Source organism: Ixodes scapularis, unplaced genomic scaffold (assembly GCF_016920785.2).
Source record: "Ixodes scapularis isolate PalLabHiFi unplaced genomic scaffold, ASM1692078v2 PGA_scaffold2__306_contigs__length_199485367, whole genome shotgun sequence".
Taxonomy (NCBI): Eukaryota; Metazoa; Arthropoda; class Arachnida; order Ixodida; family Ixodidae; genus Ixodes; species Ixodes scapularis.
Window position 1 is genome coordinate 34,572,598 of NW_024609857.1, and position 70,985 is coordinate 34,643,582.

At 46.8% G+C, this 70,985-nt stretch overlaps 2 protein-coding genes and 1 long non-coding RNA gene across 13 annotated transcripts; 1 reads left to right on the top strand and 2 right to left on the bottom strand.

Moving 5' to 3' along the window:
- Window positions 1-18,494: 18,494 nt before the first annotated feature.
- On the top strand, window positions 18,495-25,842 carry LOC115318376. Of its 5 annotated transcripts, none has more exons than XR_006077946.1 (4): window positions 18,495-18,804; window positions 19,315-19,415; window positions 19,589-20,105; window positions 21,772-25,842. XR_006077946.1 is itself a non-coding variant. In XM_042291798.1 (4 exons), the coding sequence occupies exons 1-4, from the start codon at window positions 18,714-18,716 to the stop codon at window positions 20,079-20,081; spliced, it is 441 nt and encodes a 146-aa protein (XP_042147732.1). In that variant the 5' UTR covers window positions 18,495-18,713; the 3' UTR covers window positions 20,082-20,324. The 5 variants fall into 5 exon arrangements, 1 of the variants encoding a protein (XP_042147732.1); XM_042291798.1 differs by lacking the exon at window positions 21,772-25,842 and having other exon boundaries at window positions 19,582-19,756; window positions 20,008-20,324; XR_006077947.1 differs by having other exon boundaries at window positions 18,502-18,804; window positions 19,589-19,756; window positions 21,823-25,842.
- A 3,183-nt stretch (window positions 25,843-29,025) lies between these two features.
- Window positions 29,026-31,085, bottom strand: LOC120839009. The gene is made up of 3 exons (XR_005715222.3): window positions 30,628-31,085; window positions 29,489-29,587; window positions 29,026-29,341 (listed from the first exon to the last, which is right to left on the bottom strand). It is a non-coding gene; the product is annotated as an uncharacterized LOC120839009 (long non-coding RNA).
- Window positions 31,086-31,766: 681 nt separating this feature from the next.
- Window positions 31,767-40,465, bottom strand: LOC115332655. Of its 7 annotated transcripts, none has more exons than XM_040205592.3 (5): window positions 40,156-40,465; window positions 39,543-39,643; window positions 39,202-39,376; window positions 36,995-37,137; window positions 31,793-32,262 (listed from the first exon to the last, which is right to left on the bottom strand). In XM_040205592.3, exons 1-5 carry the CDS (start codon window positions 40,244-40,246, stop codon window positions 31,990-31,992), a joined length of 783 nt encoding a protein of 260 aa, XP_040061526.1. In that variant the 5' UTR covers window positions 40,247-40,465; the 3' UTR covers window positions 31,793-31,989. The 7 variants fall into 7 exon arrangements, 5 of the variants coding, with proteins under 5 accessions (XP_040061527.1, XP_040061526.1, XP_042147733.1 ...); XM_040205591.3 differs by having other exon boundaries at window positions 31,813-32,262; window positions 36,995-37,188; window positions 40,156-40,464; XR_006077949.1 differs by having other exon boundaries at window positions 31,767-32,262; window positions 36,995-39,369.
- Window positions 40,466-70,985: the final 30,520 nt, after the last annotated feature.

Below are 70,985 nucleotides of genomic sequence, written 5' to 3' on the forward strand. Positions count from 1 at the left end.
GTCCTAGATGTCCGAAAATTCCTCAATTCACCATGAGGATTTTTAATAACGTACTCAAAGCGATTTGCACACGCAAGAAAGTAGCCTCGTCACCACTGCACATGCGCCGAACTCAAAACAAAAACAGCATTTCGCGCACACATTAAAGACGCATGTGACTACATCGTGGCGGCGCTGCAAGTGCGAGTTGCTAGATGGCGCAAGTCTCCGACCGATCAAAAGGATTGAGCTGTATATATATGCATCCATCTATCCGTCTATCTTGCGTTTTGTGTTGCCACCGTTCGGACGGATGAACACTACGTCGCAGGTCCCGGTGACTTTGTTAAATCGAGGTCAGTTCAACTGTATTCTAATGCTCTCTTCTCTATGTCCGCCTTATGTACCCTGCATGACGTCCGCTAAACTTGGGCCAGAAATCTTCCTATTAAAACCATCCTTAAAAGATAAAATAAAGAGGAGTTCTATATTGTACGAGATATACATTGACAGGACACAAGGGGGAACACGCCGGCTCCTTCTTTTCTGGGAGTGCCCGCTCCTTCCATGGGACACCAGATGTTCTCGCACGGGCACCGCAGCATCTCGCACGGGCACCGGATCATCATCCGGAAGGGGTAAATGCAGCTATCGTATACAGAAACAAGTTCTCGTTGACCCGGGTAAGCAAAAAAGGCAGAAAAAAAAAGCGCTGGTTTTTGTCGTGAATGAACCAGAGACTGCCGGCGCCGCGTCTCTCGTTCGACCGGTGCCGCCCATTCAGCCATGCAAGTCAAACGACAGACAACGACCGCTTTGCAGAGAGACGCTTTAAAACGAGGCACGGCAGTTTTCCCCCTTCCACCACCGCAGCGTCCCCGTACAGCTTCCCAAATAGTTATAGATTCGCGGCACGGGGCAGTGCATTCTCATTTCTGCTTCATTTCTCTTTTCTCTTGCCGCGTTAGCCGCCTGCTGCTTTTTCTTGGTGACTCTGTTTACTCGTTCACCGCCAAGAGAAGAAGAAATAAAAAAAGAGGTAAATTTACACAAGAAAAAAAGATAAAAAGGATGTGTTAAAGCACACGAGTAAGGTGGTACTACGCACACGACTGGCAGCTATCGCTTCCCTCCTGCACCGAAATAGCCTCCCCCTCTGACAGCAGGAACCTGCCTCGTGGGTTGCACCCTGCCCGACCCACGCCTGTCACGCTGCTGCGACTAGCTGTCTTTGGTCCCTGCCTGCCTGCCCGGCTTCCTGCCTGCATGCCTGCTCGTTCGCGTTCACAGCTCGCTTCTTTAGACTAAGCGTCTATTTTCTACTTCTTGCTGTGACTATTATCATGAAATTTCGCCCCCTCATTTTCCTTTTGTCTCCAATCTCTATTCCCATCCTTTCCTTTTCTTTTAAGGCGAGCAAGTGTTCTAAAATGGGTATTTTGGCGTATTAGAAGGTAAATATGTAAACGTTCCGTATTTACGTAGATACGTATATGGAACATAAATATGGACAAAGGGCAACATAAACAACGCACGATGACGAGGCAGCCAAGCTCGACGCCATCATTTGGGGAGGATACAAAAGCACGTGGACGAATTTGGAGGGTAAACAAACGCAGGAGGGGCGCAATGAGCAGGTGAACTTGCATGCCATGATTGTTGAAGGGTATATGCACTTGGGCTAGTTGGTGATCCATATTTCCGAGGGTTAAAGCGCTAAAAACAACGGACAAGTAAAAGAAACGAACAACACAGAGCGCTACTTGCAACTGAAGTTTATTTTTGGAAAACATACATATTATATACACCTTGAAATCACGACATGTACGACAGAAATGCGACATCATCCAATCAGTGCTTGTCTATCTGCTACCTACTTTACGATACATTTTAAAAACGCCACCTCAGAGCCAAAGACTGCTATCGATGGAGCACTGACACACGTGCCTTCAACACACTCCGTTATGAAAACCGCTTCGAATATCTCTCTTGTCATTTTGTTTCGGTTTCGGGCTAAGATAACGGTATTGTCAAACCTCGGGACACAAACACATCTGTCACAATGCACAGCCAGATTTCCCGAGGGTGACGATCTAACTGAAAGTGCATGCTCCCTGAGCATATCATTTATACAACGTCCCGATTGGCGTATGTATACTTTGCCACATGATAAATGAATTTTGTAAACAACGCCCTTGCTACACCCTACGTTATGTTTCTTCTGACAGGCACCGATGCGTGGCTCCTCTCGTCCCACTTTTCCACATAATCTACCCAATTTTTGAGGAGCTGAGAGTAAAACAGAGAACCCCATGTTTTTGCCCCACTTTTCTTTATTGTGGCTCACCTTATGCACATAAGGTATTACAACTGGTCTGCACCTTGGCTTCTCTCTTACAACACCACATCCTCCCCAAAGTGTCTTTATCGGGCCTTCTGCCACTCCCACAAGAAGAGTAGGTGGAAAGCCTCCTTCCTGTAGCTTCACAACCTGCAACCTAAAGCTGTCTTGTATCTTATGTGGGCAGGACTTCATTAAGGAAGCCCTCAGACATGCATGTAGAGGCAATGCCCCTCTTAATACTTTTGAGTGATTATAATCAAATGGTAACACCCGCTCTTAGCCCTAGGGCAATAAAACCAACATACATGTAAATGCCGTGTCTGTTGGTTTATTCTCCTGGGGCTAAGAAAGAGGTGTTACCATTTGAATCGAATCCCTCAAAAGTAATAAAGAGGGGCACTGCCTCTACATGCCTGAGGGCAGGCACGTAGCCAGGATTTTGTTTCGGGGGGGGGGGGGGGGGGGGGGGGGGGGGGGGGGCGCCCGTGACAAAATGTTGTTTGAAGGGGAGGGGGGAGAGGGGGGTCCCAGCAAGAAAGGGGAAATTTCGGGGGGGGGGGGGGCGGTCCCATGCACCCCCCCCCCCCCCCCCCCCCCGCCCTGGCTACGTGCCTGCCTGAGGGCTTCCTTAACAAAGTCCTGCCCACATAAGGTAGAAGACAGCTTTAGGTTGCAGGTTGTAAAGCTAGAGTCGGTTGTTTTTAGCGCTTTCACCATGATTTCACCATGCTGTAGTTATCCCGTTGTCGTTTCCATTGAATGCGAAATTGCTCCGACCCAAACGTCGTCCCGTTTAGAGTTCTTTATCTGATAAGCGCATTTGGAATGATATATGCGTCTCCGGCTTGCACGACTGCGACCACCGAGCTTCTTTTTTTAATTTTATTCCGCTTCTCCGTCTTTCTCTTCCTGCTGAACGTTCGATTGACAAACCGGGATGCGTGGTGCGTGTCATCACGCGGTCTGAGCCGGTTTCTGGGTTCATTCTACGGAGCAAGAAAGCAAGTAATGAAAGCCCACAGAAAACAACAGTAAAACGAGAGACGGTGCCTTTACGAGCGAGCGAGCGCTTGTTCGTGTGTACAGGGTATACGCGGTGTGTAGAAACAGGTTTTGTTTTGCATACTACACGAATGGCGCATTCGTTGGGTCATTCGACGCGGACCCAGCGAAACAAGCGTCAGAGGTCAGCGGTGCGCCGTTGTCTCTGGACAGTGCTCACAGCGCACGGACGTGGGTCGAAGGCGAATCAAAAGCGCGGCCGGTGCTGCAATTAAAAGGATAAAACAATCATAAGACGGCTCGCGCGGGAGGCAGTGATACGACCACACGACCCTATCTCATCATAGTTCCGGGGTGCTTGCTCTCCGCAACTCTTTGGTAGAGGACTGGTTTCTGAAGCCTCCAGCACTTGAGCCTTTGTGGGCCGATACGGTTAGAGCGACGCGTCCCGCGTTCCTGTGTGCACGAACATTGGAATGCAAAATCTGCGAAGCGATAAGGTATACCCGACCAAGTCGGGCGTGTTTCTTTGCTGTTGCTCAGTGGACCCTTTTTCAAAACCCGATCGATCAACATTGGCGGCCGCCATTCCCTGAGTTACGAAATCGCAGAGAAATTGGCGAAAGAAAAATTATATTTTTAGTTCTCGGGTTCTAGGTTAGGTGGCGCAAACTACGGCCCGTATAAAGGATACGGCCGTTAGCATTCAACCATTGGGCACGACGCGTGTGATTGGATCCGAGTCCTCGCCGAACCCTGACGCGGCACTCTCTCTTCCGACACGAGCTTGGCCGAGCAGTTACTAGATGGCGCGCTCTTTTGAAAATGGTATATATATGTATATATATATATATATTGAGACTTTCTTTGTTTTCTCAACCCAATATAGAAGGATTCAACGTGACTGGCTCTCTACGCGGTACAAGCTACGTTTGGATACGTTAAAGAGCAACAGAGCCGTGTATTGGGAGAGTTTGGCCAATAGGCGGAGCAAAGGCCGCCGCCAGCGCCGAATATTCCCCCCGCGCTTAGAGCGTAAACTACATTTGCGACAGCGTCGACCAATCAGGAGACCGCGACGTCACAATATTGCAAACGACATTCAAAGCGTGAAATAGAGGCGTTCAATCTCGGCCTCTCTGCTCCATCTCACAAATGTCGGCAGTGAAGACTAGTACAGGCGCGTGAACCTAGCTCAGCAAAACGCTTTTGTTTGTACGAGAACTCGTGCATAGGAGCCACTTTCCAAGGCCACGCGCTCATGCCCATACCTTTCTCTGCACTGCTGATGTTGGCTTGTTAGAACAGCGTCCTGTGACTGGCGGAAAGAAAACAGTGCAAAGGGTGGGGCGCGCGAGCGTCTGGTGACGCGGAGTCCCGCTCGGCTCATGCGCTGGCTTTGGCAGTGCTTTCTTTCACCGTCTCAGCTGAGACGCTGTTTCTAGCAAGTTGGTCCTGGTTTGGAGCGCACGTTCGTTTATTCTACACTTGAATATTGGCGTGACGAACACCTCGCACGCACAAAGTTTTCAGTCACTGAGAGTCACACCTTTTAACTCTAGCGACGCTAAAACGGCTTGAATTAGCCGTGTCACAAATTTAGAGCTCACGACCACCGTTAGGGGCTGTTTCGCGGCCTGTGGTTGGCCCCGAGACGCTCGCCTATTCAAACCAATGTATGGCCAAACTCTTTGGATAAACGGCTCTGAAAGAGCAACGACACGAACGCCTTCCCTCGCGCAGAAAGCTTTTTTAAAAATCCAAGCATCCTCTTTTTTTTTTTTCTATTAGCTTTTGCTTCATTGTTCCTGTTTAAGATAATCAGTTATTTTGGTTATTTTTCTGCTGTAATTTGTTTTATATTATGGTTATTGTTTCTTTTGCTCGAACCTCGCGTGCTATTTCCATCTCCGTCTTAATAATACCGCTTTTCCCTGGTACTGACAGCACGAAACCGGAGGAACGGAAATAGAATCTAATTTCCGGAAAAGTCGACCTCGTTAACTCCAAAAGCAGGAACTGTAAAACCTTTACTTAGACGATACGGGACAAAGTTTCTGGATAAGAAATCGCAGAATGAACGTCTTTGTTTATGACTCTCTTTTTCAGTTTCTGAATTTTAACCTCCAACGTTCCTCCTTTGTCTAGCGAGAATACCGAGACAACAGTAGATACTGTCCGCAATAATGTTTTGTTCGATGTCTGTTATAATATTCCGACAGTTTGCCGTTTATTGGAACACACAGCTGTGTCCGAGAAGAGGAGAGGAGAGCGCGCTCGGAAGGAGGGGGAGAACCAGGGGGAGGGGACGGGGGGTCAAAATGATTGTGTATATATTACAGGTCGCCTAATTTTTTTGTTTGTTTTTTGGAGGTGGGCGGGAAAAAGGGGGGAGGGGGTTGTAGCGTTATAAGCGTCCCTCCTGGCTGCGTCACTGGTATAGGGGGTCTTTATGTGTACACGTCTGTCTTTTTAAACTTGCAGTCACGCTGCTCACACCTTGCACAAAAGATGCGGTGTGCGGTGACGCCTGTGTCCGGAGCACGTTTGTTTCGGACATGTCTGCGGACAGTGTTTGTGTGGCCAGTGTGACCGGGCCGTCATACGAGGCAGAGACACGCCTGAGACAGTGTTCTCAGACTGTCTTTTGTAGGTTGCGGAGTGACCGCCGCTTTACATTCGAGTGGTGACGCCAACTTAGTTTGCGTCGCGTGCTACTACCTGGTCAGCCACCAGCTATAGAATGAAGAGAGAGAGAGAGAAGAAGAAAGAGGCCACCAATGCCGCGCAGTTTTTAATATCTCGTGGAAGCGAGACACAAAGGTGGCCGCTTTAGCAGTCGGATGTCGTCCAGCGGCCGAAGGAACCTGCGTTTCCTTTCCCGAAGCGGAAACTCGCCAGATTGACCGTATGTGCTTCAGAAATGAACGTGTGCACGTCCCGCAAGGAAGCAGCAGCGGCGGACCGGTCCAAGCTGCCTCCTCCTGCTCAAACCCCCGCCGCGTGCGCGGCTGCTCGGCCGCTCTTCCGTCAGGTGCCTCTTGGGCAAGACGCATCGCCGCCCGAGACCCAAAGGGCACCGCCCTCGGAGATCCGCCATCTGCGGAGGAGAACCGACTCGTCGCGCGAGCGGATCCAGAAGAAGGCCCGCGACGCTTCAGTTTGCAGCGGTGGTGGTTCTGAACGTTCTCCCTGTTCTTTTTCTGCTTCCCTCTTTTGGTTATACGCCAACACAGTGTTTACAGCGTTTCCAAACAAGCCCGCTTTGCACACACCGGGTGTGGGCAATACGCGTGCGCAGAAACCAAATTCGGGAGGAGTGCAGCTTCTGCGCACGCGCAGTACTGAAGGCAGCGCCACCTCAGATGCGTGACGTCAGTGAGTTGACTTGATCTATACAAACCCTTCTCGTACCATGGTAAAGGTTGTGAAGCCCTGTGCGCGAAAGTGTATCAGTATACGAACACGTAATACTTAGAAGCATCTTTGTATCCGCCACTTTCCCTTTGTCCGCCCGCTACCGAAGCTACGATCGGAGATAGCCAATCAAGCAACTCCAAAAGTGCATAATCATGGCGTTCGTTGTTTTTGTGGATTTGCTATCATCGGCTGAACCAATCACGCAGAGAAAATATAATGATGCAGATACTGTCACTGGGCTATATACTGTTGCGTTTGGAGAGCCTGTCTGTTTACCGGGCGTCGTCGGTTTCGGATGCAGCTACCACAGCTTCCCTCGATCGCCGCCTATACGGTCTCCGTACTGTTGTCTTCGAGGGACCCAATCTTTTTCTCCTGGGCGTCGACGGTTTCGCGCAAACGGCGCCGTCGCTGCGCCTCGCGGTTTTACGTTGTCGCGTATTTGTGCCACCGCCACGGCCGCTCGATCCCCTCCGCTCCCGCGGCACGTCGTTGGAAGCGTGCCAGAAGACTTCTTTCCTAAGGTAAGAGGGAAAATGGATGTAATGAGCGAATGAACGTAGTGTAAGAGCACGGTGGGAACCGCGCATTGGCCACATAAAACCAATTCGAACTTGTTGTTGGCCTAGTTGGTTCATGATGCAGTCTAGAAGTTTTTGCGCCTACCACAAAAACTTCTAGGCTGCACACACAACCACTCCAGTCTATAAAGTCCCTCGCTAGTTCTTTTTACTATTAACGACAACCGATACAAATGACAAAGCACGTTCCGCTGGAACCAAATAACGCCATTCAGTTCGATATTCTGCTGTGCGCCGCCATTCGCTTCCTAAATTCCGCACCGTCACGCAGTCGGGGCTTGGAAGAATGTCGCTATACTCGGAACAACTTTTCTCGGCATTTCCGAGGAGAGGAGGAGAATTTGGTGAAATTCTAAGTGAGAGCAAAAATGAATAAAAATAAAATTTGTCTCTCTACCTGCACCACCAGACTGTCTAACAGGTTTAAACCAATTAAAAATAAATTAATAATAAATAACAAAAAAGGAGGAGAGCCCGCGCACAGTTTTATTTAGCGCTCAAAATGGGAGAGGGAACGCCTCCCTGTACCTTCCAGAGCACTGCCAAGAAAAGTTGTCGCCGAGTATTTACTTCGACTCTCCAAACTTCGACTGACCAAACGAAAGAAGGCTGCACGCACCAGGGCAGTGAACTATAACCCATATAAAAGCTCAGAATGGTGACGCATTCGCTGCGCGGTTCGTTTAGCCGGGTGTATAGCAAACGCCCGAAGGCGACGAGCGCCATGATTTTGCACTTTTGACGCTGCTTGGGTGATTCCATCTCATCGAATCGTGTAGCGTCGGCTGCGCTCAGACTGAAAACGAAATAGAGTATAGCGCTCTTCGGTCTGTAGCGGTAGTCATTAGTCTTTTTCCATTCTTTCTTTCTCCCTTTTTTAATTGCCAACTTCTTTTTTTTTTTATCCCGTGATAAAAGTTGTAAAACCCTGTTTTCGAAAGTGTACGAGCGGGAACACGCGATATTTAGAAGCCCCTGTTTATGTCTCCCACCCATTACTAGAAGAACCTGTAATTGTGTTCAAACGTTGAATGATTTTTTTCTTCTGCTTCTCTCGATTGAAGATAAACGGTGGTGCGGTCCTTGACTTCGCAACGGGCATCGCCCCTTGCAATGATACGATTTCTACTTCTTTTAGTTATAGAGCAACTACCTGATTCCCACAGACTACTCTTCTAAAAATTAAATGGGGCTTAATGACTCGTCCGTGTCTTTGATGCTCTTTTTCCGACCGAAATGGATGTTTCGAACGTGATTCAACCTCTTGGCCAACTGAGGCGCACCGTTCCAAAGTATGGACACGGATATGAGACTTGTTTACATCGATGACCGCGTTTATAACATGTCACTAATGAACAAAAAAAAAATCTAATAAATACGGATTTTAAAATACCCAGACATTAAGGGTGCTTTTAATATATATGCATACCTTTTATGCCCGGCCGGTCGATACAGACCTCCTTTCACCATGCAGTGCGCCACGTCGAAATAAAGCTCGCGTTTCCCCGTTTCTAAAATTCGAGATGCGCCCAGGGACAATGCGCATGATCTAATCAGATCTTATCGTATTCAGATTTAATTGTCTTCTGAGCTTCGTCATTCGTCGGATGGATGGATGGATGGATGCTAACGGCTGTCCCCTTTATAAAGGGTAATAGCTTGCGCCCCCTACCCTAGAAACCAACAGTATGATTCGTTCACTCGCCCTTCTAAGCCCATTCGCTGGTATTGTTCGCCGTGATCGGTTGCCTTCGTGTTGTGCAGGAAAGTAAACTCATCAACTTTTCCTTCCCTTTCTTTTTAATTTTTTTAGAGCGCACGACCGTCTTTTGATAAGATAAGATGTCATCATATATGTGCTGTCCCAAAGTCGGCTTATTAACTTGCGCAGCTAATTATTATCTCACGCTTTCTGCCTCGTGATTGGTTCTTGGGCGTTCTTATCAGCTGATAGATCGCAAACTCATTGGCTGCTCGGAACTGCGTTTCCTCAGCTGTCACACTCTAAAAAAAGCCCGTGTGTCTACTTTCCCGCACAACACTCGGAGAGCCAATCACCGCAACTAACGGAGGCAGCTCAGCGAATGACAGCGCCGAAACATATGTTTAGACCAAAAAACGCAGTCTGAGTTGTGACATTAAGCAATGCAAGCGTGAAGTTTTGCATTGCTTAATGTTACAACTCAGACTGCGTTTTTTGGTCTAAACATATGTTTCGGCGCTGTCATTCGCTGAGCTGCCTCCGTTAGTTGCGGTGATTGGCTCCCCGAGTGCTGTGCGTGAAAGTAGACGCACAAACTTTTTTTAGTTGCAGGGACTCTATACTTGTATTTTTTGTAATAAATATTAATAATACTATGGTTTTTGAGGTATTCACCCTATAACCACAAGAAAAAATGAAAAAAAGTATTTTTTTCTTTGCGGAGTATTATAGCTTTCTCCCTTCATGCGTTGAATTAGGATATATTTAGGTACATTTTAGGTTAACTTTATGTTAGTTTATGAAGTGTAACCGTTTCGAACGCCAAAGGCACCTTCTTCTTTCGACAAACAAATGTTGTAAGAACTATATACTGTGCACAGAGTGCGAACTAACGCTTTTAAGGGAATTTACACGGCCCGGAAAAATTGTTTTCTCAACGTATCGCACTGCGATTTACTACAGGGATGCAAGCATGTGGTGGAAGTCTACAGAGAAAAAATCAAGAAATGAACTTACCTCGTTCGAAAGAAAAGGAAAAGAAAAACCTGTTCTGGGGCAATCTACGCCGCCACCTCGCCGACAATGCACGCGTAGAGAGAAGTGCTGCCGACAGATGGCGTATGTCGCGTCAAGGGAGCGATTCAGGCAACAGTACCCGAATCTGGCCGGCTCTCCCTCAACGTGGCGTACGCCATCTGTTGGCAGCACTTCTCTCTACCCGTGCATCGTTTGCGAAGTGACGGCGTAGACTGCTTAGAACAGGTTTTTCTTTTCTTTTTCTTTCGAGTGAGGTAAGTTAATTATTTTTTACTGTCAACTTCCAACACATGCTTGCACCAGTGTAGTACATTGTAGCGTGATAAGTTGAGAAGCCGATTTCTGCGAACCGTCTAAAGTGCCTTAAGAGCGTTTACATGCTGTACTTCCCGCAGCGCATAAACAATTGGCAAAATTTGATTTTTTGTTTTGTTTTTATGTGACAACGAGTATAGTGAGCCAAAGGCACCCCGCCATTGGCTAAGCGCTTTCAGTATACAAACGCCTCTGTTTTGGTAGATAGCCTAGATTTAAGAGGCCACTGAAACCATGAAGAGCGTTTGCAATTTAATGACGGACGCCTTCTGGACAGATTGGTCGTGTGTGCGCATGCGTTTTCGTTATCGCTGGGCAAGGAAGAAAGCGGGTGGAGACGCGGAGACGCTTCCAGACGATCAACGCTTTCGTCACCTGCTTGCAGTTCGCATTACAAACACGGCAACGAATCACGTGAGCCCGATCAAGCAGTTGGGAACACTCTGCAATCTGGGCACGCTGTGTTTTGGCAGAGACTGGCGCGTCCCCTCGGAGGTCGCTGTGAACAGTCAGAGCTCGGCTGGAATTTCCCATCAGATGAGTCACACGTGCGGCGCCCGCGAGCTCCGGGGCTTGGGATCGATGTCGTAACGACCTTGCCTTCACCGCCGCCGACGCAGCTGACGCCAGTGCGGCCCTCATTCTCTTTTATTTCGCTCGGCGTTCAAGCTCCGCGCCAAAGCATAGTCGGGGGCCGACCGTCAATGGGCGAAGAACCTTGGGCATCTCACCAACCTCGGCGCTATGACGTCACGGTGTCTGCGCCAGGAGTCTGTGGGGTTGTTTTTTAGGCGGTGGGGCCCTCTGTTGGCTGTAGTATGTAGGCCAGCTCGCTGTTTACTACAGCGTGCTGTGTTTTGGTAGCACGCAGTACTCTACTACTATCAGCAGCGCGTGCTCAAAGTTCGGACACTGAGGACACGCTTAACAGTGTACACTCATGCCTTTTTTTTTTTTTTTTTTGTAACCAATACATTGCGTTTTTTTGTTTTTTTTCGAAGGTTATTTGGGGTGGAATTCGGAATGTCGTTTTTCGTTTTGGTATCTTCAGAAATTCTGAATTTTGTGCCGTTTTCATTGCCAGAAAAACCATAGAAAGAATGATAAACCGCGTTCGGTCCGTCTCCTGTTTGTTCTTTCCCTGTGATGGCTTGTTTTGAATTTAATAGAGTTATCGTCCGCGTTAAAACATAATTAATTTTTTTAGCTCTTCAATTTTTACGAAGTTTCACTCAATATGTACGTAAAATGTCACTTTTAAAATAAGGATTTATATCGAGATAAACAGAGCTCGGGGGTTTAATATATATGCACCCTGTTTTGTTTTCCTTTGTGCATGTGTACGTTCGCAACTTGCGCCGTAGCGTATCACGATCCCCGCCAAACGTCGGACAGAACTGACCCGCCGTGTCTCTGACGGGGACAGGGAACGGGCGCTAATATAATTCCGGTCACCCCTAACGTGCCTGGATGTGCAGGACGGAGTCACGCGTCGGCGATCTTCGCGATTCGGCGTGACAGCATAGCCGAGAGCGGCTGATGGTCGTGCATCCGGCCGCGGATAGCCGGGCCCGTCACGCGTCGCACCTCCTTGCTTCACGCCGGCACCGGAGTCGAGGAGACGGGCAACTCTTTTTAATGTGCGAATCGATCGGGCCCCGCTCACGCGCCCTTCGGAAATTCCGCAATCTTTCCTACAAGTCTCGTTTCGAGACTCGCAACGCGATGGAATGTTTTAACACAAAATGTGTTTAAGGTCAGGATTTGATGTGGAAAGCGTTACGCTCGAATGCAACGAAAAACCCTTGCACACTCGTCAAGGCAATATAAAGATGCAGGCAATGGATAAATAAAATAAAATATTATTCAATATTTTATCCTGACGACCAACGAGTACACTCTAAGACCAATGCGCGTCTACTTACCCACAAAACACAGAGGAGCCAATCTCTGCGATCTACGAAATCTGCTCAGCGAATAATGAGGCGGAGTGATCTGTTTAGACATCCAAATTAAGTCTGTGCTGCGGCATTACGCAATGCAAGAGTGTCGCTTTGCAATGAATGCGTAATGCCACAGCGCAGACTTTGTTTTCAGGTCTAAACGGATGTTTTACCTCATAATTCGCTGAGCTGATTTCGTAGATTGCAGAGACTGGGTCTTCGAACGTTTTGAGGGTAAGTAGTAAGAAGGGCGCAGGCATTTCTTAGAGTGTATAGTACAGTTGTCTGGAGGGCTGTCACAAAAGGCATAGGCATGCCTGGCAAGAAGGCAGCCCCCTTCCGCCGGCCCCCTCCCCGGTCACACCATTCAGCGAGTCCAGACAAAAGCAAAACACATAGAAGCCATATTTAGCCGTAATTGATCATGCTTAATTATATTCGATTCTCATTAGCGAGACTTAGCAACTTGGCACAGCAGAAATCGAGCCCCTGACCGGGCGATCCGCAGCCATACGCATTCGATGAGCTCCACAAGGAGGTGAATGGGCGCGGATTCGTGGGAGCCGGCGCTAGCAGGCAACAGTCGGCGCACGCAGCTGGCTCCCGAACGACGAAGCGCTTCCCGTTTGATATCTCACGACGTCACGGGTCCCGAATAAATTTAAACTTGTCCCGATTATTCTGATAAGTAGTCCGGGAAGCACATGAGCCTGTCGTGCGTGCAACGCCCCCGAAACCACCCAAAGCTTTTCGTAACTGAGTGTAGCAATATATAACGCCCGCATAATGCACGAGCGATACATTCTGTGCTCTCCGAGTTTATCGGAATAATCGAGTTATTGATTTATTTCTGATATAAGTTGGCGATTTTTAGTTTTCCACAGGAGGGAGCTCAGGCATTCGTATTCCCCCTAAAACTGCCGTTACCATTTATTTTTGGTTGGCGCACGACTACTGCAATGGTTCAATATCGCGGTTTTCATGCTATCTTGGTAAGAGCCACCACACTTCTTCCTCCTAAAAGGAGCTAAAAAAAAAAAAGAGGTGGAGGGAGTTACACATTTGGGTACTACTAAATCGTTAATGATTTAGTTTTGTTTTGCTTATCTTTTTTTTTTATAGCGATCGCTTATGCCTTCATAATGGTCCATTATCAGCTTAGTGGCCTGGTTTTCTTTTATCGGTGCTAGATTAGATACACGCGTCTCGTTAATGAGAGTAAGGGGTGTGTGGCTTTTTCGTTTTTCTTAATGTTATTCGTCCTATATTGTTCTAATCTTTATTATTCTAGCCAGTGTGCATTAGCGAGTGACACTGCGATCATTAAACCGCACCTTATCCGGGCCACCGGAGGTATGCAAAGAAAGAAAAAATCGGTGATATCATTACACGATTAAGAGTGGTGGAACACTGTATGTGGTGGGACGGTGTTGGTCCGGAGTCTTTACGTACCCGATCCCCTATCGATAAAGAAACAACAACAACAACAGTGCGGGACGAATCGTGAACGTACGCTGCGAACAGCGCTTGTCGTTTCTATGGCCCTGTACCTCCGAGAAGAGGTGTTGCAAGATGCGGCAGCGCCAGATGCCAATCGATGGCAGTGTCGGATATCCGCAGCCAGCCACGAAGCTAGCTGCGCGTGCCTGCGACGCCCTGTCGCAACCTCCAACGGGGTTGCAGGCGGCGCGGTGGGACCCCCCCAGCGAGACCCATATTCCCTGGGTCCATTACGCGTCGGCGGTTGGGATCGACGATGGCGAGAGGCAGCGCGAGAAAAGACAGAGCGCTCCGAGCGTTTACATGCGGCTGGCGTCGTAAACCTCGCGGCCGCGCTGCTTTTCGCCCGCGAGACATCCATGAAGTCGCTGTGATAGTAACGTGCAGGCATTTAGTTTTATACGAGCTCGGATATGGGACGGTGCTTATAAATGCGGAGTTGTTTTGCTGCGTTATCGGTTTGAGTTTTGCGGGAACGGATTAATCTAAACAGGCAAATAAAAAAAAAAAAAATAAAAACACCTAATAAAACTAGTTTAAAAAGTTACGTGGCTAAGACATATTGTTAAATATAATGAAATGGCGAGAAGATGAACTATAGGGGCCGCTTTCTCTAGCTTTGTTCACTGAACGCAGAGCTTAGTGTGAACCCAAAAAATGCCTGTGACCTGGATTGTTTACGTTATCATCCTCGATCGGGTGCGAGGAACAGATTTGGTACGAGCGCTGCGTCACTGTGCGGTTGAAATTCGTAAGTAATTGCTGCCTCGTTGACGGATCAGAAGCCGCAGCCGAACGGTTAACGCTACGTTCGCCTCGTGAGCTGAGTGCCGCGTCAGAAACACAAACAAAAAAGTAGCGTTGTTGTTTTCCCCACGTGTTTAGTTATCAACTATAACCCGCGAGGAGCGCAAAGTTGGGCCCCCATCTCAACGTCACTAATACGCAGTTCCTACACTGCTACGCAGCGCCCATCCCTACGCAACGGAGGCGTGCAACGTCATTGGTCACGCGGGCTATGACGGCAACAGCTGCGCTCCGCTGCTGCCAGTCTCTCACCCTATTGGTATACGGCGCGAACAAAACCAACAACTAGTGAGCAAAGACTGGATCTTTTATAGAACTATCGCTTTTGAAACGCTTTCTACAAATTTATTGTCCGAATTAGTGTCATTATCGCCTGAAAAGTTCTGGTGCGATACTGGCCTCGTCGGAGACGTATTTGGGAACTATACTCGTCAATGGCAATATTCTGTTGGTCGAAGTCGATCTGTCACGTAAATTTCTTCAGTTCATCCGAGTGGGTTTCACGATGAATATATGCGAGACGAGCCGGCCTTGCAGTAATCCCAGATACGAGAGCTTGTTATACGTACAACCTAATAATATCTGAACAGGGTATTGCGAATTCGCTTTTATCGCTTAGTCTTAGGATATAATATCGACCGGACGCAATGCCGAACGCATTTCTTAAGAGGTACGCGCGGTGGGTGGCGAAGTTCCTGACGGGCATAATTTATAGATCCCTCTGAGGTCCTACCGGACGACTGGATGTTAGTGAGAGTGGTTCTTGCAGGAAGAAAACGGTGATCTGATGGAATAGTATCGCCCAATATCTCTGACTTGCTCATCGTGCAACTTACTCGAAAATATTGTAAGGCAACATTTCATTTTCTTAGAGAAATTGCATCGTTTTTTGCATCAACATGGGGCTTAGGGATTTACAACATATGTAAACAGTTTTGTTTTCTGTGTGTGTCCACGCTAGAGTGAAAATGAGGACGTCCGTTTGCTGACGATTGCATAATTCATACATTCGTTTCCTCTGTAGAAGATCAGACTAATCTGTGCTACGCACTGCTTGGCACATCGGCGAGATAATTAGACATGCTGGCTTATTAAACCTAAAATAATAATTATTATAATATTGCAATTTACAACGAAAATAAAGAATCTTTTATTCACGAGCTTGATGTTGTTAGGATCACTAAACTTAAAAGCGATAAATAGCTTTAAAAAAACGTTTTGATTACATAAAAAGAGAAGAAAAAACTAGACAGTTTCGGCATCTACAAAGCAAGCTATTCGTAATATGCGTACTCGAGTTATACTTCTAGCATATAAAACGCTTGTGCGTCCTACTTTTGAGTAGGCGTCTGAAATTTCGTGTCTATTATATAAATCTCGCCAGAGAACTTGAAAATGAGTAATTCCGGACCGCTCACACTGCTTACCGACTTTAGGCGTGCCACATCGGTGTTAAAGCATCAGGCAGGTTTACAAGCTTAAAACACAGAAAAGAGTACCAGCGACCGGATCGTTTTTTCTTCTATATCTATAATAGAACACTAAATATGTATTAGTTTAGCTGTCGGTCTTTTTAGACTTAGGCTAGGTGGCGCAAGCTACCGCCCGTTACGAAGTGTATAGCCATTAACATCGATCCATCCATCAATCTTGACCTGTCCTTTTGTCACACGGAAAAGGGAAAGAGATTACTTTAATTGGTGCCCGCACATCACAACCGTCTTGTGCAGGCAGTTGACGTATCAAGTAGGTTTCCCCATGCCATTATTTTTCCTGATACTTTGCACGATTTAGAGGAGGTCCTTAGAAATATTATATAAGATTTACAATTTATTCCATGTGCTTGTAATGCTATATGTATGCTAAGAAATAGAAATTTTAGTTGGATACATATACGGGTTTTGTTCTTACGTTATCTGTACCTTTTGTTTTTGGTTTGCTACTCGGTAATCCATTTCATTATGTACGCAGTATGTGAGCATAGTTGTAAATAACAACCATAAAAGCCAAACTTCAAGGAGATCTACCAGGAATACGAAAGCAAATTTTACTTCACCTAACCTAACTGTACTTAATTTACCCTAGTCAAACCAGACCTAACAGCAAAACGCAATGTAAGCCAAACGTAGCAAAGCAAAAAGGAGTAGTAACAGAGAAAAAAAAAATCTGCGGTAAGTTGGAAAGCTGGCATTATGTGCAGAGCGAGAGGAAAAAAAAAACGGTAAGGAAGAGACCGCAATATTTCAGAAATTAAGCACATCTCAATTAGCTAACGCAAGCAAAGCAACAACAACAAAAACAGCGCTTCCGCATTCTGTCAAACGTTTCCACATTTAAAGGCGTTTCCTCCCACATCTATCAAGATTCTGAAAAACGAAGTTTGTTTGTTTGGTGTCGTATTTATTTATTTTTTCTTCTTCGCGTCTTAACTTCTTTCCTTCGTCTTCTGCGTTTCGTAAACGACGCACGACCGGGTCAAATTTTTATGAGCCATGCAAGCGAAGTCTTCAACCGTTCTGCTTGGAGCCCCTGAGGTTATACGTCCTGCAGGTTTCAAACATGTTGCCCCTTTTCTTCGAAGTTGTCAAGGTTGCCTGTCGATGCCTGTACACACTAACATGCGAGTGAACACAACGGTGCACACGGTTTAATAGGGAGTTTTCGTAGACCCTGTTTCCCCCTCCGCCCTCCGCAACGAAGAAGCCGCTACTGCGCCTGCGCGCCGACGGCCTTGGCTGTAGAGTTCCGGATATCGTAAAGGGTTGCGGAGGGCGTTGCGGGGCGGCGAAAACGATCTACGAAAACTCCCTATTGTTGTCAACAACACTCCATCGTGTTTGTATTTTTATTTATATTTTATTTTTTGCTATCGTTTTTGTTTGGGTCGATGGCCCAAAAGGTGGCCAGTGCCGACTTCATTGTCGATCACACCATAAATGTACGCAAGTATACAACGAGAGATACAGAGAAAAGCGACATTCCCAGATGACGATCCCTACGAACAAGAATGTGGACACATATTTTTTTGCGCGTAATTTCGCTTCGTCCTCAGGGAAATGTGTCCGTCGCCGACCACACACTCCTTTGTGTCCGCGGACTGCGCGACCGTTGCACAAGCGGCGACTTGGGCGCCCCGTTACAAAACGTCACGTTGCGACCCACGCTCTCGCGTCGTCCCCCGAGCCGGGGTTAGCGAGAGGACGTTGTCACAAGAGCCAAAATTGCCCCTTTTTTCTTGTGGCGGCATTGTGTGACGCGCTTTTCCTTCTTACGAAAGGACACCTGCTGAGATTATTTCTCGCGCAACCCGCCAATCAGCGCCGATTCTCGCAATGTGCACCTTTATTCGTTTATCTCGTTTTCTCCCTACAGAGCAAATTCGTGTGTAAGTGACGTTTTTGCGGGTGACTGTATAAAACATTCACTAACTTCAGAAAAAGAAAAAAGAAAAAAAAAAAAAACGGTGAAACACATTCTTTTATTTATTATCCTGCAGCGACGGTATATTGTTGTGGAGGGCCTCCGCGGTGTTGTTTTATTCTACGTTGCCATAGAAACTGGTACATTCGATTTCGTGTAGCAGGCGTGGCTGCGAAAGCAGATTTTTTCGCACGTCTATTTATTTACTTAATTTTTTTTTTTTGCGCAACGCGCGCACTCGTGCTTGAAATACGCGGGTCACAGAGGCACAAGCGTTTCGGGGCAGTAAAACTGGAAACGCCGATTGGCTGAAAAAAAATGACGTCACTTCCGGTTTTTGTTTTTTTGTTGATTTTTAGATAACGTTTTCAAGTAAAAATATATAAAAAAGTACTTTTCTTGTTTTTGTTTGTTTTTACTTTTTTTTTTTTTTTTGCTTGATTCTTTAATTTTGGCTGGTACGGTTCCGTTCTGTTCCGCCTTGGCGCCCTTGGCCGCGGGGGCAATGTTTTTGTTTTCGTTCTACGTTCAGGTGTTGAGTGGCGACGTATTAACCGTCGATAACCAGCTGAAGCAGCTCAAGTTCACTAGTGGAACGAGGTTGACCGTGCGCAGTGGCAGCCGTTGACAACAAAAACAATGTATGCACTCAGCTTCGCCGGATGAGTGCCGGCGTCGATCGCGAACCGCCAGAGCCGCCAAATACCTCTCGTACATCTCCAAGAACACCAAGAATAGGAGGTATTCATAAAGGTGAGTGTTCACCGCACTTTAGTGCTTCAGTTCCGTTTGGAGTCGTTTGATATAATTTAGTCCGGTGCGTCCGGGAACAAAGGCGCTACCGGAAATGGCGGGAATGGTCGGTCGGTGCTGGATGCTGATGCCATCCAAGCGGATTTGAATTGGGTTTCGTGCGCTCAACGTGTCGATTTGTTTCTTGAGCTGCCTTTACCAACCGCTCGCCCGAAATCGTTCGGTAGAACATGCGGACGTGACGGCTAGCAGAGCCCTCCGCAAAGGCTTAGGAGCGCGCTCACAATTTTGGGAGCTTCCGTATGACCGCAAGTGCTCAATAAGTCGCAAATGATTGCATGCCATCGACACAGACTTCGATCCTGTTTTTCAACGAGACAGGAAGGCCCAACGAAGCAAGCGTAGAATCTGATGCTTCGCCTGTCACTGTCTGCGCGGGAACACGCCGAGAGGCGCTTAAACGAGCTGCCAGGGCGTAATTAAAAAAAAAAAAAAAAAAATCTAACGCAGGTCTGAACCACGCGAGGATCGTCTCGAAGCATGGTAGCCTCAACAGACGCTTGCCGCCACACGCGAGGAGAAAGCAGGAGGCCCGAAGTTTGAATGTGAAGGTAAAACGTGCTTTAATAATAATGATCTTTATCTGCACATTCCTTTGTATGACTAAGGTGATCGTGCTGAGACACAATATAGCAGCGATTGCTCTCGAACAAAGGACAGGACAGCAGAAAGGCAATGAGAGGCAGGGAGATAACTGACCTCTCAGTTGTAAAACATTTTTCAGAGGAGGTGCGAAGAGCTGGCCCTCACTTTTTCAAGGCAGCCGCAGAACACTACGAGCCCCGAATCACTGCCGCGGCTGACTCACGCGGATGCTGTGCTGCACCCTGCACTGCACATGGTTCGAAGCACACTTCAGGGGACCAGTGCATGCCCCTGATGCATCGTCGCGGTATGTTTTGTACTGCTTTTCCTAACGGTGCACTGAGCAGTCCAATCTTGAAGGGAGCACGCGAGTGCGTAGCCAGTGCTCCATGCAGCAAGGACCGCAAGCACCCGCGGAAGCTTGGAGCAGACGCAGTGACGCCAGCAGCCGTGCACGCTGGCGTCGTCTGCTACTGTACCGTCCTTTCGTTCGGTGCGCAGAAAAAAAAAGGAGTGACCGCTCTGTTAAAAGTCTGATGGTGAAGGCATCCTTTACAGAAGCACTGTATGGCTCTCTGCACGCTAGAATGGGGGCTGTCGTTGATGCTCGCAGAGGCGTCGCCCACAACTAAGCAGACGACCAAAGTCCTGAGCAGGTGACTAATCGTTTCATTGTTCTTTGGTAGGGAAAGGTAGATAATGTGCTTCTACTCCCAGCTTTGTTTTTTTTTTTTTTTTTTTTATCACCATTTAGTATGTTACCATCAAAACAGCATCCTGGTGTTCACATAAATATGTGTTAACAATACCTATCGTCAAATATGTGACCTAAAGAGCCAACTGCGGCCGAGGATATCTTTTAAGTGTTCTTTTTCTCACAAACATCCCTGGCATTGACTTTTTAGCCACGTACCTTGAGTCCACAAAAACAATGTGCTTCAGCTAAATGGTATTCACACAAAATACATCCTGACAAGCTGCTTTCACTCTCGAGCCTCGAAGAAATTTTGCAGTTTGATTTGAACTATGTTGCAGGTTAAGGAGGTAGGGTCAGGGAAAAGAAGGTGGGAGAGGAGGAAGCGGGCACAATGCTGGTCAAACCCTCTCCCTTCGCCGGCGTTGCATCCATCTCGTCCTCTCCCACCTTCCTTTTTCTTCCCCTACCTTCTTGAGTTGTCACCGACCATATAAAAGGCATGCATTGATATCACTTGTTCGTTTTGTGGCCATGGCGCCAGCAAGGTTTGAGAAACTTATCCTGCTTCACAGGAATTCAGCACTCAACATGGAGAAACTATTGGCAGTGCTGCTGTAATGTCTTTGTCCTTGTCTTTTGCAGCCATCTAAAAAAGAGAAATATAATACTAGGAACACAGAGCAACGTCACGCGCCAGTACATAGTGTACTACGAAGGGCAGGTAAATTGACTGCGGAACACGATTTTCTCAATGTCCTCACGGTTCTTTCGGCCAAGTACATACAGATAAGACGATTACCATTAGAAATGTTGAACGCCAATCCGAAATGTTTTTTGGCGGTGTGCCGAGCAAAAGGTCATTGCTGCAACAGAAAACATGTGCCATCCTCCGCCTTTGGTGCTTCTGTGTCTGCGCCGAGCTTCCGCAGCCACCAACAGTCAACGCTGCATGGACTGCCCGCCATGCTTTCATGCGTTCCATGTATGATTGGCACGGCATGTGGATGTGTCATGCAAGTGACATCAGCGCTGTTGGCAGTGCCATGCTGGGGGTGGTTGAGCTTTGCTAGGCTCTGACCATTGACAAGCTGTTTTATGCAATAATCGCTCTTGGAAGTCCCCAAACTGTTTTTAGCAATTCAAGTGTCAGATTTTTTTTTAGCTATGGTTATACAGGTTTTCTTTTTTAACATTTACAGATTTCAAAGAAAAAGTGAAAGTTATGACAGTTATAAGTTATACGGCCAGGCGGACATTAGATTCATGGAAGAATGCAGCTAAAAGTCCGTGTAGATCATGTGTATCATGCTTCTCTGCAGCGCAGCTACATACTTGCGTAGGACCACCCCCATGAAGTGGGGTGGGGGGGCTGCATGCGTGTGTTGGGTAGCCCCTCTTGGTTTTACAACTCTACCCTGTTGTAAAATTTTAGATTTTAATGCGAACAAGTTGATAACAAAAAAGAACTTGGTCAACATTGATCTTACAACTAGAGATGTAAAAGGAACAAAAATAGAGAACAGCAAAATGTGGAAGAAGACATCTCGCTTCTTTCATTTTCATTTGACTAAGTGACATTGGTCGGTGACTGTAAGACTTTTAATCACAATAGTTATACACCACAGGTCCCGGGGATCATGGCATCGATGAGCTCGCTTTCGCCTTGTCCAAGGTAGCAGCGGAACACTACGGGCAGGCCCGGAGTCACCGTACCGGCTGGCTCACGGGCGTCGTCCTGTACTCTGCACGGCACTGCGTGTGGCTTAACCGGCCAAGCAGAGGGTCACTGCATGACCTTTATGAGGCGTCGCTAGCCATTGTAAGTATATTTTGGACGCTCGTGTCAGGGGATGTACTTTTGTGTTCTACAACAGAACATGTTTGGTGGCGGTTCAGTCTTGCCAATTCAGCCATTTCGAAACATAATTTTGTGGCGACTCGGCTTAGGTTTTCTGGCTCGGCCGTCTTTTGCACCAGTGTCTAGGCTCGGCGTAAGCCTCTTTGTTCTTTATTGTCAAGGCTAGTGTAATTTCTGCTACGCCGTCGAAGCAACTTCTGCATGTGAACAAGATGCAAGACGAAGCTACATGCTCGTGCACAGTGCATGACCACATGTGAAAACTAATAGCGAGTTTGTTTCGCTGCACTCGTGCCTATGCGCACCCACTCGCAACATGAAGTGAGTTTGTTTCGCCGCCGGCACTCCACACGTGCATGCGCTCGCTGCACCCTGAGAATTAAGTGTGTACCTGAATGCACTCTCGTCATGCATCACTTAGGCAGGGAACAAGAGCAGATGACTGGTTTGTCCACCATGCGGGACAGTAGAACTGCAGAAACAGTGAACTTTCTGCTAAAAAAATGACGTCCCACGAGCAACAAAATCGGACACGAGCTTGAATTGTGTGTCTGCTATTCTATAAAGCAAGCAATCCACAACCTGTGCTTAACTTGCAAGTTTTCAGTCATTTTGTTGCCGTACAGACGTCCAAATACACCGGTGGATAAAGAAAGGTTCAGAACGAACATCAGCCACCGCGAGATATCTCTCACCATCCGTGCGGTGCTAAAGAGTTGGGACGTTAGTTGACAAAGCTTGCCCGGCAGAAACCTGCGACGCGTCCAATCGGGAGCCGAGAAAGCTAAACTGTTTTTACCCGAGGCTTGGATAAAATCACAGTGTTTAAAAAGGAGCCATGGAATTTATTTTGGGTGGGATAAATTAATTTAGATTCGTATTTTGCTAATACAGTTGAACCTTTCAAGAACGAAATTCTCGCGGCAACGAAGAAATCTGGCGGCCCCAGCGAACGTCCATAGGGTTCAATGCATTTGCACCCTCTCAACAGCAAAGAGTTTTAAAAAGCTGTCCCGCATTAACGAAAGTTTGAGGTAGTGATCTGCCATGAGTTATTCAATGTGTCTACCAAGTTGGCATTTTCAAATTCCCTGAGTTTTTCAGGTTTCCTCTGAGTACTTTTGTGAAATTCCCTGAGTGACACAGAACTTTGTTTTAGGTCAAGATGGGCGGACACCATGTCGCCAGATGCTGTCACTCTCTAAAAAGCATGTCATAAAATAAAATAACAACACAATACAGTTTTGATGATAGCGAGTAACTTTTATTAGATTTAAAAAGAAAACAGAACGAAGTGGTTAGTAAAATTGATAGCGAATAAAGTATAAAAAAAGGTAAACTGAGGTTTACGTGACCCCCCCAGGTCTGGTCATGTGACCTCGGGGGGGGGGGGGGTGTCGAGACCTGACGGCGACGCCGCTGAAGCCGGAAACGGGAGCAATAACGGGGAAAGGAAAGGGTAAACAAACATAAGGCGTTCAAAGTGCGATTGCTCAACCCTTGTTGTCAAAACACTCCACCTAACAAAATCATTTTTTTTTTTTTTTTTTTTTATTTATTTTGGGGCTAAGGAGGTCGCACAGTGACAGCGGTGTTTGGGAAAATGAGCGCACGCGACCGTTCCAACAGCGGGCACTCCCTGCCCTCCCCACGCGCGCAGGTGCCCTTCCCCTTGCTTTTGCCATCCTCCACTTCTTTTGTTTTTATTGGTTGCTTTTTTATTTTTTATACAATTGCTTTTTCGCTGCGCATCGCATCCCCGCGTGCGCGTATGCTGGGTTGGCGGTCTGCCATCCTTGCAACCCGAGCTGTGTGCTCCCGGCCTGCGCAATCCGACCTATAGGGAGAAGCGAAGAACGGCCTTCGTTCGCTACATCGAGTGTCCCCTCGATGGGAGTTATGGGCATTCGATACAGAAAAACAATGCAATTTTCTAGGGGATGTTTGGACTGTTTCATATAAACAATAATTCGAAATACGGGTGTGATATAACCGGGTTCGACAGTATGTTTGGCCGTCCCCCTTAATTTCCAGATACCTTCGTTCGTTTGGCACGTATATCCCCGATGCTAGAAAGCGCCGACGTTGTGTTCGCGCTGAGAGTGTCCGACAGTGCACATAAATACACGTGCGAAGCCGTTTTTGCACCGTTTTTTTTTTCCCCATAGAAATGCATTACCGGAAGTCAATTTTCGACTGGTTGCTGTCTGCTTCAACTTGCGTCGGCACACTAGCACCACTTGAACCTCTAGCGTACATTACAATAACCCTACGCGATCTGCAACATTTTTTCGTCAAATGAGCCAGTTTGGAACCCAGAATTGTGAAAAATGGAGCAGTACACTCGTCCGACAAGTTGGGCACATACGTTTCCGACAAGCATCGGCGCGGCCATTGCTGTTTACATTCGGTCAAATAATGATGACAATGGCAACTAGATGCTTTTTTTGGGGGGTTGGTGAAAACAGCGTTTTGCTAGCCCATCTGTTGGCAACTACCTAGGTACGCGACGACACCGCCTGCTGCTATTTTGCCGTCCGCCGCGTGCACGCCGAGATCGCTCGCGCCTTGTTTACTAGCTTTCGTTTGGCCTGTCGGAAAGATGCCGCCTCCCATTAAAAAGTTTAAGTTTTTTGCACTTCAGGAGAACTCTGCGATCACTGCCAAAGCCAGAAAGAAGTCTGATATTACAGAGGAGTTCAGTATCATTTGCTTCTCGCTTTCTACGATTCTGAAATCCAAGGACAGCATCATGAAAAGTAATAGGTGTGCTTAGTTGTCCATTTCTGCAGCAGCGAAATTCTCGCGAGAACAAAAAATGTTTCCTTCCCCCGCGGTTTGGTTATTACGGGTGTGATGATGTGACTTAATGTGGAAAAGAAGAAGTGCAAGTCAACCCATGGATCGGCCTGGAGGGAGAAACGAAGAAGAGGGATTTTGGAGTGCGTGCTCAGAGGGCGTGAAAAGGACTGGCCGGGAGATTGTGCAGAGAGCGGAACGACACGATCGGCCAGGGCAATCGGCGGCCTCCTACTGTCTGACCAGCAGCCTGTTCCAGCAAGGGCAGCGAATAGAAACCTACGCTGCCCCCGGCTTCCTACAGCGGGAGCGCTTGGTGCGGTAACTCTGGGGCCGCCGACGGAAGCCAACCGCTCCCGCTCCTGACTTCCAGCCACAACCGTGGGCCGACAACGACAGCACAAGACACACTGCTGCACAGGGACTTAAAGACATGGTGACTGATGCGTTTTCCTTTCTTTCATTTCTTTAACTAAGTTTTTTTTTTTTGTATAAGCATATGAACCCTTCGATTTTTTTTTTGTAAATACAAGTTTTCATGAAAAACGAAGGACATTGTATTTTGTCAATTATTAACCACAAAGAACCCTGTGACAACGGGGTTCAACTGTAACATATTGTTCAGCGGGCCGAGAGTCAAAAGTCTGCTTTTCGGTACGAAAATTTGAAAACATGACGGACTATTTTGTACTTCCTTTCCCTCAAAAGCTTTCCGCATTTTCAGTGCGACACATCCGTGGTACCCAAAGCACGTGAGCCGGCCCTAGCTCACATGTTAGACTCGACCACTGTGTCACCATTGGCGACGAGATGTTTTGCTGGTTTCATCTCGCGGACGCCTTCCTGTAGCGGTGCTGGTAGGATCGAGCAGACGACGCGCTACGTCAAAGCGCCGAGTGGCTAGTTAGTTCGCCTCTATGTCGATTAAAAATGGATTATTAACCCTTTGCAGTCAGATACTCTGACCAACTTAAAGGGCAACTCCGGCCAAAACTCAAAATGAAATAAATTACTGGTATCGTTGTAGACACACAAAATACGACCTCAGCCAAAATATTACGTCCGTGGGACGCCGCATTCTCAACTAATGCCGATAATAAAAATGTGACCTGCCGCAAGCCGCTGCTTCTTAGCGGGCGGCCAGCGGGTTGGCGATCGCTAAAGCAACATTGCGCCGTGACGTCAGTATCGTTCTCTTTTCCTCCGGCCCGGGCGTTGCGCGGAGTGCGTTTCTTCGAGCCGCTACCACCGGTACTTCGGCTTGTGATTGGCGTGTTTAGCCGTTGATTTTATCTGTAGCCCATGTAGCTTCGCTATAGCCTTTTGTTTATCTGCTTGTGAGGACTCCAAGACTCGTTTTAGCGAGCAACTTGGTGCGCCCAAGACTGCCTAGCTGTTCCTCAAAAGATGCCGAGTACAACTTGTAGCGCTGTGGGCTGCTCAAACAACCTGCTGTGCAACACGGAGGTGCTTTTTCACTAGTTTCCAACGGACCAAAAACTGGAGAAGGTGTGGGTGAACGCTGTTCGACGAGTAGACTTGGGACTTCGGCTTTTAAGCGCCCGAGGAAAAAAAAAAAAGAACGAAAAAACAGACATGTACAGCCCAGCACACATGTGTTGGGGTGCCGCAGCCCGCGCCGGAGAACCTCAAAGCTTCGTGTCTGGGACTGCCCCGCAGCGCGAAAGCGAGGGGGCCCTCAGGGCGTCACCCATCCCTCCGTATCCTTTCATCCTCCTCCTCAAGAGCTGCGCTCTAATCCGGCGTTACAGAAAGTCGTAAACGGCTTTTTTTTTTTTTTTTTTTTTTTTAAGTTTTGAATATTGCTTATTTTACTGTAGGTAGATGTGGGAGTTGTTTACGAAAATATTTTTGGAGACCGCAGAAGCAGACCACACGAGTCACCCCCCTCGCCCAAGTGAGGGGTGACCTGCAGTCTGTTTGGAAAGATACTGTGTCTGTAGCTTTGATACAAAGATATCTTTCAAAGATACTTTGAAAGATACTGTGTCTGTAGCTGGCTTCAGTTGCTGCGTTCGAATGTGCATCTATTGACATTTGGTGACCGTAGCAGTCAATTTATTGTGCAGGAGGAGACTGGTGGGGCGAGATCAGGAGCACACTTGGGCTCTCTTGCAGTACTTTTCAATGCGGCCGCAGAACATGAACATAGGGTTCTAAATAAGGACTGAACGCAGATGGCCGTTACTCTCTGGCGCCTATTATTTTGACAAGCCTTCCATGAAAGGCACTTTTTTTTTTCTCACCTGGAACATAGGGTTGAAGTATCAAACCGCCGTGATAGGGTTGAAGTATCAAACCGCCCGTGATGTTGCGAGCGAAATAGGATAACATCTCGGTGCTAATAATCGCAGGGAAGATGAGAAATGCAGGACATGTCTTATAGCTCAGCCTCCAGCGAGCACTCATCGCCTTTCCTCATGCTTTGGCTGTGCGTGCATTCTTGAGGTTTGCAAGATGCCTAAGCATTGCTGAATGGAATGCGAACGGCTGGGTGTGTCTTACAAATGTCCCGCCTCTACGCGTTGCCGAAGGTAGGAAGCTCTCTTGCTGGAGGCAGGGCAACTGAGGCTTCTCATAGCCATTCTCATCTTGTGAGGGACTTCATTAAACCATTTTAAAAGTGGCAGTGCTACACCATACAATAGAGGTTTTTACAAAAGCAATTTGTAATTGATCTTGTCAAAAGCTAGTTATAAATAGAAAGAAAAAATATCAACTTGCTTCAGTGAGAAAAACGGATGGTGCCTTGTATTCAAGTTTACAAAAACATTTCTACTGACAACCTAAAAAAATTCCATTGAATGGTGCTGTTTTTAACTGGAGTAAAGAGACCCATGTCTGTGTACAACTATCTATAGTCCGTTGCAACCTAAGGGCGAGGGTAAGATGGGCCGGGGAGGAGGAAGCAGACGGAACGCTGGAGAAGAGAGGGGGAAACCTCCTTCTCTCTTTAGTGTTCCGCCTGCTTCCTCCTCCCCAACACGTCTTACCCACGCCCTTCGTTCTTAGGTTGCAACTGACTATAGACTCTTTCAAAGCTTATATTAAAGACCCAGGCAGTGACTGTCTACCCTAGACATATCACCATCGTCCTTCACTGGTGCTATGAGACCTCTTCCACAACAATGAAAAATCACAACTTCTCGGAGATGAAATGCATGCTTTAAAGGGGCCCTGCAAGGGCTTTTTGACTGGTTTTTCATTTGCACCGAACCTGAGCGCACTGAACATAGTCAGTGCAACTTAATTAAACTTTTCTTTTCTCGAATTTCGCTTTATTTTAAAAGTTATAGGCACATTAAAATTACAAGAACAAGCAAAACATAACCTTTTTCATGACGTCCTTGGTCGCTCGAGTGGCCATGAACTAGAAGAGGGCTAAGTGAGCTCAGCGAGCGCTCCGTGTCAACAGCTCGAGAGGGCGCCATATAGCATGTTCTGGAAAGGCTGTATGAAGCGGGCAGCCAGGGGGGCTCGCATTGCATTTGCTGCACGATTAAACACTAATTCGGCATGACACTTCATTGGTCACAAACGACAGCAAACACGGGGTAAAGATCAGTTCAGAACGGGAGCCACTTCGCACTGCCATACCGCCAAAGGGCCAAACCGCAAGCCAAAGCTGCTCGCCGAAGGCCTTTGGAATGCTCGGAACCGGTCGGATTTTCGACTGCAGCGCCGCCGCATACACCCGAGACCTTTCTACGCTTGCCCTCGTCATTGCCTGATCCCACTACACCTTTCTAGTATGCGCCGCCTTTTCCACCGCTTGGGTGGCAGGTATGTCGAAGGGTCGTTTCTTGTTTCCGTACTTTATAAACTGCATTTGTTTCTTTTCTGGTCTAAAATACTGAACAAAAACTACTTTCACAAATAATTGAAACGGTTCTTTTAGCTTTTAGCGGCTCCGACCACTAGTAAGCCCAGGACCAAAGACGTCGCATTTCGCGCGCTTTCAGCAATGCGGGTCGCCCCCGTAGGTAAAGGAGGTTTCTGCGTCGGCCGGTTAAAATATGACGCACTGACATTTAGTTACTTTCTCCGTGCCCGCTGGCTTGCCTGAACGCCAAGAGACGTGGAAACCGCAAAAAAGGTAGACGCTTAAATATGGTTGCAGGGCCCCATTAATGAAGGGGCAAACAAATCAGTGCAGCCCTTAAAATAAAGCAAGATATAAAATCTGCACTCGCAGAACAGCCGGGCTTTAATTTCTTTATTGCTTTTAACATTTCGGTGTTAACTTGTTTGATTGCTGCAATCTTGTTAGTCAATATTACTAAAAAAAAAAAGATGTGCTTGCATTGACCAAAGTGTGAACATTGTTCACACTCTAACAATCTCCAGTCCTGCTTGGCAACGGTAGCAATACATGTACCAACGTTCTCAGATCTAGGTCAGTTGACAAACTTCGGAAAACGCCCGACGCCTTTTTGCAGTGTGTCCGCTCAGTGGCGTCTGCCGCAGTATCAGCCTGCCCTTCGGACAGATCCAGTGGAACGTTGGATGCACATTACCTGCAGTGGAAAGTGATTTTTTTGTTGTTGTTGTTCTTATAGTAAACTTAAGGCCTGCACAATACTTAAAACAGAAAGAGCGTTGTTCAAAAAGCGTTTTTCGTTGACCGCAAAGGAATTGGCACTAGGAATGCTATCCGCTTTTACCTGCTTGTGCACCGGCAACAGAGAAAAACTGGTTTAGAGTGCAGCTCTTAGGTGCCCATTTCCACGCTTCATTGCGTCGCCGTCTGCATGATCACCTTGCTGAATTTAGTGAGAAATTGAATTTGTGTTGAGGTCACGCAATGTCAATTTTTCTGCTAAATCTAGCTGAGGAACTGAATTTGTTTGTGAGTGACGTGGCATGAAGTCATGTGCCATTTAGCAGGGTTGTTTCCTCAACACCAATTCAGTTTCCCTGCTAAATATAGCGGGGAAACTGAATTGGTGTTGAGGTTGTGTGACATGAATTTCCCCACAAGATTTAGAGAGGAAACTTAAACCGCTAAATTTAGCGGGGAAATTCTTGCTAAATTTAGCAGGAAATTTAGCGAAAATTGCCTGCTAAATGGGAGGGGGAGGAGAGGGTATGGAGGGATAGGAGAGGCATAACCTCCCCTCCTCCTACTGAAGCGCTGCGCTCTAATTTCATGTTACAAAGAATTGTAAACGTCTCAATTTTTTTTTTTTTTTTTTTTTTTTTACTGCTGCTCTTTTATGGAGCTTGTCAACCGACAGATCTAAGAAAGTTGATGTGTACGGCCCGAGCAGAGGCATCTATTTTTCCAAGCACAAGTTTTGAAACCCCCTTTTTTATTGAATTCTTTCAAGAAGGCACTCCGTTTAGAGGAAATGGCAACGAATCTCCTTTTAGCAAATTTGTTTTTAGAAAAACAAAATTCACCGAACTTGACTGCTTGCTCTAGCATTTGCTTGTCCTGCCTTGGCTGATGGCAAAGCCGAGCCAGTCAGTCAGTGAGTCGCTCGCTTGGGCGGCCAGCATATTCAGAGCATGATCGACAAGTTTATATGCATGCCACATCCCTGCTGTTTTCGCAAGAATAATTTTACATTTTGCCTGGTTTACAGCCCAAGAGAGGAGAGTGGGTGCTCAAGCATAGGTCAACATGCCTCAGTGCATCATGCTCTAGTCTTTAGCATCTTCCAGACTTGCTTATGTTAATCGAATGGATTCACTAAACGGTGCTCCTTTGCAACTGATTGTTGTAGGCTGCACCAACAACAAGCAGTTGTAAGTGCAGTACATTCTATTAGCATAAAATAAAGGCACACAGCCAAATCACCTCAATGATGCCTAGCAAGTGGCGAAATAAACTTCCCTTTAACAAAGCATGTGTAGCTACCGAGACATCACATTATTCAGAGTGCAGATGCAGAGTAGCTTTCTTTTGGCCTTTGCATCATCTTCCATTGTCCAGGCACAAGCGGCACTGCCGAAAAAGACCAATAAATAAATATTCAACACGGTGTATTATTCACTTTTGTACCTGCAACATTACCGTCCTATATAGATAGTCGACAGCTGCCCCGGCAACTTTCCGGACATGCGGAATCAAAACATCTCATCAACACAAGTGCTATTCGCCACTGCCGTAAGTTAAAGAATACTTTTCAAAAAAATAAAAGTGCATCTTTCAACGCAGTGTCTAGCGTAACCTTACCCCAAGATTTCGAGTTACATCTAAGGTACCCAATATGAAAAATAAAGTTTGGTCCGACGTAACCTAATATGAAAATTAAAGCTATGACGAACAGAACCCAAAATAAAAGTTAGTTACGTCCTATGTAACCTACGCAACGTAAGTTTCGCTTTACGGCCGATGCACGACATAAATACAAAAATGTCATGACTTACTACTGCATAACATCAGTTAAAATCTCAACTCTATCCGCACCTCCAGCTTTGTTGAGGGGGCTGGAGTGTTCCTCGCACATTGAAGCTGCTGAAGCTGGGCATCCCCTCCTCTAAAACAATTTACTCAATTGTAGGTACTGGAAACAGAAAATGAACCAGTGTGTGATGGGTTTGGGAGGGAAATAAACGTGGACAAAAGGCAACCAAGCAATTTAGAAGAGACTGGACCCGCCGAGCTAACGTTCTGTACGAACAATCTGAACCTTAAATACTAGTTCTTGTACAAATACAAGATACCCACGATATTCCGCGATAAGTAGCCACCAAAATTAACATACCAATTAGGCAGTTCTGTTCGTAAGTCACGCAAGTCGCCGAACTCTCCTCGCAGAACGTTCGCGAAACAAAAATGGCCATCTTGGAAAAATCAAAATAGTGATGGTGATAGCGATGGGGCTTCTATAAAAACTCGGAGAACAAATGTAATCCCTTTATCCGATATATAAAAGAAAAAAAAAAAAAAACTTATGGAAAACATTTACCCCAGCAAAAACTTCTTAAAATAATGGTAAAGTTTAAAATAAAGATCTAAAGTTTAAACATTTAGTTATGTTAAAATACACTTGGTAAAGTCTATAAATCTTGTTTCAGTAATTAAATGCAAACAGAACACAGACTTCGTAACCCTTCTTGCCGATAGCCTTTCCTTGCAAGCGTGAATGGTCAAAAGCCGATGCCATGATAGGCAGAAATACTGCGTAGATAGCACGCTTAGAGTGTCCAGAAAAAATTAATGGGGGATGTCTATCTTCTTTCCATAAACCTTTTCGGAGTTTACCCTTCCTGCACGTTTCACAGTAATCTGCGGCATGGATTCACCACACTGTTTTTGTGAAGTGTGGCAAAACGTATGCACCACCATAAGAAAAAAATATGACAATTTATTTAAGTACAACAGGAAGCCACGAGAGGGGAAGATGGCAAGATCCGATCCACCAAAAAGGACTGGGGCTAAGAGTGCAGTCTTGAAAGGCTTGGCCCATGAATCAGGACGATTTGAAACCTATGATGAATGCAGAGAACAAAGGGGTCGATCAGGTGAACAGTAACTAATATCTGACCCTAACATGCAGGGCAAGATCTGTTTTGTTTAGCTAATATTTGTTATGCCACCAAAAACCAACGTTACTAAAACACTCAGCTAGGAAACTCAACCTTGGAACCTGGACTGCTGGCGTCCACCGAGACCAAACTAAATATGATAACAGTGCCACTCTTTAGCAACAAGTCAAAACATGAAAGTTGCCTTGCATAGCTACTCCAAGATGGCCCTGCGAGATGACACCAGTGGCCCTTCCGAGAATCTACGGAACCAGTCAGTGCAGCAGTGTAGTTCACGGAGTGGCCACCGCGGGAGAAACAGTGGCATTGCGATTGCGTTTAGTTTGATTCTCTCATATAGATTGAAGCCACTTTTTCAAAGGAGGCTCCTATAGCAGTTTTCCAACCGAGTGTACTAGTCACGTTGTCAAAAACTTAATTTCTTCCTAACAAAAGCCGGCATAAGTCCATTTTTTTTAGAAAAAGTTAACCTCAAAGGCTCCAGGGGGGGCCGTCCCCCCCCCCCCCCCCCCCCCTTCCCCCACCCACACAGTTTCCCCTAAAATCTGCCAAGAAACTGAGGGAAAAGTGAGGACGAGAGCAGGTGTGGATGTCAGGACACCCGAGCTCTGGTTCGAATGATTAGTGGGTACACCTAAAGCTAGGTGCCTTTGTCTTTACTGCACTCGTCAAAGACGTTCGAATGCGAGAGCCCAAAGCTGGATACCGGCGTTCTGCATTCGAATGTGTTCGACGAGTGCAGCAGAAACAAAGGCTGCCTTTGTCTCCACTGCACTCGTCGAACGTATTGGGATGCCAATGCCAAAGGCCACCCCCGGCGTTTGGCTCTCGCACTCGAACGTCTTTGACAAGTGCAGTGAAGACAAAGGCACCTAGGTTTAGGTGCCTCTGCGTTCTGATGTCCCTGCACTCTCGTCTCCCCCTCTCCATCAATTTCTCGGCTCATAGAGTTCTGAAAGTTTAACACTGGCAGTGTGCGACAGTAGGCCAGCAGGATGGCATACTCTCCCCTACATGATACGGAATGAGCAGGATCGAAGACAGACAACTCCGGACGGAACGACCGCAGTTTACAACTCTTTGGCGGCATGCGCTAACTAGCTATCATCATCGTCGTTTTTGTTGTTACGGGTAGGGCACACTGGGACAGACTGCGCAGATCTTGGAACCTTCGGCTCGACAGTCAGCGTTATGCGCTGTATCGCGCAGCAAAGCCCATTTCGCGCATTGTTTTTATTTGGTGAAGTTATACTTGAAACCGTGCCACGCGTAGTCATGCTAACAAACACTTTTGGCACTAAGGTGTCGAAATGCTGGGATGGTGATGTACTGTTCTCCACCCCAGTACAAAAAGATGGACGATTAAAATAGAATATCCAGCGCTTTACCCCACTACAACATCTAGCTAGCATGGCGAATAGGGTGTATTTATTTTATTATTATTCAGACAAAATAAAGCTGAGAAAGAAATGTCTCATTAAATTGAAAATAGGAAAGCGAAATTCGGGAATCTCTAACCTGTGTAGTAAACACTTCAGTGAAAGCGACTCCGTGTATCTTGGTGGTTCCGATGTGTTTTGTAAGTGCTGATTTCTTATTAGTCCCAAGTTGATTCATTTTTGGTCTTTTTAAACCAGTAAACAAACATTTCCTCAAAACAACTGGCATTGACGGTGGCTGGCTTCCAGAGTCGTCTCAATGAAATCCCTGCTTGTTCACTCGATCGACGTGAAGCATGCGAGACCCCCTCGCGACCGAAGCCTTAAATTTAGTAAGTCGGTGACAATTAGCATCCCAAAAAATTAGGTATACACCTGCTATGAATTCCTACCGTTTGCATGTTTAATTTTTCGGTCCCAATTGCGCATACCACTAATGTGTGATGTGCTTTTCAGCGAGCAATTTTACATTTGTAAACAATTCTTAGTAAAAATTGGATAGAACTAATTAATCGATCGCCTGAAATTGCCGCGATGTGACAAACTTCTTTGCCGCGTATTCGATGCGGGAGGAGCTAATCCGTCAGTTGCTGAAGAGCATTAGCTCGTCAGCAACTGCGGTGTCGGCGAAATAGCAGCGGGCGGTGTCGTCACGTGAAACGTCACATACCTTGGTAGTTGCCAACAGATGGGCTTGCAAAACGCTGTTTTCACCAACCAAAAAAAAAAAAGAATCTAGTTGCTATTGTCATTATTTTTTGACCGAATGTAAACAGCAATGGCCGCGCTGATGCTTGTTGGAAACGCATGTGCCCAACTTGCCGGACGAGTGTACTGCTCCACTTTTCGTAATTCTGGGTTCCAAACTGGCTCATGTGACGAAAAAATGTTGCAGATCACATAGGGTTATTATAATGTACGCTAGAGGTTCAAGTGGCGCTAGTGTGCCGACGCAAGTTGAAGCAGACAGCAACCAGTCGAAAATTGACTTCCGGTAATGCATTTCTATGGGGGAAAAAAAAAAATGGTGCAAAAACGGCTTCGCACGTGTATTTATGTGCACTGTCGGACACTCTCAGCGCGAACACGACGTCGGCGCTTTCTAGCATCGGTGATATATGTGCCAAACGAACGAAGGTATCTGGAAATTGAGGGAGACGGCCAAACATACTGTCGAACCCGGTTATATCACACCCGTATTTCGAATTATTGTTTATATGAAACAGTCCAAACATCCCCTAGAAAATTGCATTGTTTTTCTGTATCGAATGCCCATAACTCCCATGGAGGGGACACTCGATGTAGGGAACGAAGACGAAGGCGGTTCTTCGCTTCTCCCTATAGGTCGGATTGCGCCGGCCGGGAGCACATAGCTCGGGTTGCGGGGCTGGCAGACCGCCAAGCTAGCATACGCGCACCCGGGAATGCGCACGCGGGGATGCGCAGCGAAAAAGCAATTGTATAAAAAATAAAAAAAGCAACCAATAAAAACAAAAGAAGTGGAGGATGGCAAAAGCAAGGGGAAGGGCACCTGCGCGCGTGGGGAGGGCAGGGAGTGCTCGCTGTTGGAACGGTCGCGTGCGCTCATTTTCCCAAACACCGCTGTCACTGTGCGACCTCCTTAGCCCCCCCCCCCCCCCCCCCCCAAAAAAAAAAAAAAAAAAAAAGATTTTGTCAGGTGGAGTGTTTTGACAACAAGGGTTGAGCAATCACACTTTGAACGCCTTATGTTTGTTTACCCTTTCCTTTCCCCGTTATTGCTCCCGTTTCCGGCTTGAGCGGCGTCACCGTCAGGTCTCGACACCCCCCCCCTGAGGTCACATGACCAGACCTGGGGGCGTCACGTAAACCTCAGTTTACCTTTTTTTATACTTTATTCGCTATCAATTTTACTAACCACTTCGTTCTGTTTTCTTTTTAAATCTAATAAAAGTTACTCGCTATCATCAAAACTGTATTGTGTTGTTATTTTATTTTATGACATGCTTTTTAGAGAGTGACAGCATCTGGCGACATGGTGTCCGCCCATCTTGACCTAAAACAAAGTTCTGTGTCACTCAGGGAATTTCACAAAAGTACTCAGGGGAAACCTGAAAAACTCAGGGAATTTGAAAATGCCAACTTGGTAGACACATTGAATAACTCTATGGCAGATCACTACCTCAAACTTTCGTTAATGCGGGACTGCTTTTTAAAAACTCTTTGCTGTTGAGAGGGTGCAAATGCATTGAACCCTATGGACGTTCGCTGGGGCCGCCAGATTTCTTCGTTGCCGCGAGAATTTCGTTCTTGAAAGGTTCAACTGTATTAGCAAAATACGAATCTAAATTAATTTATCCCACCCAAAATAAATTCCATGGCTCCTTTTTAAACACTGTGATTTTATCCAAGCCTCGGGTAAAAGCAGTTTAGCTTTCTCGGCTCCCGATTGGACGCGTCGCAGGTTTCTGCCGGGCAAGCTTTGTCAACTAACGTCCCAACTCTTTAGCCCCGCACGGATGGTGAGAGATATCTCGCGGTGGCTGATGTTCGTTCTGAACCTTTCTTTATCCACCGGTGTATTTGGACGTCTGTACGGCAACAAAATGACTGAAAACTTGCAAATTAAGCACAGGTTGTGGATTGCTTGCTTTATAGAATAGCAGACACACAATTCAAGCTCGTGTCCGATTTTGTTGCTCGTGGGACATCATTTTTTTAGCAGAAATTCACTTTTTCTGCAGTTCTACTGTCCCGCATGGTGGACAAACCAGTCATCTGCTCTTGTTCCCTGCCTAAGTGATGCATGACGGGAGTGCATTCAGGTACACACTTAATTCTCAGGGTGCTGCGAGCGCATGCACGTGTGGAGTGCCGGCGGCGAAACAAACTCACTTCATGTTGCGAGTGGGTGCGCATGGGCACGAGTGCAGCGAAACAAACTCGCTATTAGTTTTCACATGTGGTCATGCACTGTGCACGAGCATGTAGCTTCGTCTTGCATCTTGTTCGCATGCAGAAGTTGCTTCGACGGCGTAGCAGAAATTACACTAGCCTTGACAATAAAGAACAAAGAGGCTTACGCCGAGCCTAGACACTGGTGCAAAAGACGGCCGAGCCAGAAAACCTAAGCCGAGTCGCCACAAAATTATGTTTCGAAATAGCTGAATTGGCAAGACTGAACCGCCACCAAACATGTTCTGTTGTAGAACACAAAAGTACATCCCCTGACACGAGCGTCCAAAATATACTTACAATGGCTAGCGACGCCTCATAAAGGTCATGCAGTGACCCTCTGCTTGGCCGGTTAAGCCACACGCAGTGCCGTGCAGAGTACAGGACGACGCCCGTGAGCCAGCCGGTACGGTGACTCCGGGCCTGCCCGTAGTGTTCCGCTGCTACCTTGGACAAGGCGAAAGCGAGCTCATCGATGCCATGATCCCCGGGACCTGTGGTGTATAACTATTGTGATTAAAAGTCTTACAGTCGCCGACCAATGTCACTTAGTCAAATGAAAATGAAAGAAGCGAGATGTCTTCTTCCACATTTTGCTGTTCTCTATATTTGTTCCTTTTACATCTCTAGTTGTAAGATCAATGTTGACCAAGTTCTTTTTTGTTATCAACTTGTTCGCATTAAAATCTAAAATTTTACAACAGGGTAGAGTTGTAAAACCAAGAGGGGCTACCCAACACACGCATGCAGCCCCCTCACCCCACTTCATGGGGGTGGTCCTACGCAAGTATGTAGCTGCGCTGCAGAGAAGCATGATACACATGATCTACACGGACTTTTAGCTGCATTCTTCCATGAATCTAATGTCCGCCTGGCCGTATAACTTATAACTGTCATAACTTTCACTTTTTCTTTGAAATCTGTAAATGTTAAAAAAGAAAACCTGTATAACCATAGCTAAAAAAAAATCTGACACTTGAATTGCTAAAAACAGTTTGGGGACTTCCAAGAGCGATTATTGCATAAAACAGCTTGTCAATGGTCAGAGCCTAGCAAAGCTCAACCACCACCAGCATGGCACTGCCAACAGCGCTGATGTCACTTGCATGACACATCCACATGCCGTGCCAATCATACATGGAACGCATGAAAGCATGGCGGGCAGTCCATGCAGCGTTGACTGTTGGTGGCTGCGGAAGCTCGGCGCAGACACAGAAGCACCAAAGGCGGAGGATGGCACATGTTTTCTGTTGCAGCAATGACCTTTTGCTCGGCACACCGCCAAAAAACATTTCGGATTGGCGTTCAACATTTCTAATGGTAATCGTCTTATCTGTATGTACTTGGCCGAAAGAACCGTGAGGACATTGAGAAAATCGTGTTCCGCAGTCAATTTACCTGCCCTTCGTAGTACACTATGTACTGGCGCGTGACGTTGCTCTGTGTTCCTAGTATTATATTTCTCTTTTTTAGATGGCTGCAAAAGACGAGAACAAAGACATTACAGCAGCACTGCCAATAGTTTCTCCATGTTGAGTGCTGAATTCCTGTGAAGCAGGATACGTTTCTCAAACCTTGCTGGCGCCATGGCCACAAAACGAACAAGTGATATCAATGCATGCCTTTTATATGGTCGGTGACAACTCAAGAAGGTAGGGGAAGAAAAAGGAAGGTGGGAGAGGACGAGATGGATGCAACGCCGGCGAAGGGAGAGGGTTTGACCAGCATTGTGCCCGCTTCCTCCTCTCCCACCTTCTTTTCCCTGACCCTACCTCCTTAACCTGCAACATAGTTCAAATCAAACTGCAAAATTTCTTCGAGGCTCGAGAGTGAAAGCAGCTTGTCAGGATGTATTTTGTGTGAATACCATTTAGCTGAAGCACATTGTTTTTGTGGACTCAAGGTATGTGGCTAAAAAGTCAATGCCAGGGATCTTTGTGAGAAAAAGAACACTTAAAAGATATCCTCGGCCGCAGTTGGCTCTTTGAGTCACATATTTGACGATAGGTATTGTTAACACATATTTATGTGAACACCAGGATGCTGTTTTGATGGTAACATACTAAATGGTGATAAAAAAAAAAACAAAAAACAAAGCTGGGAGTAGAAGCACATTATCTACCTTTCCCTACCAAAGAACAATGAAACGATTAGTCACCTGCTCAGGACTTTGATCGTCTGCTTAGTTGTGGGCGACGCCTCTGCGAGCATCAACGACAGCCCCCATTCTAGCGTGCAGAGAGCCATACAGTGCTTCTGTAAAGGATGCCTTCACCATCAGACTTTTAACAGAGCGGTCACTCCTTTTTTTTTCTGCGCACCGAACGAAAGGACGGTACAGTAGCAGACGACGCCAGCGTGCACGGCTGCTGGCGTCACTGCGTCTGCTCCAAGCTTCCGCGGGTGCTTGCGGTCCTTGCTGCATGGAGCACTGGCTACGCACTCGCGTGCTCCCTTCAAGATTGGACTGCTCAGTGCACCGTTAGGAAAAGCAGTACAAAACATACCGCGACGATGCATCAGGGGCATGCACTGGTCCCCTGAAGTGTGCTTCGAACCATGTGCAGTGCAGGGTGCAGCACAGCATCCGCGTGAGTCAGCCGCGGCAGTGATTCGGGGCTCGTAGTGTTCTGCGGCTGCCTTGAAAAAGTGAGGGCCAGCTCTTCGCACCTCCTCTGAAAAATGTTTTACAACAGAGAGGTCAGTTATCTCCCTGCCTCTCATTGCCTTTCTGCTGTCCTGTCCTTTGTTCGAGAGCAATCGCTGCTATATTGTGTCTCAGCACGATCACCTTAGTCATACAAAGGAACGTGCAGATAAAGATCATTATTATTAAAGCACGTTTTACCTTCACATTCAAACTTCGGGCCTCCTGCTTTCTCCTCGCGTGTGGCGGCAAGCGTCTGTTGAGGCTACCATGCTTCGAGACGATCCTCGCGTGGTTCAGACCTGCGTTAGATTTTTTTTTTTTTTTTAATTACGCCCTGGCAGCTCGTTTAAGCGCCTCTCGGCGTGTTCCCGCGCAGACAGTGACAGGCGAAGCATCAGATTCTACGCTTGCTTCGTTGGGCCTTCCTGTCTCGTTGAAAAACTGGATCGAAGTCTGTGTCGATGGCATGCAATCATTGCTATAGCGACTTATTGAGCACTTGCGGTCATACGGAAGCTTCCAAAATTGTGAGCGCGCTCCTAAGCCTTTGCGGAGGGCTCTGCTAGCCGTCACGTCCGCATGTTCTACCGAACGATTTCGGGCGAGCGGTTGGTAAAGGCAGCTCAAGAAACAAATCGACACGTTGAGCGCACGAAACCCAATTCAAATCCGCTTGGATGGCATCAGCATCCAGCACCGACCGACCATTCCCGCCATTTCTGGTAGCGCCTTTGTTCCCGGACGCACCGGACTAAATTATATCAAACGACTCCAAACGGAACTGAAGCACTAAAGTGCGGTGAACACTCACCTTTATGAATACCTCCTGTTCTTGGTGTTCTTGGAGATGTACGAGAGGTATTTGGCGGCTCTGGCGGTTCGCGATCGACGCCGGCACTCATCCGGCGAAGCTGAGTGCATACATTGTTTTTGTTGTCAACGGCTGCCACTGCGCACGGTCAACCTCGTTCCACTAGAGAACTTGAGCTGCTTCAGCTGGTTATCGACGGTTAATACGTCGCCACTCAACACCTGAACGTAGAACGAAAACAAAAACATTGCCCCCGCGGCCAAGGGCGCCAAGGCGGAACAGAACGGAACCGTACCAGCCAAAATTAAAGAATCAAGCAAAAAAAAAAAAAAAAAAAAGTAAAAACAAACAAAAACAAGAAAAGTACTTTTTATATATTTTTACTTTAAACGTCATCTAAAATCAACAAAATAACAAAACCGGAAGTGACGTCATTTTCTTTCAGCCAATCGGCGTTTCCAGTTTTACTGCCCCGAAACGCTTGTACAGAGGCATACCAAGCTTGGTATAGAAGCATAGTTGTGCCGCCTTGCGCTACTCGTGTCGTTGACGAAAAGAAAGAAGAAAAGAACACTTCAAAAAATTAAAACCAAAACATTGTGACAAAATTGAATCGGTCTGCTGCAGCGTAAGATCTGCCGAAGAGGCCACTCCCATATAGTGCGAAGCTCCGCCCACATGAAAGAGGGCTGCTGTACCGGTGGCCTATAGCTTCTGGTGCTCAGTGCAGGCCCTGCAGGGCGTGTCCATTATGTTCGGCCATTCTGCTTCGTGCGTTCTGGCTAATGCCACAATCTCATTGGCTGCGGAGTGACGTGCTCAGTATTGACCACCTTTGACAAACTGTCAGTGTCTGTACACTGACGTCCCGCCACTGTGGTGGCGCTGCTGTTAGTTCCGCGCATGCGCAGACGCTTCACTCCCCCCCGAATTTGGTTTCTGCGCACGCGCAGTGCCCACAAATCGGTGTAGGCAAAGCGGGCGTGTTTGTAAACACTGTCTTGGTGTGTATGACGCGTCCAAACAACTGCATGCTGTCGTCGTAGCGCAATGTTTCACCGTGTCCTATTTTGTGACGCAAGAAAAATGGTGCGTGTCTCATTGTAGGCGTTCTTAGTTCTTAATATTAATATTAATAAAGCTCGTATTGTTTACGCCAAATTATGGAGTATTTCGTCCGTCTTACCCGCTAACTAAGCCCTTTCACGCTGACGCGAGTCCAGAAAATCGCCTCCTCGCGTGATTGGAATCGGTGGAGAAACGAGGCGCGTTTGTCGATGACGACGACGACAGCGTGAAAGGACGTCGATCGACAACGCCTATAATAATAAAGGCCCGTGAACGGCCTTTTCGACGTAATGGCATCACACGCGAACGGCGCCAGTCGAGCAGGTCGAGCCCGACGCCGATGGTCCTTGGACGCATTGACACGCGGACACAAGGACGAGCCGAATGCTGACGAAGCACTCGTGTTCCTATCTTTGATGACGTCGAAATGCTATAGTGCACGGGCCTTGACTATTCTAGGTGGTGTTGCCTCGACCCGTCAGCGTCATTACGGCATTCACAATTCAATCGGCCTAATGCGGAATACCAGCGGGGAGGACCTCGTCGTGCGCGATTGCCTGCTCGAGACCCTCCTGCGCCGTGTGAGCATCTGCCCAAACAGTAAATTAATCATCCAAGTGGAATGCGCGGTCCTGGAATTCGTTGCTCCGCTTGGCTGTTCGAGGATGAAAGGGGTGCGGGAGGGCAGTTTTCACGCGTTATGTGGCGTCGGCTGCTGGCGCTTCATATCGCTGCGACTGCGCTGATGCATGCATATTCAACAAAAGAGCAAAGGTGTGGAGATCTTTCGGTGATTGCTTCGGCAGTGCGAAGATAAGGGTTGCCTAGAGGTATGTGGGGTGAGAGGGACAACTTTTTTTTTGCCCCTGGAGATACCTCGATGAATGGAGGTATCTTAATGGATCGCACGTGCATGGCTGTGCGATCCATTAATATGGTGCGATGCTGTGACCCTGGTTTACGTTTACGAGTTTCGGATTTTGTTTGTGGCGGGGAAAGCAGTTATAGCGCTAACGCGTTGGTGGTTTGTTGGTTCGTTCGTTTCTCTTTTCTTTAGTCCTGATCTGTCGTTTCATTGATGTGGGCTTTTGTGGCGATTATGCGTTTGTTGTCGGTCGCGTGTTCGTGCTTAGCTTACTTAGAAATTGATTCGCGACCTCTTTGTTTATCTTTAATTATTTTATTTTATTTTTGACGAGCTGTGTGATGTCGAACTACGTCAGATCTCTGACCCCTAGGGCTGCGTGGGAGTTCGTAGCCTGGGCCTGGGGAGAGAGAGAAAAAAAAAAGATTGGTTTATTGAAAAACGAAGAGGATGGGCCTGAAGAAGGTACAGGTGTCAGATACTATATACGAGGACGGTCCGATAAGTACTTAGCCTCACCGCCCAATGACGCCACTATCGAAAGAGAAATGTATTATCGTCTAGTACATTCTCGTAGACAGCTACTATCGAAATTTCAACCAAATCGGACTCATAGTTTTGTTTTGACCGCATGTGGAAGCGGGCGTGTCCGCGAATTTTAGAGAAATGGAAAAAGAGCAATATCGGTCGGTGATTCAATTCTTGTTTTGGGAAGGGAAATCGGGCAGTGAAATCAAAGAGCGCTTGGATGCTGTGTACCGTGACTCTTCTCCTTCGATGGCGACCGTCAAAAATTGGTTTAACAAGTTTCAACATGGTCGCACGTCGGTTTTTGATGAGTCACGCCCAGGTGCCCTGAAAACGGCTACCATGGAGGATAATGTGACAAAAATCCACGATCTCGTATTGGCAGACCGCCGATTGAAGATGCGTGAGATAGCTGAGACAGTATACGCATCTCGAAAAACCGCGTGGGTCATATCCTGCATGAAATTTTGGGCATGAAAAAGCTGTCGGCGCAATGGGTGCTGCGTTTGCTCACTCCGGACAACAAGCGCAACCGTGAGACCGCTTCAGAGCAGTGTTTGACGCTGTTTAAAGAGACCATGAAGGCAATTTAATTTTTTTTTTTTTTTTAAAAAAGAAGGTGTTTTCGGAAGCATTGGGGTCCTGGCATGCCACACAATTTTTTCTAGAACGTTGTGACTCTTTATTTCTGTACTTGCAAATAAATTTGCGAAACCGAAACAAACATTCAGATTTCTTCCCTTTTTCGCCTCTGGAAAGAGAAGTGACATCAGGGAGCACTGTCGGCATCGGTAGGATTTAGTGCACACTCAGTGTGGTTCCCGTGGTTCGCTCTAGTGCACGGCGGTCTGTGAAGAAAACCTGGAAGAAATGGACGACAACGCCGCGCTTGTGAACGAGTTTGAGCTCCCGTTCAGCGACCTCACGCCGACTGAACGGGAGATGCTGCTAAGGACGCAGAACTCTGGATTGGCACTTTACGAGGGCGCCCCAGACCTACCACCAACTCCTCGGTCGCCGCCTCAGAGCGACTCCCCGCCCCACTTTTACCCAGACTCCGGCTGACGTGAAGGTGCTGCTCAAAGTCTTCTGGTCGGAAATGCAACGAACAAATCCTGACACCGCTGTCCACAGCTCTACGCAAGACGACGGCGCGCAACCAAATGCTGCGCATTGCTGTATCGGTCGGCAGTTTACGCAAACTAACGTCGCCCGATCGGCCGCAAGTCTTTAGCCGACCTTTCGCGCAACCTACTACTGCACATAAACGCGGCATGGTTGGTGAGACACCAGTTCGCAAAGCGAACACGAGACGACGCACGAAACCAAAACCAAAAGTCCGCCGCCCCCGGCGCTCGTACCTTTTCCTTTTTTTATGTCCATGGTTGCTCGATGCTTCTTACGCGCCCGAGGTAGCAGTGCGGGATGAGTTCAACCAGTGACAAACGGAGGGATCGCTTCAGATTATGCTTTTATACACGGTATGAAACCTATTAATTCCCAACTACAACTTCAAAAGATTATCCAACGTTCAAATAAATATTTTTCATCACATCTCACCACCGAAATCGAAACCAAGAGCGCGTCTATCGTTTGAACCAATCGCCAGACGAGGTGCCCGTTGTCGTCACGCTTTAGTTCACCTTTCTGCCGCCGCCTCGGTGGGGTCTCAAGCATCGTTCCCGGCGCTATTATTACCGCGCCTGTTTGCTCGATTGGTGCGGCACCCAAACTTCTGTTCGGGCTAGAACTTGGTCAACAGTATCTGAGACGTGCCTGACATTCATTTCAATCGTCGAATAAAACTTCGAAACTGCCTTCATGGTCCCTTTAAGCGCAATCCGAAGGAGTTTCTGCGTCTTTCCGTGACCGTCGACGAAACACGGATTCACTGCTACACACCAGAGACCAAGGAACAGTCGCAACACTGGACTTCACCCGGCGAACGTGCTCCGAAGAAGGCGAAGACAGTCCTATCGGCCGGAAAGGTGATGGCCACCGTTTTCTGGGATTCACAAGGTGTGAATCAACTACCATGGAGAAGGGCGAAACGGTCACAGGGCTGTACTATGCCGAATTCTTGGGCCGATTGGACACCGAATCGCAAACAAACCGGCCCCATTTGGCGAAGAAAAAAGTGCTCTTCCATTATGACAACGCACCGGTTCACACCTCCCCCCTCGCCACGGCCAAATTGGTCGAATTGGGCTACGAACTGCTGCCCCATCCACCGTATTCTCAAGATTTGGCCCCGTGCGACTTCTTTTTGTTTCCAAACTTGAAAAAAGTTACTCGCCAGGAAGAAATTTGAGTCGAATGAGGAGGTCATCGCCGCTACGGAAGGATACTTTGCAGACCTCGGGAAAACCTATTTTTTAAATTGGTTAAAAAAGTTGGAGCATCGCTGGGTCAAGTGTATCGAACCAAAAAGAAGACTATATTGAAAAGTAAATCGCCCCTTTTCCAAATTTTTTTTTTCTTTTGTAGGCTAAGCACTTATCCGATCACCCTGGTACTTCAGTAACAGAGGCTTTAGCTTCGTTCTGCCTTAAGAGGGACACTAAACTCCCCATAAACATTTTTTTTAATTTTATTTATTTCAAAACACTATCATTTCGTCGAGAAATTTGGTTAGGTGCCAGCAATGGCCGACTGCCATCCGAACTCAGACGCAGTGCTCGTCTCCTTACTGATTGGACACCAGTGTCATCTGAACCTCTTTCTCGAGTGCCTCTAATGTTACTCCCGGAGGGGGTAAAACATCACGTGTTAAAACAGGATGTATCTCGGCACGTTCCATTCAGGGTTGGGCAGTATCGCGATACAAATGTATCGCGATAGTATTTCAGAAATACATTTCGTATCTGTATTTCTGTATCGCGATACATTTTTTTCACCAGTATCTGTATTCCTGTATCGAAATACATTTTGAATGTTTCTTTGTATCGCGATACAATCACGATGAAGTGTATTTCGTTACAATTCTTGAGAAATACTGCCCCCCCCCCCCCCCCCCCCCCCTCCGAAAAAAAAATAAAAGAGAAACAAGTTCGAAAGCATTCTTTTTTTTTTTACTTCTAAGGGCACCAGAGTCAAGGAGATGCTGGGGTATTGTTACTATGCTGACCAATTAGTTCCTTTTGATTCTGCAAACTATTTTTTCTATTAGTCCTCTTCTCTCTTCTGAGAAGTGTTGCATAGTGGGAAACTCGAACCAGGTGGCGTGCCAGGAGTGGAGTCAGAGCATCTTCTGCCGCAGGTTTTTAGAGAGGGATTTCTCGAGTCATTGTTTCCTGGCATCCAATGCCCGCTGCTAACCGTCTCTCTCGCCTTAGCGTACAGAGTACACCCTGCCGGCAAAGCTGAGTCACATTCCGTTGCAGCTCGAGCCAGGCGGTGGCTGACTTGAAATAGTAGGAAGACTCATGCTGTGAAGTTCAACAGATATCCGAATGCATCTGAGGCTGCGCCCGTAATATTGCACGGCTCAAGGGTACGTCATCAGCCGACGTGAACGTGACCCGCTGCTCTGGTGATCCGAAACCCAGAAGGAGGCCAGAAGTAGCATCGCTGTGCCATTCCAGACTACGTACTCCCGCAACTAGTCTCGAGACCGCCGTTTCTTGGACAGCTCGCACCTGTGCCGGCAATATCAGCTGGTAATCCACGAGGTCTCTGTTTGGATAATGCTAGGCAAAACTTGAGGACTGCAATCCGTGCGTCGGTGGCGGAGGGTCGGTAGTAAGGACCTTCAGAACAGGGATGCTAAAGTATCGTTTTTTCAACTGTAAAACAGAAGATAAGACATGTATTCCAAGATTCTTCAGGTGGTCCACTATTCTCAAAAATTCCAAATGACACTGCATGCACGATCTTCAGCTAGGTAGCCTACAACGAAAGTGCGCATTGTCCTTTCATACAGCAGCGTGGTAAAGTTTCATGTTCAAGGCCACACCTACAGATAAAGAATTCTTGTTCATTCCGCCGTGACATAATGTGATCAATGTTGACAGGATTCCCTCGTCAGACAGACAGGATGTCATGGAAGGGACCGCGGTCGGCAATTGTTGGAACGTTTTTTTGGGCCCATTGAAGACTCCTTGCCGTCCGAAACCACTACCTTCAAGGCAAAGTGCCAAGCCTAAGGGAACGTAATTTTGGGATCGAAAACATCCACTTCAAACTTCAAGCTTCATCTCAGTTGGCGTCTCAAAAAATTTGAAAAATGTATTTCAGTATCAGTATTTCTGTATTTGTATTTCTGCCCTCCCTAAAATGTATTCCTGTATTTGTATTTCCAAATACTTTTTGCCTCTTTTTAAAATGTATTTCCGATACGTATCGCGATACATTTTTACAGATGTATCTTAGTATCAGTATTTTAGCTACTATTTCAATGTATCCCAGTATTTGTATTTCCAAATACATTTTTGAGTATTTCTGCCCAACCCTGGTCCCATTTGTATTTCTCTCTTCCTCAATTTACTACATGCGCAATTTGGACCTTGTCGTCTGAACCTTCTCAAAACATCCAAACCGTTTTTTTTTCTTTTTTTTTTTTTACATTTGGTGTTGTTCGCATTACGACAGAATGGGACGTGGTTTTCAGCTCTGCATCGGCTCTGACGGCTCATAGATTGTGCTGCAGTCCACTTTAAGGAGAAGAAACACTTTAGAGTGAAGGGAACCACTCCGAGTACACCCTCCCGTGGCCCGGAAAATTGGGGACATACGAATCCACGCTTTGACGCAAAAGAGCAGTTCCGTGTTTTATTGCACAGACAACCTAACGAGTTGGTCTTGACCATCGCTGCATGTTTCGATAGCAGAACGAACGTATTCCAGGAACTATTAGCTAAACCACGGGACCAAAGCACATGTGCGTATGCATGTGAGCACGTGTAAGGGAGCTGGGGGATGGGACCGACTTGAAAAAGCTTCTTCGGGGATTCGCGGTAACCAAGCCATAACACCGACACCTTGAAGTGCCCCCGTTATTATTTTTTTCTTGGAGGATGCAATAACGGACCAGATGTGGCGGGCACAACCAAGAAAATGGTTTTGAGAGTGGTCATTTTGAGAAGGACCGAACGAGAAGGTCGAAACGAGAAGGGGTTCAAAGGAAAAGCACCCGTTCAGACATACAATGACGCTCTGCACCTTGGGACGAGCGCGCTCTGGGCTTCCCCGGAAAGAATTACAGGAGGACGCTTAAGATTCGCCTTTAAACGGGTACTCCGGTGATTTCCTTATGGTCCTCGATTTGCCTGAAAATTTGCTAAACACACCAACGAACATCGTTGAAATAGTATCCCAAATGTTAAGTCAATATAGTTTTTTTTTTTTTTTTTGCGAAGTTATTGGATTTGTAATTTTGATCCTCACCGTGTTTTCCAAACTGAAAGTCTCTACTCGCAACAACGAAAAAATTACGCCAGTGGAAGACATAGGTTCACTCTTTTGACAATATTTTGTTCCCTGCTGATTACGAGCAGTTTCTTGGTGTGAAATGAATGCTACGGAAGCTCGCTCCATTACCCGCGCTCCAGCACGGTACAAATGCTTGGCACAGTCCATATTTTAGGCTGCCTGGTCGACTGACAAGCCTCTCTTACACTGACGTCACGGCAGTGAAGAGTGCGGATATATTTGAATGTTGTTTTTTGCAACATTTTCATTTACCGATTTCACAATAACTATTATGAATTTCGCGGAACTAAATAGCTCACCGGAAAGGGCAAACGCCGGGGATTAAGAAATTATATAGCGTATTGGGGTACCTCAAAAGGTCGTCGGAGTGCCCCTTTTTAGAGTAGAACGCGATAGCTAAACATAACCCCCCGCTCTTCGCCAAACCGTTCAAGCGATTGTTCTAGATTTTACGTTCAGAAGCTGCATCCTGTGTTCGCTGTATATCTGTGGGCGTCGAACTGGGAGCGCGTCAGCGGAATGAATTTGTTTCGACGCGTTCGGCGTGGTGGTCTTTCTTTATCACACCTTTTTATACGCCAAGTTGTTAACCGTGTCCTTTTCGTGCGAGATCAAGGTGATCCCTTTCTGCATACTGTTCTTCGGGTTCAATTGTCGGGTGTCCTGCCCAGTTTTATTATTTCATCTAGTGACAGTGCTACAAGATTACTGAGTGCTTATTTGAAGAGAGTTGTCGGTGCATACAAATTTTAACCACGAGTTTCCTTTTGGAATATCTGAGTACTGTTTCTAGAAAGCGTCTTACAAAAAATTTAAAGAGACGTCTTCTCCAACCCTTTTGTATCGAGCTGTTGGCAGTGCAGCTTCAGGACAGGGTGTACTTCGTCGCGTTAAGAAAATGTTGGTCCCGGCCACAATGAAAACGTTTTTCTTTTGACTTCACAGCGAAACACTTCCGGTTAGAACATGACTTAACAAAAGGGCAAATTTGTTAGTGAACTGTGAACTCTTGTGCAAAAAGCCCGAGTCGATAAAACATGTGCTTTTAGATTGTTAGGACGCAGTGCTTTACTGAGATGCAGTGCAGCGAACCCTGAAAAAGGAGCTTCCTTTAATCGCACACGGGATACGTTTACTGCCTGTTGCCCCAACCGTCTCTGTCCCGTATGAATTACTTGTGATCATTGGCTTACGCAGTATGTGGCATGCTGGTGGAAATGCTCGACCTGTGTGTCAGTATTTTTCTCAGAGTACTCGTCCGATTAGAGAGGTATATAATGTTTTGGGAGATGAGCCTAATTGGTTGCCAATCCTAGACGGACTGATCAAATTAAGATCATTTTAATCAGTCTGCGTCAGTCATAATTCAGCTTGTTCATTTGTATAGGTGTTTTTGAAAGTGTATTTTTTTGTGAATAAATAATATCTGGCAATAAAGAAGGAACAAAAAATTCGGCAGAGACACTTAAAAGGACACTGACAGGGTATTTATGCTAGCCAAGGTTTTTATTTGTACATGACATACGAGAGCCCAACTACCCAGAACACAAGTTGATGCTCGAAATTCATTTTCTTTCCGCCCGACCACACCCGATCGAGAACTGGCCAGTTTGAGTCGCGCTCCCTCTCTTCTTCGGGGTCACGTGTCGTTTTCAATGGTTTAGGGTTTAGACACAATTACCAAAGTCAACCAAAGTCGTGGGTCATCGAAGGCACACACGCAATACTAAAAATAGACAAAAAATACGATACCCATTTTTGCGGCTGCTAAAAAGCTGCTAATATGTTGATTAAAACAAAAAGTAGCACAGCCACGTGACTTCCGGTAACTTTCTCATTTTCTATATTTGTTCTTCCTCACCTGTCCAGTTTCGGTTTCGGTTTCGAACAGTAGCGTTTTTTTTTACTTTATTGAAAATATACGTGACGCTGTAGCAAAATATTTATTGGGTAGTCTTCAAACACTATAATAAGTCGCCTAAAAATTATGATAGTAAAAAACAAATTTTGGGGGTTGTCAATGTTTTTTTAAAGATTGCTTACAAGTAGGAATGCGAAAGCATTCCTACATGCAGCGCGCCACGTCTTCCTATCGCGCATGGCGCTCCCGCGGTGACATCACGCTCCCCCACTGCGCAGGCGCGGCGAACCCTGCCGGCTTCACGACGGCTTCCGTGACGAAGCATCTGCGTTGCTCTGCTTTTCTTTGTGATTTATTTCTGAAGCGCGTCCGCTTGACCTTGAGCGCACCTGCCGGCTTCCGTGACGAGGCATCTGCGTTGCTGTGCTTTTCTTTGTGTTTTATTTGAAATGGGAATTTATGTGCCGTTTTCCCACTATGCATACGGTTACAGACAACGCCGGGTTCGCTCCAAGGGTCCACCAGTTCATGCTGTTGCATTAAAAAGTGCGTGTAGCGTGTCTGGCTGTAACCCAAGGGTCGTCGGTTCGATCCTGCTCCGCCTAAATTTCTTCGAACTTTTTTTCTTTGGGGCAAGTAAATTACTTATGGATCAATGAGGATTTTCCCGTCCCACCGACGCCGGCACCGACGCCGAGGCCAGCTTTCCTGCACGACGAGGGACACGACCTGGGAATGGCAACTTTTGAAGCGCTCACTCAATCGGCGAGATATTTGCAGGTGGTGTTTGTAGTCATACAGAAGGAGGGTATGCAAAGTTTCAGCCCTGTGAACCAATTTTATGAGATACCTCCAGAACAAAGTAAAGCAAAGCTTTGCATGGAATCTGTTTAATTAATCTATCGTTGATAAATGGTGTTGATAACCACATATATTCCTAGTGGAATGAAAACTGGAATGCCTCAGGCCGGTTACTATAAAAATAAATAAAAAATATAAATTTTTCAAATAAAAAATGTATGATTTGTTTTTTACATATACCAAGTTTTGCAAATTACAATTTTCATAATAAAGGAACATGAAAATGCAAACTTTAAGTTCATAGTAACCGGTTCCATACAATTTCGCCATATAAGCCGCCAATATTAATCCTCTCGATAGTTTCATACTGAAACGACACGGTGAGATTTATGGCAAAAAAGTGCATTAGAAAAAAATGCATCGAAAGTGTTCGAACCTTTAGCTACCTTGTCTTCAGCATCGGTGGACTGAAAATAATTTATAAAAAAAAATAACTAGGCACTATAAACAATTGAATCTTTTTGGGAATACTCTCTAGATGTTGGCGGATGTTAATAGGGCACTTTTCAAAATCATATTTTTTTGCAGAATTTTTTGTTTCTTTCTGGGTATTGCCTTTCCTTAGCGACAAAAAAGCAGAGAGAGAGGGAGAGAAAAAAAAAGCGGAGTCGATCATTTGCCGGAATGGGTAAAGGTAGTTCCGAGTGTTTGGTTCTCTTTTAGCGCGAGCTGGTGCCAACTAGGGCCCTGCTCGGCGCTGCCGCGTTCCAATTGTTCTGTTTTTCGGACGCTCTGTCTGTCGCGTCTCACACTTCAATAGGCTTTGAGAAGGTCGCATTTGCACTGCAGCCCCGGCGCTGGGCACCCACAAGTAGTAAGACCTTACTTGTCGTGCAAGTAAGACCTTTGCTTGCACGACACAGGGCCGCTTCACGCCATCCAATCTCCACATGAGTACACAAATTCTCCACACCAACACATCACATTCTGTGTTACCACTGTCTTTGCCACGCTAATACGACAAAGGGTCGACTTTTATTTAAGTACTGGGATCGGACAAGTATGTATAATAAACCCCCTCCCCGCCCCCCCCCCCCCCCCCCCCCCCCGCCCCACCGTTAGAAAAACTAATTAAAGCAATATTGAGGTCGTGGGACTCAATTTATGTGAGGGTGATTCCAAAACATACCTATTTCTATCTCGAGACCAACTTCAATATAGAAGTACGTTTCGGAATCACTAAAAGAATTCCCGCTACGAAAATATTGCGCTATTATTTTTTTCGGGAAAAGTTCATTTTAAGACATAGTTTTCTTATTCAATACTTTTTTTTTTTTTTTTTTGAAGAACAAAAAAAAACCTGTTATGGGAGGATTTTTTAGTGTCCCTTTCAGGGAGGCTGAACTGGAACCGCACTATCGTACATCATTTCTTTCTCGATATTTCACAACCCACTGACCTAAATGTAACCCTAACATCGATCGTCCAGAAAGGTTTTTTTGGAATGGATTGGAATGAAAAATATCGTAAATGATCATGCGTTTCAAATTGCCATTAACACCCTTCACTGTTTTGAGCCACCTTGATCAACATGTATTTCTAAGTGTGTCTGTGTGTGTGTGTTTATGTTTTGTTATTGTCTATATAATACATGTCCATATAATGCAGATGTCCCTCGAAGGTATTTAAATAAATAAATAATCTATACAAGTGATTCTTTGACCCAGAAATTGATTAGAGGTCAGTCAACATATCGGCCTGGAGGTGGTGCACGCGTCGCGGAAGGGAAAGGAAAACGCGCCCTTGAGTCTCGATCAACAACCAAGGAGGCAAGGCCTTAGCATCCCTCCCGTGACGTCAGGGGCAGTGGGCTGGAGCGGGCGTGGCCGACATTGTGGTTTAAGTAAACGAGCTGCGCGTAGTACTGTTACACTAACGGGTTCTTATTGAAGAAATGAAACGTGTTTTACAATCTAGAAAGCCAGCTATAAACAGAGGTTAGGATAGGAAACACATTTAATGTAAACAAAAGCAATTACAGTGCATAATACTTCAGACGAAATGCGAGAATAAGGTCTCCGTAGACTGACGTCCTGAGAAAGATGGGTTCGACTTTTAAGCTACGAACTCTTCGCTGATTAAATGATCTCTGAGAGAGGTGGCTGTTTGAAAACGAATAATTAATCACGAGATAACAGGGTACGACGTGATGAATCACAGCGTTACGGGTGGGTGTGGTGGACGCATATATGTCAGAGAAGGTTTGTGTGAAACTAGTGAACTAATCTTTACAAACGATGGCTACTGCTTTTCTGCTTTTTTTTTTTAAACTGAAGATTTTTTAGTGGGGAAAAGATGAAGTGATCAACACAACCAAATGCTCTCAAAGCAGTAATATTCTAGAAAACCAGCTTACTTAATTACAATTTATGCTTTTTTTAACCAGAATTATTATAAATAAGTTTGCCATTTATGTTACGAGCCGGAAAATCACATGCTCGAAACGGTTATCTTGCACCTTAAAGAATACCGCCACCACGAGCAAACCAATGTGGAGAGCAAGTCGTCTGCTTCATGTTCTTGCGCAGGGGGTTGCGGTGACGTCAGAACGACGCCGAGTTCTGATTGGATGATTGACACCGAGTTCTGATTGGCTTTTATTGGAAGGATAGTAAGTAGACCTTATTGCTAGATGCCTTGAGGCCTACCCACTATTTTTTTTTTTAATTAGCCAATAAGAGCTTGACGTTCTGACATCATCGCGACACCTGTGCAAGAAGCAGACGAACTTGCGCTCGCATACCTCTTAGACAAGGCGGCCTATAGTTCTGGAAGTGACGTATACAAATTCCAGCGGGTCTTGTAATCTGAGAGGCGTTGAGCGAATTGGCGAGCGCTTATCACATGGCTTAAAGCCAGGAGTCTTATGTTGATCCTGCAGATAGCACCATCGTGAGACCTGCGATTTGCTTTATATGGTGGTCGGTTATGGACAACGATGTTTCGGTATAGTCGTTAGCTGCAGCAACGGAACTCTGCATAAACGAATTCACTGCAAACATTGTTGGAAAAACATCTCTATTCAATCTTGACTAGATCATGGTGCTGTGCAAGACAAAATCGGAGGATCTTTCGAAGCACAGCTTCGTGGGACGTGAGCTAGATTGTTAGCCGGCTGGTTTACGAGCTTCGACGGATTCGAGTCTAGACAACGACACGGACGCGACAATGGTCCAGACATCGTAAGTTTGACAGCAGTGAACGTGGGACCTATGGCCATGGGACGGCCTCGTTCTATGTTGAGTAAAGCTACCACACCTAGAAATGTTTCGTGAACGACAATATTAATAGTGATAATATCGAAGGTAAAATAGTAATGCCAACTAGAGTCGCGGTGACAGGCTAAGACTTCGGTGGATGCTGTGCCTCCAGCACGAACTTTCTACCTTCGATAGCACTTTGGCGCACTCGGATCCATAAGCACGGCGAAAGGCTACCTGTAGAAAATAATCATAATAAAAGTAAGACAAAGCCTTTTACGCGAACGTTTTGTAGACCGACACGCGGGCTTGACGCCACGGAGCTGCGGCGGCGCTGCTATCGTGTCAGAGCCAGGAGGTGTGGACAGAAGGGCGCGTGTTTTGCATGGGCGTCATAGCATTTCAGCATGCCGCAAAGCTGTGTAGCCGTTAATTGCACAGAAAAGTACAGCAGAAGTAGCAGAGTGAGTTTCCACAAGTTCCCGGCGGACCCTGAAAGGCGCAGAAGGTGGATGATATCCGCGGACCGAAAATAATGGACGCCTCGCGCGAACGACCGTCTGTGCGGGAAGCACTGTCTTGGAGGCAATTCTGGCTTCCATTTCAATCTCCGTACCGAGGCTTACTTATGTGCAGGGAAACCGTCGTCTGATCGAGACCACTGAGATTTTGTTCCTACAGTGTTCGCGCACAAAGCACAGGCCAAGCGCTTGTCGGTGGCTCGCTACCAGTGTTGGCGGCAACGCGTTACAAGTAACGGCGTTGCCGGTAACAAGTTACTTTTTTTCGGTAACTTAATAACGTACTCGTTACTTTTTCAAGACAGCAACGAGGAACGTACTTACGCTACTTATTTCGAATGACGCGTACTAGTAGTTACGTTACTCGCTACATATTCTTCCCAAGACTTCAAAAAAGTCATTTTGTTTCGTGCTTTCATGCTTTGGTCTTTCCTTCAGCCCAGACGCAGCCGATGCTATACGACCTGATAGGACCCATCGACAGCGTCAAAAACATACCATCATGGTGTCCGTCATGTTTCTGTACGTGTTCTACAATCGCTGAACCAATAATAAACTATAAAAGGCCCAGTGATTCGCTCTTTTGACGATGCGTTATTGGTCCCCTCATAACTTCGGCTACGTCTGTACTTAAGCTGAAACGAGGTGTAAGCGCATTAATCATTGCACTATATTTCACCTACCTTCAAAAGTTTGCTTGTCCTTTCCCCATGCAAAAAGTCCTACTTCGGAAAAACCCCAAATCTACACCCTTCGTTCGAATGTCAAAACTCGCAGTCGCAAAAAAAAAAAAAAAAAAGGCTCCCTGTTACCGTTAATTTATAAATAAAAAGTAATGCAAAAGTAACGTGAGTTACTTTTTAACGGTAACGCTTTTCTTTAATTTAGAGGTAACGTAGGTTGGTGACGCGCTTCTTTTATTTGCAAGCAACGAGTAACGTATTTCGTTATTTTTGTTTGGTAACGCCTACAACACTGCTCGCTACGCCCGTGCTACCATGCAGAAGGAGACCGGCGGAAGAACGGAAAAGGCGTTACCGCTTGTCGTGCCTTGTGGTCATGAGGATAAGAAAAATATCATACCTCGACTTGAAGGACGCTGTGTGTAATTAATCAATTAATAAATACACTTCCGCAGACCCACAGTCTGCTGATCCACTGTGCTGTTCCCGCCGGCAGCGCGGAAAGCGGCTCGAAGTATAAATGTAGGCCTCGAGTGACCTGTACGCCTACACCGTGTCGGCCGTGAACTGGCGTGGCGAAAAAACTAAATAAACGACGACGTGAGTCATCGACGTTGGTGGCAGCAACTTCATATCGGAACCCCAGAAGTTTTTGTTCTTGGCGTATACGGATCGTCAAAGGCACCGCCTACCACGCACAGTTTGTCTCAATACCGCTGCCGTTCCGGCTCAGGTAGCGAGCTGAAATAGTCGAGCATAACATACGACATATGTTGACAAGAAATACGACGCACAAATAAAGCTAGAAGCGTCTCTGCAGCGTCAACAACGAGCGCACACCACACAATGCAATGGCGAAAACACGAATAGCCTGATCGCTTTTGCCCACATAGCTTCTGCGCATGCGCGACATTCCGGCCGTGTTGGTAAACAGAGCCGCGCCGCGTGTCGGTCTATACATTGCCGCCTGTAACACGTTCTCGACGACAAACAATAGTTTCAGACGGAGCATTTATCATTTTTGAACGTTAAAAAAACGCTTTTTGTGTGTGCTCTGTGCTTCGCACGGGTACCCTCGGGAGGAAGTTTGAACACGTGCAGTTCGCACGTCGTTCTGCATCGTAGAGTGCCACAACACCACAGCACAATGGGCGTGTTTGACACCGTTACGGAGGGAGCACCGCAATAAAACCTGGTCGAATCAGTGATTCCGTCAGAAGTCCCAGAGAAAAACTGAGAGCATTCGCTCAGGGGCGCTAACGAGGAGCCATAGAAACAAAGGCAGACGTCGACGCACCCCCTCTGACTGCCACGGAGAAGCACCTGCCCCACGGTGGGCAGGGTGACGACCCTCTTGTCGTGACGTTGCAATGACAGTTAGCCTTGAGTCCTTCGGCCCTATTTGTCCAGGCGGTGTTGTCTCGATTCGTTCGTATGGAGCCCGAGTCACAACTGCTCGGACATCATAAAAGAAAGACACGGTCTACGTTGCAGACACGGCTCTGGAGCATGTTTGACTCTACATATATGTGCTTCAAACATGCCCACAGACTGTCTTTTGTTTAATGTACTAGCAGGGTGACCGCGGTTTTCGTATTGGGTGTTTCCACGTCGTATATCTTACAATGACTGCCCGGGTCATATTTTTTTATGTTTCTGTAATAAATATATATGTGAAAGCCATGTTCTTCGGAGGAACGTTCGGCTATATGTAAACATCGTAGCTAAATGTTTTCCAGATTGGAAAGCTCTTGAAGCGAGGACATTGGCGAGATATCACTATGGTCATTTGCACAGCTACCAATGTCGCATCAAAGCAGGCACGTATAGTTAAATTTTTTTTAAAGTTATTTTATAGACAATTGACAACGTGCATTACAAATATTAGAAATTACAATTATATATTTGTACGCAAAAAAAAAAAGAAACACGTAAAAAAACGTTTTAGAGACACATTCACGAATTTTTTACAGCAAGCAACTTGGCAAGACATCGCAAAATATATCGAAATGTGAGCCTTGAAATGCAGCTTATGAATATGTAAAAAAATGTTTGCTTAGTAATTACTGCAGTTTAGTTATGAATTCAGAAACGTAAATCATTTCTGTAAAAGAAAGCAAAATTGCACGTCAATATTTAAAAATAAATATACCGTCTTATATTTTGTTTGAACTCTTCTTAACTCCTTACAGTGACTTGAACTAAGTTGTGATGGCAAAATATTGAGTAGAATATGATTACCAATTGAGAAAAGCACTACAGACCTTCACTAAATTGAGCTAGCTTGTCTTCGTTATAGCCTATAGGTGTTTGCCTCACGACGTTGGCTCCAAAACGATATTTTCTCGGATCAACGTGTGTACAACGGTGCTGCTCTATTGCAGGGCGTAGAAAGTCGTCATAACTTAAAACCATGGGACTAGTAACAATAAAAAACGGACAGCACGGCACAAAATCTCAAGAACAGGTGAGTCTATTCGACCACATTAAAACAAGAAAAGAAAACAGAACATGACATCGCGAAGATTTGACCAGACGGGGCTTGACAGACTGAACCCCTACAACACTATAGTCTGTTGCAACTCAAGAAGGTAGGGCGAGGGAAAGGCAGGTCAGGTGGAGGAAGCAGCCGGAACGCTAAAGAGAGGAGGAGGTTTCCCCCTCTCCTCTCCAGCGTTCCGTCTGCTTCCTCCTCCCCGGCCTGCCTCACCCTCGCCCTATCTTCTTGAACTCATGTTTACAAACAAACCGGAGTGCCCCTAGCGGACGCCACCGGCGCCGCGCATGCGCGGTGGATGGTGGGCAAGAAGCCCGCCGTCGCCCATAAACAAACCATTGAATTGCGTTGTTGTCGGCGTCGGTGGGAGTCCCCGTGCTCTTTTTCGCGTTGGAATTGTTTATGCTACGTCCTCCTAACAATGTCTGACTACTTGAGCGGCTTCAGCAAAACTAACGAGGCAAAACTTTGCGTGAACAATGTGACGTGCGGCGATTCATTTCACGTGGACGCCGCAGAATGGGCGCTAGAGCCTGACTCCCACGATGAGATTCTGCTCGCTGTTTTCAGACGTGACATTGCTCGGACTGCAAAAGCGTGGACCGTAGCTGAGATGGTGGACGTCGATACTGAAAACCGCAAGTAGAATCGGGCATTACAAGTCGGTGATGGCCACCGGTAACAATAATGATAAACATCTTCTTGTATCTGTTTACACTTAACCTACTTACCCCAACCAACCTTCAAAAGTGTTTTGAGGCCTGCACTTAGTTCTTATCGCAATTACCGGGTCAACGTTTGGTTTACGGGCCGCTGTCGTTTGAACGAGCTGACGACAAAAAGCAGCCAAGTTTGAAAGAGCAGACGACAGTTCGAACGCATGCGTAATGGGGTACGGACAAGAAGCACCGCGTCCCGCGTCAACGAACCACTCGAATGTCACGTTGTCGGCGTCTGTGTGAGTCTGCATACTCTTTTTCGCGTTGGAATTGTCGATTCTACGTCCTCATCGCAATGTCTTACCACTTTAATCGCCTAAGCGAAATTATCAAGGTTCGTTACGCCGCTAAACTTTCCGTAAATAATTTGACGTGCGGCGATTCGTTCGCGTGAACGCCGCAGAATGGACGCCAAAACCATGATGAGATTCTTCCAGCTATTTTCGGAAGCGACATCGCTCGTGTTGCAAAAGTGTAGAAGGTAGTGGCGATGATCGACGTCGATATTGAAAATCGGAAGCGGGAACAGACCAAGCGTAACAAGTCGGTAATGGCCACCGGTACCAATGATCAACATCTTGTATCTACTGCTTACACCGAGCCTACTTAAGTCTGTTGAGGCCTGCACTTACTTCTTATTGCAATTACCGGGTCAAAGTTTGGTCTACGGGCCGCTTTTGTTTGAACGAGCAGACGACAAAAAGCAAACGTTTGAAAGAGCAGACGAAAGTTCGAACGATCAGGCGGCCGTGTGAATTTGAAGACGCACTGAACCCGTGGGTGGTTCGGACAACTTGGCGGTTTTCTCTCGTTTATGTTGGAACAAAGCAAATACATCTGGCGACCACAAAGTGTTGCCCGCGCACGCTATCGTAGTTCGACAGCGTCTGGTTTGCCCTTTTCACGGCTACTATCCACGTTCTCGGACGAACGGAGGGGGCAAAAACACATGAAAACTGATCTTCAAACCTTTCCAGACTCTCTTGGTACAACCCCCGTCGCAGCATTTTGACGAGAAGGCAGGTTTTTGGTCTCGTTTCTTCCAAGGGACCACAGGAATGCATGTCTGGCACGGCGACTTCTGCCCACCGCCCCAGACCGGAAGTGCGTCCGGCGCGCCACCACCGCGGCGTGACGTAGGAGAGTTGCACCGCCAATCATCATAGTGAAATCTCGGCAATGTCCACGCCTCGATCTTCCCAATCTTATATCTCTGGGAAAAATTTAGCTACGGCGTTCAAATATAGATGAATGTTCCTCCCAAGAACATGGCAACATGACTTTCACATATATTTATTACAGATATATCAAAAATATGACCCGGACAGTCATTGTACGATCTGACGTGGCAGCACCCTACATTAATTGCTCATAATAATAAAAGTACTGGCTGGGGGCACGAGCCGTTTCCTAAATTATATGGCCCAAACGCGCATCCATGCATACAGTCATGTCTAGCATCATGACGCATGGTCTCTCGGGACAGAACCTGACCACGTCGACAGGATCGCTTTCGGCTCTCTTTCACGTATTCTGGGAAGTTTCGGTTCTGGTGATTTTCGCGAATTTTCGGGCACTATATATTTTGCGAAATGATACTCATCTCAAAATCTTTGAAAAAATATTTCAGCTGTCCTTCGATTATAGTATGTCGCAACGTAAAAGTTATGAGGCGACCGACCGTCCCGAATTTAGAATGAGGAATGGAAATGACGTCCCTACGCCATTCAGTATCAACGCAGCATTTTTATGACGTCACAGAGAGGGAAGAGCATACGTCAACGCCTTCTTTTCACGATTGGCGCCCCCCAACATAGAAGTTTTGTGGAGCGGGTGTCAGGGAACAACACACCTAGGCGTATTGTGCACTGAGCTGTTCGTTTCGTTTTGATGGGTTAGCATTTATTGCCCCGGTGCATGCAGCCGCCTTTCGTTTGGACGGTTTGGACTGGACTGGATTCGGTGACGCAGTTCCGCCGTGCTCTTTTGTTCCCTTCGTTCGCTCGTTACGTGCACTTTCCCTCGTACAAGAGGGAAAGATTCTCGTGGCGTGCTTCCAATGACGCACCGCTTGAGCTGAAGAGGAGGGGATCGAGCGGCCGTGGAGGTGGCACAACGTATACGCGTCAACGTAAAACCGAGGTGCTGGGACGACACCGTTTGTGCGAAACCGCCGACACCCGGGAGGAAATTAGATTGGCTCCTCGAAGACAACAAATAGTATGCGGACCGGTGTGGTGGCTGGCTGGCTGCATCCGAAACCGCTAACGCCCGGGAGAACAAACTGGCTCTCCGAACACAATAATATAAGCTGAGCGTTGCGCGCTGAGTCGAAACCCCTGCGCTAAATAGTAACGCGTTTCGTCGAGAATCAGCGTAGCGACAGCAGCGATTCAGCATCTTTTATTTTTTTATTTATTTAGAAGGGGGTTGGGGAGGGGCCGACTTTTTGTGTCGCAACAATCTATATATATATATAGTTCGACTCGCGAAATTGATTAGAGGGACTCCACTAGAATAGTTGTTTCCTTGCGAGTTGCCATAATTTGATCAACCTAGTCGACCGCTGACTTCTGAGGCTGATAGGCTGTTGCTGAAGCACATTTTACTTTTTAAAAGTTGTTCGGAACTGCTGTGTTTGTGTGAGGATATCTAACGCTATTCGTTGTCCATGTTATTTTACAACGCCTCCTGCGAGACGATTTAAGGTTCCTCAGTTAGTGTCCCTGCGCGGGGGGCTCGTTGAAAACGTTCTGGCATTGGATACACGTCCATAAATAGTGTTCAAATCAGCTCTGAACCAGTGTACGTAACGTACCATAGCAATTTTAGTTATGGTTTACTCTATTCACAGGCAATATCGGTTCCCGTGAAGCAAATCGAACAAATTGACAAAAATAGTTTCTAGTTTTTTTAGTTACGTGTAGCAGGGTATGTTAACTACAAAAAATGGGGGCGAACATCAAGAGCCTCGAATGAGCAAATAAGAGCAGCAGCGAAGGCGAGAGACTGAGGAAATGAAGTGGAGGTGGCAGGCGTCACTCGTCCACTTACCTGACCCCGTTTTGGATGCTCCGAGTAGTTGAATTTACAAATCGCGTGCGACGTAAACTGCAGTGTGTCTTGCCCGCCCTCTGCATATATATTAATAGTTTTTTTCCTGGAACGCCTCGTTGCAACGAGCGATCTGCAAAACCGGGTAGGTTTCCGGAACACGTCGTACGTTAAGAAACTATAAAAAAAAAAGCGCTGCATAAACGACCAGTTAAATTAACCTAGTTGCGCTACAGTGCTCGGAACGAGTCTTCAACTGGTGCGTTTAGGTCCAAAGGTGGCCACAAATGACGTCAGACAGGACAGGAGCCGCAGTGTCATGCCGTCGCGGTGGTCGTGATCATGGCGGCTTGGGCTAGAAACAGAGTGTCGAACCGACATTTTATCGGTTCGGTTCGGGTTCGGGTTCACAACTTTCCGGTCAGTTCCGATTTAGTTTCGGGGAGCGAAAATAACGGTTCGAACCGGTTCGAACCGGTTTGAACGGCTAAATTGAGAATATATTTTCCGCGTTGTTTTGACTATAGGCACTATTTCCGCCGTGAGACGAGTAACTAGATATGTAGTTTTTTATCGTTCGTAGAATCCACTTTTATTTAGAAGTACCAAAAATAGAAAATTGGATTATTTAATTTTGATGCAGCAGTAAAATCAAATCTAGATTAACATACAAAACGTCGTGTTTATACGAATCAAGATATATTTGTTTACCTCAGTCACACATATTTTACCTGAATTGAAAGGTTGTCACGAAGTGTGGTAGGGAGCGTAAAATAACCGCGATTGGTACAACTTTGCGTAGGAGTATTAAAAGTTGAATCGTAGCTGGTGCACTTGAACTAAGGAATAAATCACGGTGCATAAGATTGTGAAATTGGCACCTCGTCGGCATATATATCGTGAATTATAGTTTAGAAAATACGTTTCACAATATATATGGCGACGACGCAGCTGAGCTAAAAGCAAACAATATTTTCGAAATGTCACGAGAGTTTTAGCACAAGCCCTTTCAGTCTACTTTTTTTAGAAACACTGAGTGGCAATCACAACTCTTGTTTTTCTAACCATCATTGTTTAGACTCAGCGCCGTGATGCAGGCCATTAATGATGCAGAAAGGAATGATAAAAAATTGTTCATTCTAATCTATACGAACCTTCGTACACAGATCAAACCTGCCATAAAATAGTGCGTACCCAAGTAAACCTTTTTCTTATACACGATAAATTGGCATAGCCTGGCTATTGATGTATGTTCTTGACAAGATGCCGGTCAATTCAATTTGCATATTAGCATCACCCTTGCTAATTAATGATTTTTTTTTTATAAACTGAAGGAAATGTTATTTCATGCTCTACTCGAGATGACGGCTACATATAGCTGGTCACTTTCTAGTGGTCTGCGTGCGTAATCACCATAGTTCCGCCACGCGCCTTTGTGTACTTTGTTTTTGTCCAGCCCAGACATAAAACTGCTGTTCATCGCACAAAAAAGAAAATAACAGACTTTTACCTGTTTAAAAAAAAAATATATTTTTGTGTCAGGAACATATAAGTATTTAAATCAGCTCCAAAATCAGAAATTTGTTTGTCTCTCTCAAATTGCTGATCCACGTGCCTATCGAGGATAAAACGCCAGGAAAGATTTGCAAGGCACCTTTATTACTTATGATGGATAACGTTAAAGTGATCGGCCCTTTACTTTCGTTGTAACTGTTAATTCAGTAATTAAATTTATTTTTACTAGCATCAGTAAATTTGACAGTGTGAAGTTCACATAACCGCTTGAGACCAACACGGGAGGACGATACTCGAAAATTCTTCAGCTATTAAGCCGATCTGTAGAAACGTGACTTCGTTTTTCTTCTTTTTTGTCACTGTTTGGCAGTGTGAAACAAAGAGTCGCGGGGTATGCCAAGAAGGACATTGTGCTCACATGATAGATCTGGAGGAAAACACACTAAATGTGCAGAAAGTGAGAGGTAAGGAATTGGGGGGGGGGGGGGGGGGGGGGGTGTTTTTCAAAGGAATCCGATACACGATGCCTTACTGCAAAAACAAATACATGAAGATGTAATAATATTCCTAATTACCCATAAATAGCGCGAAGGACAGACGTAAATTTTTATAATCCTAATATAAATCACATTCGTGCATAAGCTTCCATGAACTTTCTTGGGCAATTTAGCAGCAACGAAAACAGGTTTGAATGCCTCAATGATGAGTACAGAATGAGTCATTCAACAATTTTTGTACTTTCAGTAGATGTCGCTAAGTACTAATCCCTGACGTTCGTAACTTACAAAAGCACCCATTAGTTTTTCTCTCCGCAAATTGGCAGACACAGCAAAAATAAATGAAAGAAACAGCCTCCCCCTAATCAACTCGGAATTCAAACAAGCAGCCACGTGATCTGACGCTAATTATATACTTTCAGTGTTCATCATAGTCGTGCGCTGGGATCAGCAAAGTATAGAGCATGGGCTGAGCCTAGAGTTCGTCTGTTCTCCTCACCGATTGAACACGAGCCATTACCCGAATGGTTGGCGATGCTGATTGTGATGAACCCGAGCACTCGACTCAGTCTACGGACAATCGAGTACGTCACGGTCCCACGTGATTCGCGATGCGAAGTCGTGATGTCATGTGACGTCACGGTGTCAACAACTGTGACATGGGCGTCTAAGTACGCCCCAAAAACAGTCGGGTTCCCAACCCCCCCCCCTAAAAAAAAAAGGCATACTACTACTACTACTATTCAACAACGCTAATAAATGTACTTCCTCAATTTAAATTGACTCGATGCAGTAAGTCACGTGACGAAGTCACGTGATGTCACTGGGCCACGTGACGGGACATTACCTGACAGCATGTCCTGACACCATGACGTCACGTGAGTATGATTAATTATAGTGCCAACATAAAAGCGCCATGAAAACTCACATTTTCTCATACATTACAATTCTGTAAATAAGGATTGGATGAAAACACAGAAATACAGCTGCCATTTTTTATTCTCGAATATTCATTTTGTGATACTAACAAAAGAAGAAAAAAAAATACCGTGAACCGTTGTGAACCGGTTACCGTTTCATTTCTTTCCGGTTCAGTTTCAAGATGGTGGCAAACAGTTCGGTTCGGTTTAGATCCGGTTTGGCTAAAATTAACGGTTCGGTTCCGGTTTTCGGTTCGGTTCGGTTCCAGTTCGACACTCTGGCAGCCTAGAAGTCCAGGCAAGAAATATACGAGCGAACACAACTGCCGCTGTCGTCGCAGCGTCCCACCCCAACCTCTGACTGCCGAAGCTCCCTTGAACTGTAAAGAGGGAGAGCGATCTGCAGCAGAAGAACAGAATCCACACCACCGCTGCTCTGACACCGCTGCAGGATCGCGGCCGACTACAGCATGACACTGACGACATCAGAAGCAAAAGGTTCTGCCCCCCAACTACCGATGACGTTGTGCGCGGGACTTGTTTGCGATGATCAGCGAGTCATCTCCAAGATTTGCGAAGAAGCTTGCATTGCAGGACCAGGCGGCCCACTCGGTAAGGAGGGCGCTTGTGCTCAGCTGGGAGTTCCGCAGAGGAGGCGTGCTGCGAGCCGTGGCGTCACCCCGCCGCTGCCAGCGCGGGGCCATTACTCCAATCTGGGTTAACAAAGCTGTCAGTCAGCAGGGGCGCCCGCTCCGACTTGCCCAGTCGGTGACGTCGCCCGAGTTGTTGCGCTGCTGAGGTCGACGGCCGAGGCCCCGCGGCGCGCTCAACAGTCGCGCTCGAGCGAGCGCCTCCGTGCACGCTATAGAGACGAGTGGCATCGCAACTCGCGTGTGCCAATTGGTGGGCGCTCGGTTCGGTACGAAGGGCCTCGCCGTGCTGCCCCGAGTTCTGCTTTCACTCATTCGCTGCGGCGGAGCAGTGTCAGGCCGATCCAATGGCTCAGATGCCTCGATGTTGTGCTTTTTGTTTTATTTTTATCTGTCTCGCGGATGCCTTCGAAAACGTCTCTGAGGGGGGACATCCTTGTGTGGATTCATTGCCACCAGCGAGTGACAATGCAGAACCAAGGGAAACATCAGCCACCTACATGTATGGCAACAAACACTCAAGTGTCTAGATGTTCCAGTTCCATCTTGTTCGTCCTACTGAAGCACAAAATTCACATCGTCTCTTATGTTATCCCTAAGACGACTTTAAGGCGAAAGCCCAAGCGCCGTCGGTCTTTTGAAAAATAAAGTTATACCACCACCACGGATGTAAACGTGATAGCGAACCTCCGAAGACAGCGCGCTCTCTGACAACGCACTTTTGGCGCGGTTTCATTGGTACCTTTCGTTTTGGTACCTTTTCGTGTCGCAGATGTATTTTCGTACTGTTCGTGTCGCCGACGTGTTCTCGCTCAAGGACTTTGAAGGTCGACTGAACGATGAGACATGTAAGACTTTCGCCTTAATAACGGGGTTGAGAGCTTAAATCCTCACCTGAACGCTGTATTTACGCTGAACGCCGTCATCTCTCGTCCTTCCCAGGCGATGGTTTTCTCGCCGTCCAGAGCGACCTGCGAGATAAAGTCTATACAAGGCTTCCCGCAGCACCAGAGCGAGCGTATATCGAGAGTTTCGTCAATGGGAGGAGCGGGCAGAGCCAGGGCGTGCACCAGACGCAGATAGAGAGTTGGACATGCTCTCATGGCCAAACAGGAGCCGAAAATGATCACTTAGAGGGGGTAGCGAGAAACACTTTTAATAGGTGCGTAAAAGTCAATGTGCTCCATTCCCTCACTCTTCATTGGTGAAAATATTGTGTACGTTATGTTTCGATTGTGGTCATACAAAAGGATGGAAGAAACTATAATGTGATGCTCAAACTCTTTGCTCGGACGGGGTTCGACCGTTCGGACAGCAGATGCCCGGTCCTCGGCGCCTGGCGTACGGATTACGTGCCGCAAGTTGAAACACCTCGTGCATTTCAGTCACCCAGAGTTACTCCGACGCACTTATTAATTTCGTTTCTCGCGACCACCCCCAGGGTATTATTTGCTGCTTCTGGTTGGCCACATTCGAATTAATGAACGCGCCCTGGAGCACGCCCAGCCGCTATCGGTCAATGGCGCCTCCTCATTTGCCTCTTATACTTCTTAATGAATGGCCCAACCCTCTTTATATAAGGCTCTGCGCAGCACGGCACGACCCTTCCCAGGTCAAGTTGAGCTTTAGCTCCGTTTCGTCTTAAGTCCGCGCGATACCAACGGTACGGGCCAATCAGACTTCTTGGAAAGCGCTAGATCAGGGCATTTTTCGTGCTCTTACGCGTGAGTTACCACCAGCCAATCACGCACGAAGAATGCGTCGTAACAGCGTGTTTTTACACTGCCGTTTGTGTTTTCGCTCGGACTTTCGATGAAACGGAGTATGCACCCTCAGCGGCACCCGGCATCGGTAGTTCATTCAGGAGTCTCGGCGTCTCACTCCTTGGGACGAGGGAAAGAGCTGTACGATCTTAATTGTGCATATGCGTACTTTGCACAGGAGAGCCTAAGGGGTGCTGAATCCAACTTGCCGTGGACTGACAGTGCTTGAGGGTGCGGCTTTATGGGACAGGCTTGGGTGAAGGTCTAAAGTGGCGTACGTCACAGAGAGATTTAACGGAGCGGACGAATGTGACATCACACACAAAAATAATTGCCGTTGTAATAACAACGAAGCATTTGTATGTTTTTATAGCATAAAAAAGTCGCCCCAAAGGCGACTTTTATTATGGTGAAGATCGCTTCCTCTGCTCCCCCCCCCCCCCCCCTCCCCCCCACCTCTTATATCTACCAATTTAGGGAAGGGGAGGGGGAAATCACTGCTCGACATGACGGTATGACCCGAACAGAACCTCGCGGGACCGTTGGAGGCCCGCGTGCACGGGACGCGGCGGATGAGGCACGGAGAGCCGCGTACGTGCTCGACTCGTGCACCGAGCGAGGCGGCGCGTACGCGTTCCCCCGGCAGCAGCAGGCGGGGGGCACAACCCCTTTTGGGATCAAGGAGAGACGTAGCCGCCTCGCACGCTCGTCCGCTTGTCGCTGTCCTCGATCCGCCGTCGCCGCCGTCTGCTGCCCCGGCTGGCGGACTCGAGAGAGCTGGCTGCTGCCGCAGCTGCCCGGCCAGGGCGCCGCGCCTCAGCTGACCTCGGCTCTCCGTCGGCCTTCGTGCCGCCGTGCACCCGCGCGTACTACGGCCGGCACAGCGCGCTAATCTAGCGGCCAAATTAAAACCCAAGACGCGCCAGGCGTGGCTGCTTGTCGGTGGCCCTCGGCGATGCCGGTGCGTTGTCGTAGCATCTCGGGGAGCTGTGGTTCTGTGGTTCTGGCTGCTGAACCCCGCCACCTTCAATGGCCCCGTGAAGAATCTAAAGCCGATTTTTGTTCCTGGAAGCAGATACGAAACGCTGATTTCTTCCTAAGCTATCTGCGTAATTAGGCGTCGTAACATTACATTTTGTTTTTCATTTTTAGCTTCTTTTTTTTTTCGTTAACTGTTGGCGGTATTTATACGGTAGGGTATTTATGCAGTTTGTGACATTTGGTTTGTTTTTATTTTGCATCGTTTTAACGTAGACGTTGATGCCGCACGCCAAGTTCCTTATACGAGCACACACCGTATACTTATGCGAGTCATATTCATTCCAGTGCATGCATGATCTACCAGCTAATTCTGACTTATAAAATTACTTTTTTTTTTGTAATTTTATAAGTTTTTACTGCACACACGCATGGCCGGTGGTGCGAATCTCAATTTCAAGATTGCCACCTCTGACAAGCTGTTTAAAAACAAAGCTGCGCCAGACAGTCGTGAAGGCGTAGCTTCGCTTTGTTTGCACGAGTATACACGTGCAATGGAACTCCTTCCGAAAGTCACGTGGCAGCTTCCTTGATTCAAACAACGCTGCGAACCTTGAGCTCCTGAAATGGGTTGCAGTAGTATAGGTTACGTGACGTGCCATCCGAAATTGCGAAAGTGGAACGGGGATAGTTGGGATTGCTTCATCCGGGCTGTCTCCTCTTCCACCATCGCGCAGCAGGGACTAATCATCAACAAAAGGCACCTGTATTTATTTATTTTTTTACTTTTTTATTACTCTTGTTTTTACGAGTTTTAAGGCTAGTTTATACATTTGTGTTTGTTGCGTCCACAGCGACCAAAAGGACATCCACGACTGAGACACCGGTACGGCAGTAATTCATGAGATTGCTTCACAAATCTACCTTTTGCATTGTTTGCTACGTTTCATACGGGGGAGCAGTTGTCCCGGTGACTTTGTGGTTTCCGTTGTTCTGGTCGCTCTGAACGCAACCAACTCAACTGTCTGAACCAGGCTTTACTCATTATCTCGGCAAAAAGCAGATAGAGTAACGAATTACCGCGCTAATTGTGTGTCAGATAACCGAACCCCAGAGCACAACTATGTTTCCAATGTCACTCTGAAGCAGGACTGCAGGACCAGTGTGGCGCGAAAGAATCGGCCAAGGACAACGCCCATACACGGCCGCACTTACCGCTTCAAACCAGTCACAAGGTGGGGGACATGCAAATAACTCCTGCCGTGCCCTCGAAAGAGAAAAAGAAACGATTCTTATCCTCACTGCCCACGGGGCAGTGGCGCTCGGCTAGTAAAACACGCTGTCTATGGACTCCCTTCGAAATACTGCCCTCTGTTGGGAGCTGTGGAATCCCTGCACAATGGCGGACCGAAAAAGTAACATCTCGGCACACTTCATGTGTTTAGTTGGAGTAGAAGCAAAATACACACCCACAAAAAAAGGTGATGAGTGCAGTGACGTTGCAATGTCGACGCTGTTTGATTGGATCGTCGGCTCCTAACCTTGGCCGCGCTCCGATGTTCGCTATCTTATGAAATGACTTGCATGTTCCACGATGTCAGTTGTTCCGCCATTGTGCAGTGGTTCCGACCTTCTAATAATAGGCACGCGAATTTCGAAAGGGGTCTATACCGTCGTCTTTTGTGGCCCGTAAATATCCATTCCAATAATCCCCTACCTGGCGCTGCCATTTTTGTCTATTGGGCCGTATACGCGTTTTGAGCATATGCAGCAAGTAGCCCTTTTTTTCTCTCGAAGTATTAGACATCGTCTCCATGCCCCACAGCCAATCACCACCTAGACTCTATAGACTCTAGAGAATTAGAAAGTCCCCCGAAAGCCCCACTCTTCCTCCAGGAACGCCATCACAGTCGAATGATGGCGCCAACTCAGCAATTGGACCCGGGCCCGATGTCGAGCGTCGTTCGACGCGTTCATTGGACACGAGGCCCAGCTGAGCACTGACGCAGCACTCGTATCCAATCGGTGTCTTCGCTTGATCTCACAGCGATGACGACAAAATCTAGAGCAGAGGCTTTGAGTCTTTGCCTGGAAGGCAAGCGCTATAAAGGTGTATAAACAGCTCCTTTCCTCAAACGGAAACGTGCCGTATAATAGGACATTGGTAAAGGGGAATCATGCTAAACACAGCTCCGCACTCGTCAATGTGGCGAGCAGCGTCCAGGTTAAATTTTGGCACTCACCGTTTACTCACCATTGAGTCGGTGTGCATAGTCTAACTGCAAGATCAGGCTCCTTTGCATATTTGCTTCAGGTCAGACGTTTCTTGAAATTCGCTGATCCGAAATTGCGGCAATGCACAGGTTCAAATCTCACTGGTTCATTCAACGGGGCTCCAAAACCCAACTAGACACGAGACGAGTGGGCTCGGCACTCGTTTCCAAATTCCAAGAAATAATGGCTAAACCACCCGTCCTTTTGTACCAGGTGCTGACCATGCTGCTGATCTGTACGGAGCACGGCCCATCCGAAGAAGACCGCGTCACCCCTAGGAACTATCACGACCCTAGGAACTATCACCACCAGCCGTATCTACGACACGATTACGTCCACGGGGCAACAGCACGTGCCACTTCTGCAACCGTCACCCTCATACGGCAGTTCCTCGTCAACGGCGCTGCAAGCGCTGCCAATAAATGAACACCTCGCTCGCGGATGCGACAGTGGGCTCGGCACTGGTTTCCAAGAAAGAATGGCTAAACCACCCGTCCTTCTGTACCAGGTTAGTTGGAGAACAGTATCCAAATCGTTTAGAACTAGCCTTATATTCCTGATAGCTGTGCCGAGCCCAAGGTGCTGTTTCGTTTTGTTGAATGACTGTGCATGCGGGCATAGTCTTTTGGTTTGAGGGGATATCGAGGCAAACTCGGGACCGACTGACTGAACATGAAATTGTGCTCAAAATAAGTGAGAATGTGACACCCTCTTAAGACGGACGAAAGGAATAAAAGAAAAGATAGAAACTTTGATCTCCAGGAATACCGCGACCGAATCTCGGTCAGAAGCGAAGGTTGAAGCACTTCAAAATCATGTGCACGCCCTAGAACAAAATATCAACAAGCTAGAAAACAGGGAACGCAGAAACAACCTAATTATATATGGTTTAAACGAAAACGCAAGCGAGAATTCAAGGATAAACCAAGGGTTACAATAACTAGTA

What these genes read in the sequence shown, in the direction of transcription:
- LOC115318376 (XM_042291798.1), top strand. Translation starts at nt 18,714, where the DNA reads ATGAGTGCCGGCGTCGATCGCGAACCGCCAGAGCCGCCAAATACCTCT. An exon ending in AATAGGAGGTATTCATAAAG is followed by an intron (nt 18,805 to 19,314) that starts GTGAGTGTTCAC and finishes AATCTAACGCAG; the next exon opens with GTCTGAACCACGCGAGGATC. An exon ending in GCCCCTGATGCATCGTCGCG is followed by an intron (nt 19,757 to 20,007) that starts GTATGTTTTGTA and finishes CATCCTTTACAG; the next exon opens with AAGCACTGTATGGCTCTCTG.
- LOC115332655 (XM_040205591.3), bottom strand. Translation starts at nt 40,246, where the DNA reads ATGAGTGCCGGCGTCGATCGCGAACCGCCAGAGCCGCCAAATACCTCT. An exon ending in AACAGGAGGTATTCATAAAG is followed by an intron (nt 39,644 to 40,155) that starts GTGAGTGTTCAC and finishes AATCTAACGCAG; the next exon opens with GTCTGAACCACGCGAGGATC. An exon ending in ATGAGGCGTCGCTAGCCATT is followed by an intron (nt 32,263 to 36,994) that starts GTAAGTATATTT and finishes CATTCATCATAG; the next exon opens with GTTTCAAATCGTCCTGATTC.